The sequence below is a fragment of the Pleurodeles waltl genome, chromosome 5 (genome assembly GCF_031143425.1).
Source record: "Pleurodeles waltl isolate 20211129_DDA chromosome 5, aPleWal1.hap1.20221129, whole genome shotgun sequence".
In the NCBI taxonomy this organism is placed as follows: domain Eukaryota; kingdom Metazoa; phylum Chordata; class Amphibia; order Caudata; family Salamandridae; genus Pleurodeles; species Pleurodeles waltl.
In genome coordinates, this window is record NC_090444.1 from 1304353654 (window position 1) to 1304425742 (window position 72089).

Consider the following 72089-nt stretch of genomic DNA (forward strand, 5'->3'; position numbering starts at 1 on the left):
CTGGTGAAATTCAGACTCCACATCAACCTGTTGGAGTTCGAGTTCTTGGAACAGGTGATCCTCCCCTTAGAGTTCGAAGACCTCCTCCTTCACCTCTTTGTGTGGCTCTAGGTCCTAGGTTTGTTCACTCTGTGTTACTGGTTGGTACTTGAGTGGTAATCTGTACTTCTTCAGAGAGTTGCTGAACTCTCTAGAGTGTGGGCTTCCAGTTGTGCTTTGAGGGGCCCTCTTGATCTCAAGTGTCAGACTTTGAGATTGATGCCAGCTTTCTGCTCATCAAATCAGGGGTTCTTCGACTCGGTTTCCAAATATTCTTGTGGTGTTACCTTGTGTTTTGAGTGTCCATCACTTGGAGACTTCTTGGGTTTTAAACTGGCTGGATCTCAAATGTCTCTTCGGGTTCCTGCCCTTCTCCCTAGCACTCTTCCGTGCCTTCAACTGCTTTTTTTTTATTTTTTTAAACTCAAACCCAGTTCTCTTGTACACGCCACTTTTCGACGAGGCGCTCATGACGTAATATGCCCACCTCTGCCTTTCTTGCCCTCATCTTTCGCGAGCACTCAATGCACACTACACAATCCTCTGAGCTGTGGTTCTTCAGCAGGCAGACGTTGCACACCCAATGACTGACCTGTTGTGCATATTTATTATGGCCCTTCAGGCAAAATCTGAATGGGAAGTGCTACATACCCCTTTCTCATTCTCGGACAGACGTGGCCTCACTGAGAGTTGGGTTTCTCACCATTTTCTGTGTCTTTCTGCATCTTCTCCTTATCTAAAGATGTTAATTTGGCTTCCTGCTATTTCAACAGTATTGTCAGCTTCCTTCAGACCCAACCACTAGATGACAGAATAATGCACAGCACGTGAATTTAGTGGTTTCACTCTGCAAAACATCCCTTTTAGAGAAGAAAAAAAAAAACACCAGAAAGGATGTTTCCTACAGGAAATAGTCTCTGGTGACTGTGAGGAAAAAGAGGGTGAGATGCCTTCAACAGAAGGAGACCAGAAAAAACAATCTTCATAATACATTTTCTTATTGCAAGCATTAGTCATAAAAAGTAAAAAAGGGAAAAACGTGCCATAGTCTAAACATATTGGCCTTATGACTGATTGAAAAAATATTAATCATCACACGTCTACAACAGTACTTTATGAGTGCTTCCAAGCAGGCAGGTGTGCTCAAAATAGTAACAGAAAACCCTATGTACAGTCACATTCATCTGATTCAGCGCGCATTGGAGGTGTCTGGGTGGGGGAGGTGGTCTGTGAGTACCCCTAGGCCCGGGCGAGTTTTGTAGGCAAGGTCCCTTCGTAAGGCAGGCCATGGGGCACCCCACCAGTGTTAAGAGCCATCTACCCCTAGTCAGGCTCCTGTGACTTCCATGTGTGCAGCAATCGGGCATAGGCCTTGTACCCCATAGCCCTGTGATTAATTAGGGAACTGTAAGTGCATGGCGTAGTGCAGAGGGCTGCTGTGTCTGTAGCGTCCGCCAACGGTAGCGGTATTGCATGCACTGAACATGTCTTTCTACTTTCTTTTCCTCCCTTTTTGTGGTCTCCCTGTTCTTGTGTGCATTAGCATCCTCACGCGGAGGAGCAGTGCCACCGGAGCAGGAGGGAACTGCATCGCACATGGGCCTGCAGGGCGAGACTACGGACTCCGAATTCACCAGTGGGATGGAGGGCGAGCGGAGCTCCACGGTTGGGACAGGAGCTGAGACCAGCAACACCGACTCCTCCTCTGATGGTAGCTCCCTTGTGGTGGTGGGTCACTCTGTGCCCACCATATCTACAGGTACAGCCACCACCCCCCCTACCAGCACCGCCCTCCCAGCAGCCCCTAAACATGTGCCTAGTGGCCGCTCACCCAAGAGGGTGGGCATCTCCTTCACCCCAGGCACCTCAGCCCCTGCCCCAGTCAGCCCTGCTGCCCTCAGTGAGGAGGCCATTGACCTCCTCAGATCCCTCACTGTTGGGCAGTCTACCATTCTGAATGCCATCCAGGGTGTAGAGAGGCAGTTGCAACAGATGAATGCATACTTGGAGGGCATTCATTCTGGTCAGGCAGCCCAACCGCAAGCTTTTCAGACTCTGGCCTCAGCACTGATGGCAGCCATTGTCCCTGTGTCCAGCCTCCCCCCTCCAACTTCCTCCACCCAGACCCAATCCCCAGTACCTCAGCCTATCCCAAGCACACCATCAGACCAGCATGCACACACCTCAACACACAAGGGCAGCTCTGGCAAACATAAGCACCACACATCCCACAGCCACTCACACAAGCATCATACCCATGCACACATACCAACAGCCACTGCCTCCACTGTGTCCCCCTCCTCCTTGTCTCCCTCCTGCCTCCCTGTCACGTCTCCACTCACACCTGCATGCACATCTTCAGCCACTACGTCCATCACCAGCACGCCCATCACCTCACATCGCTCACATGCACTCACCACCCGCACTACCATTCACACATCCCCTATGTCCTCTACCAGTGTGTCGGTGAGCCCACCTCTCAAACTACACAAACGCAGTCACACAGCCACCCTACAGCCATCCACCTCACGACAGCCTCCAGCACATGCACCTTCACCCAAAGTCAGCAAACGAACACCTCCTACAATCAATACCTCTTCCTCCACTCCCAAACCCCCTCCATCTACCCGTCCCAGTGTGTCTAAAAAACGTTTCCTGTCAAACCTTGACCTCTTCCCATCACCTCCGCCACCCCTTCCATCCCATAGGGCCCGCCTTTCCAGGTCCCAACTCAGCACCTCAGCCACCACATCACCGGGAACAGTGGTGCCAGCAGTAACCGGCTTCTGCAGTGTGCCAAGCAGCAGGGTAGCCAGTGTGCCAAGGAGCCAAGCCAAGGACAGTTCCCCACCTCAAAAACATAAGAAGTTGGCCACAGCCCGGAGGGAGAAGGGCAAAACACCTGCCACCAAGGGCTCTCCCAGGACTACAGTTGGGAGTGGCAAGACAGCTGCGCCACCATCCGAGGTGGGGAAGGGGCAGAGAAAGAAAGGGAAGTCGCCGGCAACCTGCACAGCGAACAAGACCACCACCGGCACCGCCACATGCACCGCCGCCATGAGCACCGCTTCCCAGGACACCGCCACCACCAGCACCGCTGCCCAGGACACTGCTGCCACCAGCACCGCTGCCCAGGACACGGCCACCACCAGCACCTCTGCCCAGGACACCGCTGCCCAGGACACCGCTGCCAACAGCACGCTCACTGAGCCACTCACCAGCACCACTGGCCAATGAGCGCCGCAAGCACTGCCGCTACTGAGGCCACCGCAAGCACCGCCGCTACTGAGGCCACCGCAAGCACAGCCAGCGGCCATGCCACATCATGTGCCAGTGGCACCACCGCAGACATGGCTGCCATCCCCAGTGGTCAGTCATACAAATCTGGTGGTCAGTTCCAGGGGCCTGGACAGCTTCCATGTAGGCCCACCGTCAGTGGAGTGTCACATCCACTACCTCTGTCCTTGGCAGGATGAAGCACTCTGGGCACAAGCTCCCTCCACAACCAGTGGAGAAAGGCATCCACTACCTCTGTCCTTGGCAGGATGAAGCACTCTGGGCACAAAGCCCCCTCCAGAACCAGTGGAGAAAGGCATCCACTACCTCTGTCCTTGACAGGATGAAGCACTCTGGGCACAAAGCCCCCTCCAGAACCAGTGGAGTATCACATCCAGTAACTCTGTCCTTGGTAGGATGAAGCACTCTGGGCACAAAGCCCCCTCCAGAACCAGTGGAGAAAGGCATCCACTACCTCTGTCTTCGGCAGGATGAAGCACTCTGGACACAAAGCCCCCTCCAGAACCAGTGGAGTATCACATCCACTACCTCTGTCCTTGGCAGGATGAAACACTCTGGGCACAAAGCCCCCTCCAAAACCAGTGGAGTATCACATCCACTACCTCAGTCCTTGGCAGGATGAAGCACTCTGGGCACAAAGCCCCCTCCAGAACCAGTGGAGTTACACATCCATTACCTCAGTCCTTGGCAGGATGAAGCACTCTGGGCACAAAGCCCCCTCCAGAACCAGTGGAGAACTGGTATCTAATTGAGAGACTGTGGCTTTGCACTCCCTACCCAGGATAAAGCAGTGGACAAACCACATACTGGAGAGACTTGTGAGACTGTGGCTTTGCACTCCCCAGGATAAAGCAGTGGGCAACCCACCCACTGGAGAGACTTGTGAGACTGTGGCTTTGCACTCCCCAGGATAAAGCAGTGGGCAAACCACCCACTGGAGAGACTTGAGAGACGGTGGCTTTGCACTCCCCAGGATAAAGCAGTGGGCAAACCACCCACTGGAGGGACTTGTGAGACTGTGGCTTTGCACTCCCCAGGATAAAGCAGTGGGCAAACCACCCACTGGAGATACTTTTGAGACTGTGGCTTTGCACTCCCAAGGATACATCAATGGGCATGGTGCCCCCTCGTGGAGCTGGCGTCGTGCACTCATCCGGCTGAGGTGCCCCCTTCCCTTCCCCTTAAGGTGCCTGTTTTATTTCGATCTGATGCCCCTGCAGTGTTCTCTCCGTTTGGATTGGGTATCTTGTGTGGGCCTCGCCCATGCATTTTGGACCCAATGGTCCACAGACTATGTAGGTGCAGTACATGGACTTGAATTCTTGGTGTATATATTTGTTAATAGTGTATATATATTTTTGACTAATGGATTTTTACTCATTACAATCGTTCAACTCATTTCCTTTTGTCCTTGCGTTCTTCCGGGGCGGTTAGGGGGTGTAAATGTAATGTATCAACATGTATTTGTGTGTGTGTTGTAGTGGGTGGGGGTGGGGGTTTTGCGTGTTGCGTGTGTGTGTCACTCTCTTTTCCCTCCCCCCTCCCCTGTGTCGTAGGTGCAGTACTCATCGTGGTCGTTGCCGCCGGCGTTCGTGCTCCTGGTAGAGGAGCAGGAAGAGAATGGCAGGTAGAATTTGGAGTTCCGGCTCCATGGCGTCCTGGTTCCTTGTGGGGTGTGTAGAGGTGAGCGTTTTCCCTTTCAAGTCCTGTTTCCGCCATGTTTTTGTTTGTGGTGAATCCGCCCTGGAAAATGTGGTGGATTGGCCTCTCATGATACTGTGGGAGGTACATTGTCTTCCGCCTGTCTGTTGGTGGTGACCGCCGCGCTGTTTGTTTGAACTGCCATGGTGGTCGGAGTGTTGAAGTGGCTGTCTATGTTGGCGGTATCTGCCATGGTTGTGATTCCATTTTTTTTACCGCCGGCCTGTTTGCGGTTTTACCACCGCTTTAACACCGACCACCAGGGTTGTAATGAGGGCCTGTATGTATTAGATATTACTACTACCAAATTATAGTACTCAACATAGTGGTGGTAATGTAGCTTTTATTACTTATGTGGAAAACACAGTATGCATTTTTAAAACGAGCTTAGCTTTAGTTTGTTTTCTATTTTTAAGAGCAAACAAACATAACAACTAAAATTAGTTTCAGGGAGCTAAACAGGAAATAGCTTTCAATAGAATTCAGTGCTCTCTTGTAGTGGTTGAGTCGGTAGATTCAACTAATGGTAATAAAGCAACTAATTCCACAACCTGGCTCTTTCCACCTCCAGCTATTTCCCTTCCAAAATTAATGTTTGCGCAAAAATGATAAACAATACACCCTGTTGATGGCCTTCATTACAAGTCCTCCAGAGCAGCATCCCTGAGGATGCCACATTGGACCATTCTGATAAATCTTGTGTTCATGGGAGAAGGATTACAGACCCAATAACTGTGAACTTGGAACCAATTTATGTAGGCAGCATTAGCACCAGGCCTCGTCTGCCTGCTTACTACATCATAAAGAGAGCAGCAAGCACTCTGCAAAGCCAACATAAAGTTGCTCCTCTACCCCACCTGCCTCCAGCACCATGACTGAAAAAATAACCCCCCACATGTTCATCAAGTGCTGCAGGCTGGGCTGTATCATGATGGGCTTATTTGGTACATCACAGAGCTGGATGAGTGCCTGTTTTATGCACCGTCAGGGCTTAAAGTAAATTAATTTAACCCAATATGTCTCAGCCTAAGTACAGTTAGAGGCATATTTATCATAGTTTCATGCAGCACAACGCAGCGAACTACGTTGCTGCCCTGAGCTGTGTAAAAAGAAAAGGGCAGTAATATGCCATATTTAAAATCATATGGCACATTCCTGTCCTTGTGCTGGCTCCTTTTGTCTGCACTTTGGGACACTTTCCTGCACACAATCCTCAGAGCCATTTTCCTCTGTCTGTAGAATGCAGCACACATAGAAATATACATATTTCTGCTTGTTACACCTCCCCTGGGGAGGTACATGATTTTGACACATTCCCAAGCCTACCACTAATGGTAAATCTGGGAATGTGCCCAAATAAATGCCTGGGAACATCCCTGCTCCACCCATGTAACTCCTCCCTGGGGCAGAGTAACACAAGGCAGTGATTTGCGCTGCCTTGCGTTACTCTAGATTTATCATGCGATGCAAGGCCATGCAAGGTGGCCTTGAGTGGCTTGATCAATTTTATTTAGGTTTTGTGTTACCCTTGCATCCCCTTGTGTGGCTCAAGGGTGGCACAAAACCTTAATAAATCTGCCCCTCAGTCACAGATAGTACAGCTCAAAAAAAGTGAGCAAGGTTTTCTTCTTTCTTTTTCTAAGTCGTGCTGTCTGAAAATAAAGCACTAATCTAGATAAATGTAATTTAGGGGGCTGATTACAAGCATAAGTGCTATTTATCACACATGGTAAATAACCATACCACAGGTTATTTTACTTAACAGGTGAAAAAAAGCACCTGTTAGGAGTTTCTGGTGAATATCATGCATATTTTGTTTAGCACACCAAAATCCACATGGTATAGTAATGTTTTTAGGTTTTTCCCCTGTTAACTTTCAGAAGGTTTGGCTTGCTGAAATTTAATGAAAGTTGAGGTATCTAATGCATGAGATAATTATCAGATGTGTTAAAAAACACTCAACTCGTAATTCTGACTCAGGGATAAACAGACGTTTATGCAGGGGTCTTAAAAAATGACTGACGCATAATCAAGCCCTAAATGAATCACCATTATCACCAGTGTACACTAATTTACATGGTGCCTTGGTTTCTACTGTAACGTGGTAATCTGATTACCCTGCTCTGGACGCGCTTTAACTAGACACTTTTCTGAAAATAATTACATAACTATCTTACATTTCACTGCTTCAATACCATTTTGTGAAAACTCTATTTTCACTACAATTTTTCAGTGCAAATCAGAGACACATTCAAACAATCGCAATAAAACGTTGATGCTGTAAATTACAAGCTGGCTTTGCAGCAGTGCATTCTAAGCATTTTGAGTTATGTCTATAAAAATGACTGTCCTCAGTACATCTGGACTTCATTGTAACCGTGTGTGGTTTGTTGAAGCAGCTGATGTCCAGGTGTACTAAAGACACATTTTCTTCCCGGCAGCTTCGATATAGGCATAAAATACACATGGACAATAGATAACGCTGGGTTATGTGATATGAGAGAGAAATCTTATTGACACTTTTGGCAGAGATGACATGAAGGCCCGAATTTATACTTTTTGGTGCAAAACTGCGTTCCCGCAGTTTTGCACCAAAAGGTACAGCGCCAGCTTGCGCCATTCCTGAAAGCCAGCCAGACACCAAATTAATAATAGAATGGCGCACGCCGGCGCTCAGCTTGGGCTTGCGTCAACTAAAATGACCCAAGCCGGGTGGGGGTGGCGGTAGGGAAGGAGGAGGTTGTGCTTCCAAACATAATGCTAGCCTGGTGGAAGGCAAAAAAACGCCTCTAACCAGACTAGTGCCCTTTCCTGCCGCAAACCACCAAAAACATGAAGCCTGTCTTAGTAAGGACAGGAGCCATGACCACCACCCCAATGGCAGCATAGGGGACGAGTGTCCCCTGGGCCTGGCCATTTCGCCTGGTGCCTTGCAGGAGGCTCCAAGTTCGGACCCCGATGGCACTTAAAAAAAAAAACATACTTACCAAAACTTTCCCTACTTACCTGGGATGTGGTCCCCATCCTCCGGTGTCCCTCTGGTGGGTGTGGGGGTATACCCGGGGCTTTGGGAGGGCACCTGTGGACCCATTCTATGGTGTTTAATCGTGGAAATGGGCCCACAGGTCCAGTAATGCCTGGTCTGACCCAGGCATTAAATAATGGTGTGAAGCAAATTTAGCACCATTATTTAGCCCCTCCTCCCACCTGTGCATCATTTTAGCATGGGGGATAAATATGGGGCTACGGGGATAGCACCATTTTTTGGATGGGAACGCCTACCTTGCATCAATATTGACACAAGGTAGGTTCACTCATCCCAAAAATGTGTTAGACGAGTCTAACGTCAACATATAAATATGGAGTTAGGTTTGTGCTGAATTTGCGTTAAAAAAGACTCACATACAGCGCACAAGGAGTATAAATATGGGCCCAAATATGCTGTAAGTGATAATTATCTGACCTATGACCTGTCTCCAGTGAAGATGTTACTTATGCATGACTATACTGTTTGCTATTGCTACTTCCACTTAGAAAGTGGTTCTATAGATAAGTTAATGTGCTATCTCTGATTCATGATACATGTTTAACAGATAGATGGTATTTCTCGGAATAGAACATTTCTTTTCAACAATATTTTTGACTGTGTACCTAAACTGATAACAGCAACTTTACATACATATTCCTAGCAGGGCTACATTTCGCGCACTCTTTCCAGTTGAATTCATTCGTTTTTCTTTCGTGTATAGCAAATATTTGCTATAACTGGGCAAACAGACAGTAGCTGGGATGTCTTGCCTTGGTTTATAATGAGAATGTGCTGCCTGAACAGGTGAATGGACTTCGCTGACATCTGCTCTCTGACCTGGAGGTCAAGGGTTATATGAGCAGATTCAGAGATGCTTACAAATCACATCCTCTTGTGCTGCTGTTTTGTTGACTGGTTCTCCGTGGGGTCATGGCTATCTTCAGTGGGAACATGAAGGATAATGTGTGGTCTGTCTGTGCTGTGAAATGTTATCTTCAGATCAAATGCCTCTGGCAAACAGCAGCATAGGTTTGATTCAGTGGGCACATTTGAAAAAAAGCATGCCGTCAAGGACCGATAGTGACATGCTGTGTACTGATTGCCTTGTGAGTAGTTCAGCCTAGTATGAGACAGGACTATAAAAATGGGTGTTTTATAGTTTCAATGGTGTGTATGTATTTTGATTAACTAGGAAAAAAGCCAGTATGCTTTATTGAACTGTAGTCACAATATAAAAAAAACAGCTTTTAATTTAATCTAATATTTTGCTGATGGATTTTACATTTGTATGTACCATATCATGTCAATATTTCTATATAAATTGCCCACAAATTATAGCAGACAACAAATAAAATTATATGTATAAAATAATTTTGTATTTCATTAGTGAAAACAAAGTACTCTAGCTTGCCAGGTATGGTATGCAGTGCACAGATTAGCTTACCACGCATGCCATGTTTTGCTCATGGTAGAGAGGCTTTTTTTACATGCAATCGTCAAACTAGCGTACTGAGCAAGTTAGGACTCATGAGCAACGGTAAGTGTTGTGTGCTGCATCCCACAACAGGTGAATGTCAGAGTTCTTTCAGGTTTATGTTCTCTATACCACAACTCACCTAATATTTGCTGATCTCGTTTTTGCCGGCTATGCTTACTTTACCACTGCTTATCATTGCTAAAGTGCTTGTGCTCACACATTAAAATATGGTAACATTGTCTTATCACCAATTGGCATATTTAATTTACTTATACATCCCTAGTAAAATGGTACTACATGTACCCAGGGCCTGTAAATTAAATACTACAAAAGGGCCTGCGGCACTATTGAGCCATCCACCTAAGTAGCCTTTAAACGTGTCTCAGGCCTGCCTTTGCAGCATGTATGTGCTGTTTTTTTTTTTATTCAAAATATGGATGAAGCTGAGTTGATATCGTTTGTTTCACTGTTGAAGAATCTTTGCGAACATAAAAAAACTGCTAAAGAGAATTAATGATAATTTCGAGGATATATGTCTAACGAACAAACATGACTGGAAGAACCCTAATAGGTTTGAAGTAAAGTGTGCCTGGGTGCTGGCAAGGGGGGCTCCACTATCAGCATACCAGTTGACGGCTGTGCAATAGGTGCATTAGGAGACTTGGCAATCACCTAGGCAGTGCAAAAGGAACAAATGGATTAGTTATTTAATATAGGTTCATAGAAAATCAACAGAGTACTTGACTGGAACACTGAACGCATATTTTCCCCACAGTCTCTACTACCATCACGCACTCTCAAAGATGTCATTCGAAGATATTACTCAATTGACCACACACAAAGCTGAAACATTAGGCTTCACCTCAGAAGCAGCTGATGAGATCTATGAATTATTAGAGGATACCAAACAGTATAAGACCGAAATAGGCACCACAGTCAAATATTGAGGCAATTGGAATATCTGTGTCAAAAAGAGATCAATCAGAGATTGCATGCAACTACATTATTGTAATATCATAAAGCAAAAAGAATTCGACGAGGGTTACACATAGTCTTAAGACCAATGTTGTGCAAAAGGTTCATGGAGAAATCGTTTGCGATCTTGAATAAATGTTTACTGGATTTGATTTTAATAATCATTCAGATGCTTTCAATGGTTTGAAATCTGTTGAGGAAAAAATATACAACATCAAATCTGAATTAAACAAAATATTTTTTGTGGATGAATGGACAACTACATTAGAGGATGTCAACAAGAAACCTAAACGTTACGCAAAAGAAACACATGAAAGTAAATATAAAAAGTTCAAAAGGGATACCATACACTATAAACTTGTTGAAGCTCATACTGAGGTTTATTCTCAAAGTAGGATGCAAAAATAAAACCTCTATAGCATCCTCTGAGGAACTTTTGATCATTGAGTGAAACACTGCTACAGATCGTCCATTATTCCACAGTCAAACATTTTTAAAGGAAAATCCATCAGCAAGTGATGCTTCTTACAAACTTGCAAAACCGGCTTTTTAGCAATCAGTCCTGCAGCCAACAATCAACCCCCCAAAAAAAACTAAGGAAAAATATATCTTCTGCAAATCTAACTCCTTTTCAAAGGAAAGTATTGAACAAAGGAACCTTGTATATACCCACTTATCGGAGCAGTATCTCAAAAAGTGAGATATCTTTCTTCAAATTCATGAGAGCTATCTAGTTGAAATGTTTTTTCAGCACAATTGAACCACCTCAATAAATACGCAATCATTCTGAATACATGGAATTTATGTCCAAAAGTACACTTATGCCTCCAGTTTCTCAAAAAACTTTAGATTTTTTTGAGGGGTTGGTAAAAAAACTATTTGAACCTTTGGAATTCTGGGGCAAGTGCCACCATTAATTTATCTCACAATGAATGAAGCACCTTACCATTGTTTGCAAACAACCCTAAAATAACATTCCAATCCTCTGATAAAGGGGGACCGTTGGTATTGATGGACACTGAATATTACGAGGAAAACATGAATACGCATGTGAATGATGTTAACTCTTACATGTCATTGGATTCAGATCCCACAGAAAGGTTTCAATCAATTTTGAAGGAGATCTTTCTCAAGGCAGTGGAGATGGACTAGATCAGCGAACAAACAAAGGCGTATCTGTTCACTAAATATCCAAGGAGACCCAGATCATATATGCTCCTGAAAAATCACAAAGACCCCCCATGAGCCACGATTCAGACCAATAGTTTCAGCATGTGGATCCAAACATGAATCTTTAAGACGTTATTCAGATAACTATCTTCAACCATTTGTACAGAAATAGCAAACTTATTTTAAGACTACCAAAGCCTTCTTAAACATGATCATGTATTTATCAACACATAAAATTGCTGATTGGTGGCTTTGCGCCATTGATGTGAATGTCTTATATATGTCTATACCACACAATGAAGGGTTGGATGCAGTAGAGGGGGCTCTACTGCAACTGGATGAAGCCAAGGACAACACAATTATCCCATTGGAACATTTACATTTTGCTCTATACTATAGTTACTTTCAATGACAAAAACAAAGTTCTTGCAAAAAAATGGGACATCCATGGGATTTTCCGGGGCACAATCATATGCTAATATTTTCATGGCGAAAGTCGAAATGGATTGGGTACTAAAAGTTGTTTTTTTAATGTTTTATTGATTGCATTTTTCTTTAAGAGGGAGGGGCAGTCCTCTCCCACTAATGGAGAACATTCAAATTCTTAACACAAGAAGTGATCAAATCAGGTTCACCCATCAAACCCACAAACAAGGAATTTCATTCTTAGACATATCGGTAAAGATCACTCCCCCAGGAATTCACACTAAAGTATTCATCAAGCTCACCGATAGAAAGACGTCTGCATTATGAAGGTTTCCATTAATCAGCATTAAAAAAAATCCCCTACCATTTTCACAGTTTATCAGATTGAATAGAATCAACTCAGATCCTGAAGATTTATCCAGGTCATATAACAAGTTTAAAACTAGGTTTAAAACAGAGGTTATCCTGAATAGATTCTGGACCATTCCACATCTCATGTTGAGCAACTGCACAGAAATGATTTACTGAAAAAAACTCACAAACAAGTTCCCCAGAAGTTGGTATGAGTATACAAATATTCAACAAAGGCTCATCCCATCAATAAAATAATCAAAAAAAGATTGGAAATTCTCCTAAATGAATAGGATTTTCAAGGATTGCTTCCTTCTTAACCTTTGTTTGCTCACAGTCGATCGAGAAATATCAAAGAAATATTGGGCCTGATAATGACTTTGGCAGTCCCGTGACCACCATGTTAGAAGATCACGAACAGTCCGCCAGGACAGTGAGGCAGCACAGATGGATGGAGTCACAAGGAAGCATAAACAGGCCTGTGAGTGTTTCTACTGGACTCATTGCGAGGTTGCACACCGCCAATGTGACAGTGGCGGTCCAACCACCATGTACAAGCTGTCAGAAACAAACAGTATAAAGGGAGACACTCACCTACAGGCAGCTTTACGTGTCCGGGTCGGCCATGGAGCCATTCACAAACATCATGCCGCTGCTGCTGCTCGTCAACCAAAGTCACTCAGGGACAACATAAAGCTAGAAAAGGAATTGCAGGACAAAGGGGTGCCCAAAACAAAACAACTGTTGAATTTATTTACAGGAACAAGTATGATTGTCCAAATGTCATTGGTCAGTCCATGAATATTGCCAAAAATGGCACACTGTTTGTGCCCAAACTTGACTTCTGACTGCCATGTAACCTCCACAGGAAGGGGCATCAAAGGGGCGCGCAGGCCCCTCAGGGATTATCAAGGGGAAGGGGGCCAGATTTGGTAAGAGGGTTTTGGGTTGGGTGGGTTTCTTTTTGGGAGGGGTGGGCTTCTTCGGGGAAAAGAGGAATGGCGTCTTGCAGGGGGAGGGAGGTCTTGGAGGTTGAAGGGAAGTACTGGGATCTGGGTGGGGTCCTTCTGGGTTAGTTCTTTGGGGAGGGCAGGGTGAAGTCCAAGGTTACAGAGGAACCTGGTCAGTCAACAGAAGGGGGATGGGTTTTGGAGGTTGGGGGAGTGATTGTAGACTGTGTGGGTGTGGATGTCTTTGGTGCGTGATAATGGGATATATGCTTAGGTGTGGTGGGTGTCTGTTGGGTGGGTGAGTGTGGTCATTTATGTTTCTTGGGCTTGGGGGTGGAGGTGCTGGGGAGATGCTGTGGTGGGTGGGTGTCTGTTGGGTTGTTGACTGCAGGAACGGGGGATGTGGTGGTTATAGGTGTGTCAATAGTTGTGATGTCTTCAGGTATGTGCTTGTGATGGATGTCTGATGGTCTGCTGGGTGGTGTCTGTAGGTAGGATGGGTGTAGTGGTTGTGTCTGTTACTGTTGCAGTTGTGTCTGTAGGTATGCTTGATATTGTGTGTGATGCTAGGGGTGGTGGGGTGTCAGGGGCAGTTGTGAATGTTGCTGTGTCTGTGGGTGGATGTTGTTTTTGTGCATACCAGTGTGTCTTGTGGAGCTTGGGTTTGAGTGTGCTCCGTTTGCCTGTTGAGGGAGATTCATGAGGATCTGTTTGTGTGCTTTGGGTAGGAAGGGGAAGGGGGATTTTGATTGGGAAGAAGAAGGTGGAGGGGAGATGGAAGCTGAGGAGTGACTGGCTGCCATCAGTGTGGAGGCCAGAGCCTGAAAAGATCTCTGTAGGCCAGACATTGCACCATTAATGCCTTCCAGGAATGCATTAGTCTGCTGTATTTCACTTGTCAATCCCTGGATGGTATTTACAATGGTAGTCTGACCCACAGAGATCATTCTCAGGAGGTCAATAGCCTCCTCACTGAGAGCAGAAGGGGTAACAGGGGCTGGGGCAGAGTGCCTGTGGACAAAGGAGATGCCCATTCTCTTGGGTGAGTGGACATGGCCAACTCGGTTGGGCCCAAAAAGGAGGGTGGTGATAGAATGGGGGTGGCAGACAATGATGGTACTGGGGGGGTCCACAACAGGTCTGCCACCACTACGGAGTGGCCACTGGAGGAGGAATCCCATGATTAGGATGTAGAGCTCATCTCTCCCATGGCACTCCCCTCGCCCTTCAGGCCACTGGGTCCCTCTGTGTCAGTGGAATCTTGACCCGAGGCCTGTGGCCAGATGCTTCCCAGCTCTACTGTGCCCTGTCTCCTTTGCCTGCCTGTGCTGATGCTGCATAGAGAATGAGAAATAGGGTCCTAACATATACATGAGAACACTTCAACCACAACTCTGATTGACAAACAATGCCATCATGTCAAGTATGCTCCATCGAACTTTCCACCAAAGTGTCATATTCATGTGCCATACCATATGCATGCATGCCATCTAGACTTACAAAAGTTACCCACAGGCTAATCAGGATCCCAGACAACTACAATTGCATTGCTGAAGTCTTGCTATCATATTGACCATACAAAAACTAGGTGACCGCTCCTTCCTCACAGCTCTGCCACATGCAGCAGTCCTCAGTTTACTTGTAGCCAACAATACTATTGATTTGTAAAGTAACTTCTCATAATTCACACACAAGTTTAAGAATACCTCTATTTTGCACATACATGATGTACCAACAACTTGAGATGATGCCAATGAAAACTATCTATCTCAGATACAAAAGTAAAACATCCTGGAATAGTTGACATGGAAATACCCATGTCACAATGGACACATTTCAACAATGTACCGCTCAAAAAGTGACACCTGTCCCAATGGAGTCAAGGAGGTAGTATCGAGGTCACTCAAATAGGACTCACATGTGTCATTGAAAGGAACAACATTGACTTCAGGTCCAATATGTCAGGGAGAGATGTCTCCAGAATACACATCACAATGAATCTGTAATCCCCAGGAAAGTCACCACTAAATCTGATACCCATTAAAATGACATCATCTGAGTGTGTTTGTAGGGTATATCTGTACCTTGCATGCTGGAGAGACACAGAACTTTCAAGGACTAATAGAAGCAGCCCAACCTGTTGTCCAGTGAGGAGCAACATCACTATCCACATCATAGACATGCCAACCTTGGTATCTGTCTGTGGATGAATGCCTGAACCCAAACACATGTGATGTCAACATCAATGCAAGTCACTCCATGATGCATGACAATACTCAGGGAACAACCCTCAATCCTTCAACATGTGCAGTGCACTTTTCCACAAGATGCCATATCAAGGGCATATATGTACACAGAGTGGTTCCACAATCTGGGCCTAAATACCATGTCCCTCATTGCTACTGGAGTCCTACATCCCAAATGACCTACTATGACCCATGAAGGTATCTGTCAGACAATAAACAATGCTGACACACTCCTCTCTGTGGCACAACATAAAATCAACCAGCATTGTAAATGTACTATTCCACTAACAGTTTTACATGCACATATACGTGAGGGAATACAGACATCATGCCATTAACATGGATAGAACATGCAGGACATTGCATAAAAAGGATTTTTCTTAAAGAGAAAAGGACACATGCTGACATCTAGACACAAGGAATGTCGGCTACCGTCATGGGACATAATTCTACTCAATGAACATTCTCCACTTACCAAGGGAAAGTAGTTTGCTATATCTGCAAACCATTAACCAGGTACGCCATGTCACATCTATGCTGGGCACAAACACATCACAGACTGCAGTGAGGCACCAGCACACAGCATACACTGAAGATAACTTGCTTCTGGGTGGCAGATGTCTACATAGACATATGCTCTGACACATGGCAGAGGACAGTGACCCATAACCCACGTATCTTTTGTCTGTGACTTTCAGAGAAAGTGTTCTGTGGGTCAGAAAATATACCCACTACAACAAAAAAGTACATGAAAGATCACTGTACACAACCATTTGTGGTCCCGGCAGAGAAAATCGTTTAAGGATTCCTCGCAAAGTTGTACCAGATCCCAGGTTCAGAAGGCAGTGCACACCAGTTTGATACACATGATGTCAACACAATCTCCCATGTACTGTGTGACACATGGCTCTTAACTAATTGTGAGTGGGAGCAGTCAGTACCCCACTCAATCACCTGACAATGGGACAGGCAGGAAATTGATGTCTACTCACCCCCTTGTGGCTGCTGTGCTGCGCTCAAATGCCTATCCAGCTTCAGGCAGGCACTGCATAAATGCAGGCCATTTGGGGGGGTCATGGTACGATGGGCAACCAGCCCACATAGAGAGGACAGCCGCAGCTGGGCCTCTGCTATCTTCTGGACCCACTGTCTCAGGTCCTCCCACTTCTTTCTGCAGTTAGCGCTCCCCGGCTGTGGACCCCACAGGGTGTGCACCCTCTTGGCAATGGTTCTCCTAATCCCTTTCTTCTGATGGGTGTTGACGTGCATAGATGCAAAAGAAAAGACAAGAACTTATGTCCACAATTCCCATCCAAAATGGCTGTCACATACATTTCAGTACACAAAGCTATGAACATTCTTTTTTGTCCAAACTGCCCAAGTGTGCCACATACCAGACACTGAGTACAGGGACATGACCACAAGCACTCCCAATCTACAGACCATTCCACTAACCTACTCAGGCCCTCCACTGACTAAGTAGGCCCACTGACATTTTGTGGGACATGCTGTAGCAATCTGAGAGCTGGGGAACCATGGGACATCTCATACCTCTGTGGCTTCTGAATGGTAAACTCATTATGCATGAATGCATTGATACACTCACATTCTGTGAGAATGATTCCCTGCACACAGTTCCTACAGGCTAGTGCCACAGTACAAACTCAAAGAAAACACATGGGTAACATTGAAAGGAATGGCATGGTGGGACTAGAAGGTGTCTAACCTGTCCATGTGTGGACATGTGGACTGACAAATGCATACTCATACCACGTCGGAGGGTGGGGTCCTGCATCAAGTACATGTGCCACCGAACATGCTTCTGGACATATGTGTCAATCCTACAGAGATGGCATCCAACAAACAAATAAATGCAATGTCCATTGATTGCTAAGTGACCAAATAAACAAGTCACATATCATGGGTTCCCAGGATTCATCACACTGTCTGCGCTGTGGGACTATAATTTATGCAATAAGCCAACATATGGCATATATGACCTGTGTGATGCTGTCAACAGGGCTGAGGCAGTAAGGGACATATCAGGGGTCAGAGACGCACATTGACAGTGATGTCAAGTGTGCATTATACACTGATCATTGTCTCCCTACTAAAACCATTTACATACTCATCAAGGAAAGAACCTCAACCTCAATAAGCTGCATTTTCTCACAGAGCCTAGATTGGTCCACATAACAAGATATACTGGGATACAGAGAGTGGGCACAGTGTCACAATTGCATAGTCAAAAAGACTCAACATCAGCCTGGACGTGGACCCATAGTGGGAGATACATTTCACAGGCCCAGGTCTCTGCAGGCTGAGCAGACAGAACCTACATGGAGCTCCATTCCTATCACTTCCAAACATGACAGTACACCATGTAGCCAATAACAATTTGACATGTGGTGTGTATGTGTCGTAAGGCCAGATATGGTTTGAAATCTCACTGTAAATATACACATTGCTCTTTTCACACACACCTGTCACATACAACATGCATACATAGCTCATGCTGGCATGCATATACATGTAGTCTCACACTGACAACATCCATGTGTCAAGTGATGTATGAGGATGGCTGTGATGTCACCTCACCTAGTTTTGTGCATCCAAGATAAGGTATAACATGGTACACTCAAAACAGACACACACACCAAAGTCTAAGGAGCCAGCATCTGACACTGAACACCGTTACATGAACATTGACTCTCCCACTGATACCATACCGACTCCACCTCTATGGCCTTGACTTTACATTATGGCACAATTTAGCCTCTGAAGAAGGAAAATATGGTGAAGTACAGTGTAAAAACGTGAACATGAGGAACTGCTCCTCTGGTGCACCATAGAGCTGGCTATGCAGGGGTAGGACCTCCTCCACTAGCCTCTCCAGCTCCTCTGTAGAGAAGACAGGGGCCCTGTTACTTGTCGGATGTGGCATGATTGCTCCCAGAGGCAGTGCACAGCAGCTCAGGCCATGGAAGTCTTGAAGACAGCAGTGTCAGGAGTCAAGTCAGGGATTTTTCAGAACATGACAGTCACGTTCACCACGCATGCGGCAGTCACTGCTGGTGGACACAGCCATGGGCCTGTAACCGCCACTGGCAACAGCGTTAGCCTATGGCTGTGTCCACAGAGGTAGCAACAGCGTACCGCCATGACAGCTTCCACCAGTGATCATGGGTGGTTCATAATGTCGAAGTGGAGTATGTCAGGCACCCCCCATCTTTGAGACACGAAATGCAGTTTATGGCTAGGAAAAATGTGCCACAACTCCGAAAATGTAGTTAATACCAATGATAAGTGCTTTGTCTTGCCCTGTAATGTGGGTCCTTGAATTGGACACCATTTTTTGTACATTGCTTGAGACATGTAGCAACTTGCGTTGTGGCAGAGCCCCCCTCTCAGTCATTTAAGTCTTGCAACATCAAGTCACACTCCGAGTGGCAAGTATCATGCACAAATTCTTGCTGTCCAAATAGGTGATGTGTACACATTTATGGCAAACCAAGGGCGAAACATTTTGATTCTGTGTCATTGACAGTGGTGATGTGTGCTGTGTATCATGTCTTCAACGTATGACATGCCTGTCGCAGTTTGCCATTGACACGCCTAATGTATGTTGCAAGGGACAAATTGAGTGATGGCTAAACTCATTACTCATCCTATATAGGTACCCAGGGAGGGGAAGGATCAGACATCTTCCTGTCTACTGTCTACTGCCAGACCTTGAGGCCATGGAAGAAAAAAACATTATCCAGACCTACTGTATGAATCGGCAAACAATTGTGGATCTCTGGATAAGAGAGGTTTCAAATTTCCTTCCTGAGGGAATGCCCAGAAAAAATAACAAACTCAGGTAGGGGTATGGACCGGTAGTCCCCTAAAAAAACAGGAATCAAAAGTAACTACAGCTGAGTGCCCACATGGTAAGTATTAGAGAAAGATTTGCATATTGCAGGTAGCAAGCAGAAGATACTTCATCAAGTCCACATGTGATTCAAGTACATTTATTTCCCACATTGAAAGTGAAAAAAGCTCTTATCTGAGCGTAGATCACTTGCAATAGTTCATTTCCAACATAAGGGTGAATTTTAAAGTTGCAAAATAAGAGAATAGTCTATGATTCTTATGCAGTCATTGAAATTCAATGTTGAAGAAAATCGTGAGGTTACATGAAGTACAACAGCAGACACGTGTTTTGCCCCTTGTGGTGTGTTCACCTAGGGCTTTCTCAAGGCTGCAAGTAATAAAGAGTATGCAAGTCAAATATTAAAGGTAACCTACCCATTATTAAAGGTTAGTGTGATCATGTTGTGCTTAAGCCCTTCCGTGCTGGTGAACGATTAGTTGGGTCAAGGTGATAAGATAGTGAGCACAACAGAAAAGTATAAGACCCTAAGATGATCCCAGTGAATAAAAAGACCCATTATCCAATCAAGAAAGCCATTGAGAAGGGCAGCAGAGTATAATTTATTATAATCCTATCCTTATTAAACAACACTGAACAGGTGTCAGGAAACATATGCCTGAAAGTGAGGTTAGAGTACTATAGAACCAATAAAGAAACATGGGAGTGAGGGCGGTGCTGGCATGACGTCATAGAATATATAACATGTAGGTGAACGAACCAAGGTGTCCAAATGGTCACTGGGAAGGTGGACCACCCCGCAAACGTTCCCTGCAGTCCAGGCAGAAGCCAGAGACTACAGTATTGCCAAGACCCCGCCAGGAAATGAGGCTCTTCTGATTGTCACCCTTGTGTCCCACTCTGTCACCCTGTCCACCTTGAACTGCCATTGCTCCCCTTCCTATGTCCCCTTGAACAATGCACCTGTGCTACAAATAAACTAGAACAATACCCTGGACTTTCCTCCATCATCACCCCAACCCAATGCACTTGCCCCCCTTCTTCTTAACACTTCAATAAACACCCTTTAAATTAATACAAGTATGGGTATATTAAAATTTTAAAGTATGTATTCGTTTAACCAGGTTAAAAATTTAAATTCAACTGTACAGTAATTGTACACATAGGAAAGACCTGTAGTTTGCTGCAGTGATCACACCAGGAGTGATAGTGGGGCACCAACATCTGCAAAATGAATTGCCAAAGGGTACAGTAAGTGGGCATAGAAGTGGGAAATAAGAGCATGCCAGTGCCAAAGATATTCTAAATAATAACAATGAAATGTGAAGTTACACTGTCTTACGTGTGTGTCATTGGAAGTATTTTCGTATTCACTGCTGTTCTGTTGTCCTCATCCTCATTCTCTGCCTCCTCATCCTCACTGTCCATAGGGTCCACTGATGCCACACATGCCTTTCCAGCCTCCTCCTCCTGCAGAAAAGGCTCATGGCGTCTCAAGACAAGGTTGTGCAACATGCAGCATGCCACGATTATCTGGCAGACCTTCTTGGGTGAGTAACACAGGGATCCACCTGTTAGATGTAGGCACCTGAACCTGGCCTTCAGGAGGCCAAAGGTTCTTTTGATTATCCTTCTTGTTCACCCATGTGCCTCATTGTAACGTTCTTCTGCTCTTGTCCTGGCATTCCTCACAGGGGTCAGTAGCCATGATAGGTTGGGGTAACCTGAGTCACCTGCAGATATCGAGGGACAACATTTAGCCACACACTATCCCATATGGCTCACACCATACACCAACATATACTGGGTGGAAACCAGGGCTCACATATTAGCCACACCCGGTGCCTCTGTAGTTGGGCCATCAAATTTAGGATGCTGCTATTCCTCAGTATAAAGGCATCATGCACAGACCCAGGATACTTAGCATTGACGTGGGAGATGTACTGGTCCGCCAAGCACACCATCTGGACATTCATGGAGTGGAAACTCTTATGATTTTTGAACACCTGTTCATTCTGGAGGGGTCAACAAATGCAATATGAGTTCCATCAATCACACCAATTATGTTTGGGATATTTCCCATTGCAAAGAAGTGACCAAATCCTCAACCTGGGGGAAAACAATGTAGCTGCACATGTGTTTAATCGGGGAGGACAACACTCTGGTCAGCACTATTGAGAACATTGTCTGTGACATTCCTGCTGGCAAGCCCACTGTCACTTGGAAAGAACCTGTTGCCAGGAAATGGAGCACAGATTGGACTTGCACAAGAGGGGGGATCCCAGTGGGGTGACGGATAGCAGATATCAGGTTAGGCTCCAATTGGGCACACAGCTCTGTGATTGTGGCCCTGTCAAGTCTATAGGTGAGGATAATGTGCCTGTCCTCCATTGTTGCCAAGTCCACCCGGGGTCTTACAAGGGGGTATGTCTCCATCTCCTATTCATCCGCATCGGTAGCACTCTAAGGGACAAAAGAGTATGGAGCTGGTCACAAACAGAACATTGGAGCCACAACAGTACAATGCTTGATGTACATTTGTAATGGGTAAGTGGGATTTGTCCTGTATGTCCAAATTTTAATTGTGACGCAGTTATTATCCAGGGCCTGCCCCCGCCCTGAAATGGCGTCTGCATGTCATGTGTGGAGGGACAGGTGGAAGTGAGTTAATTCCTCTGACGTTGTGCGCCACTGCAGGAGGCGGTCGTGAACCGCCGTGCAACTCTTCATTAGTTAACATTGGGCCCTATGGGTTACAGTGGCCAATGGTATGCACCGCCGTGGACTTGACCGCCATTTTCTATCTGATCACTCACTTACAACCTGACCTTCAACAGGAGAGATCCTACACTGCATGTGCTGCTGTGACCTGTGTCTGGAACCTACCGTGGCCAGTGTGACTGGAGAAAGGGCCCCTGCCTTCACCTCAGTGGAGTTGGAGCGACTGGTGGATGTGGTCCTACCCCAGTACGGACTGTTGTATGGGCCTCCAGACCAACAGGTGAGTACACTGTGGTCACGAGGCATGTGGCATGACTGCATGGAGTCGGGTGTGTAAAGGCCTCATGTGGGGGGGATGGATGTCCCCTGGGAGGCGTTCGGGTTGTGTGCTGGGCCATGTGTGTGTAAATGGTGATGTGAAGGGGTGGGGTGGGCAATACGTGTAACAGGCTGGACTGTCTGCCTGATGCTATTTTCCTGTGTGTATTTCCTCTGCAGGTCAGTGCCCATCAAAAGAAGGGTATATGGAGTGCAATCGCCAAGGACGTGCGGACCGTGGAGGTCTATGGCAGGTGGAGCACCCAATGTCAGAAACGGTGGGCAGACCTGAGACACTGGGCACGGGAGACCACGGAGGCCCAGCTGGGGATGGCCTCCCAACAAGGAAGAGCTGTCTGTTGAACCCTGACACCCTTGATGGCCTGCATACTGGCGGTGGCCCATCCTGAGCTGGATGTGCGTTTGAGGGCATCACAGCAGCCATAAGGGGGTGAGTACAGTTCCCATCATTACAACTTACACATGGTAGGGTGGTATCCGGGTGGGGGATGTGTGTCAGTGGGTGCCCCTAGTCCAGGCCTGACATTGCAGAGTAGGTCCCATGGTGGCCAGGGTTCTGAAGTGCTAATCCTGCTACCTAGCTCATAGGCATCCACTACTGGTCAGGGCTGCGTGGGTCCCAGGTGTGCTGCATTTGGCGGTGTGTGCCCCTCCCCATGCCTTGGTGGCTAGCATTATAACTGGTAGTGCAATGCATAGTGCGTAGGGCTGTTCCCTGTGTGGGAGAGTGGTGGGCATGCCAACGGTGGTGTTGATGCAGCCATTGACCCAGTGTATCCTTTGTCTCCCCCCCCCTGTTTGTTATGTCACCCTGTCCTTATGTGCATTAGCATAATCTGGCAGAGGAGCAGAGGCACCGGCGACGGATGGAGCTGCATTCCAGGACCCAGGAGGAAGAGTTTACCGATGGTGAGGGCACCAGTGGGACGGAGGGTGAGGGGAGCACCACGGCGGAGACTGGAGGGGACAGATCAGACACAGATACCTCCTCCGATGGAAGCTCCCTGGTGGTGGCAGACCCCTCTGTGACCACCCCAGCTACAGGTACAGCTGCCACCCCTGTACCAGCATCGTCCTCCCAGCAGCCTTTCAGAAAGTTGCCCGTGCCTGCTCACCCAGGAGTGTGGGCATCTCCTTCACCCCATGCATCTCAGGCCCTGCCCCAGTGAGCCCTGCTGCCCTGAGTGAGGAGGCTATTGACCTCCTGAGATCCATCTCTGTAGAGCAGTCAACAATTGCGAATACCACCCAGAGGCTGGCAGCCCAGATGCAACAGACTAATGCATTCCTGGAGGGCATTCACACTGGTTTGGCGGCCCAACAGACATCAATCCAGGCTCTGGCCTCCTCTCTGATGGCAGCCAGTGTCTCTGTTTCAACCCTCCCCCCTCCAACTTCCTCTTCCCAATCCCATTCCCCTCCACCCCAACCTATCTCAAGCACACAGGCAGACGAGCATGCACACAAGACAACACACAAGAGTGGCACAGGCAAACACAAGCACCACACGTCATCCCACAGGCACTCACACAGACACCATCCAGATGTAGACATACCAACATCCACTATTTCCACTGTCTCCCCCTACTCCTTCTCCATCTCCCTCCCAGTTCCATCTACACTCACACCTGCATGCACTACATCCACATTCACTACCAGCATCACCACCACACCTAGCAGAACACACTCCTCACTAGCAGACACCTCTACAACAGCCATGAACATGTCCCCTGTGTCCTCTCCCACGGTGTCTGTCCCCCCTCCCAAAGTACACAAACGCAAGCACTCAGACACCCAACAGCCAACCTCCTCACAACAGCATCCAGCCTATGCACCTGCACCCAAACTCAGCAGACAGACACCTCCTACAACCACTCCCTCTTCCTCCACTCCCAAACCTTCTCGCTCTTCCCACCCCAATGTCCCTAAGAAGTTTTTCCTCTCCACCATTGACCTCTTCCCTTCCCCCTCCCCCCGTCCTTCACATCTGGCCAGGGTGGCAAAGCACTTCAGCCAACCTGTCCATGGGCACATTAGATTCCACACCCACCTGTGGTGGGAAAGGATCCAGGGCACATGTCCAGGTGGTGATGGAGCCTGCACCAGGCAGCCTCAAGGAAAGGGTGCCTGCCCCAGCTGCGGCCCGGAGGACCAAGGAGCCAGCCCCTGCTGCGGCCAGGAAGGGCAAGGAGCCAGCCCCAGCTGCTGCCAGGAAGGGCAAAAGGCCAGCCCCAGCTGCTGCCTGGAAGGGCAAAAGGCCAGCCCCAGCTGCTGCTGGGATGGGCAAGGAGCCAGTCCCAGCTGCTGCAAGGAAGGGCAAGGAGCCAGCCCCAGCAGGCAGGAAGGACAAGAGGCTTGGGGCAGGGACTATGACAGAGCCCCCACCACCAACCATGGTTATGCAGCCATTCGAGGCTGCTTGGGATGGGATGGAGCCTCCCCCCACCAGCATCAGCAGCACCGCCTCCACCAGTGGGCAGCCATCTGAGGCTGCAGGGGATGGGCTGGAGCCTCCTCCCACCAGCATCAGCAGCACCGCCACCTACAGTGGGCAGCCAACCAAGGCTGCAGGGGATAAGCAGGAGCCTCCCCCCGCCAGCATCCGTAGCACCGCCACCTCCAGTGGGCAGCCATCCGAGGCTGCAGGGGATGGGCAGGAGCCTCCCCACCAATTGCTTCAGCAGCACCACTACCACCAATGAGCAGCCGTCACCGCCGGCGGGCGGTATGTAGTCCTGCCTCCATGGGCTGCTGTGCGGCCTGCTCCCTAGAAATCCAGTGAATATGACACCCACCTGGGAGACTGACCTTGCACTCCCCAGGATCAAGAGCACAGGGCATGATGCCCCCTCCAGAACCATTGGGTAAGACACCCACCAACCCCAGCCTCCTCAGGATCAAGAGCACAGGACACAATGCCCCCTCCAGAACCAGTGAGTAAGACACCTCCCAACCCCAGCCTCCCATGATCAAGAGCACAGGGCACAATGCCCCCTCCAGAACCAGTGGATGAGATACCCACTTGAGAGACTGTGGCTCTGCACTCCCCAGGACCAAGCACAGGGCATGTTGCCCTCTCCAGAGCATATGGGCAAATCGCCCACTTGAGAGACTGTGGCCTTGCACTCCACAGGAACAAGCACAGGGCATGTTGCCCCCTCCAGAGCATGTGGGCAAATCACCTACTTGAGAGACTGTGGCCTTGCACTCCCCAGGACCAAGCACAGGGCATGTTGCCCCCTCCAGAACCAGTGGTCTTGTTCCATCTGCCGGCTGAGGTACCCCCCTTCCCCATCCCCCTGAGGTGCCTTCCTATTTTCCAACTGATGCCCCTGCAGTGTTCTCTCCATGTTGATGCAGGTGACAAGTGGGGCCTTGGACTTTGGCCTGTGGCCCTGTGGCCCACGCACACTGAGGACTGGGCAGTGTCCCTTGAACTGTACATTTGTAGATACCATTTATATTGCCTTTTTCTAATTTGAAAGATGTTGCTCACATTATATTCACCTTTGCTAAAACGTGTTGTCCTTGCATTATTCATCCGATGTACAGGGTAAATATGTTTTATTACTGCAGCTGATTGTGTGTATGGTGTTAGGGGCAGAGGTATGTGTGTTGCGTGTGTTTGTCACTCTCTTTTTCCTCTATCCCTCCCCTGTGTGCTAGGCGGCTGTACTCACGGTGGTCATCTTCGCCGGCGTTGGTGTTCATGGTGGAGCAGAACGTAAAAAATCATTGGGAAGACATGCAGCTCGGGCTCCATGGTGGCGTGGTTGTTCCCTGTGTCTCCAAAGGTGAGTCCTTTCCCTTCTGAGTTCTGTTTCCGCCAGCCTTTTGATGACATTGGTACCGGCCCTGAAAAGGTGGCAGATTCCTGTCTCATTACATGGTGGGAGGAACATTGGCTTCCGCCTGGCTGTAGGCGGCTGCCGCCGTGGTGGCTGTTGTTTCCGCCCTGGCGGTCGATGTGGTAAAGTGGCTGTCTAACTGAGTTCTCGCCGCCATGGTCATAAGTTGGCAGTATTTACCGCCAGCCTGTTGGTGGTATTACCGACACTTTATCACTGATCGCCAGGGTTGTAATGAGGGCCATAATTCCTTAGTTAAATTCTACAATTGTGCCAAGTTTGTTGTAAATCTGTCCAGCATTCTTTGCAGAAGAGGTGAGCAAAATGACCTATGGGAGGTAAAATGTTAATACAGATCCTTATTGACCCCCACCTCCCCTTAATGTTTTCCATTCAGAAAGAACTGCATGAAATTTGACATGCCAGACCTTAGCTACATATAGTGAATTTGGGGCTGTTCCCTAAATGTTAACCAAATCCAAATTTATAGGCTAATTAAAAATGGCTTTTCAGTAGAAAGTGTAACTGAATAGTATCTACACAGAGACAGCCTCCATTGTGTAACTGAGTAGCATATACATAAATATATATATATATAAATTCCTCTACTATTTTTCATTTTTTTCTTGAAAACTTCTTGTAGTATATCGTATTTGTTTAATTTTATTTTAATTATATTTTTAATCACCTTTTCGTAGGTGGCTTTTATATGAATATATTCAACAGGGAAGATCATTAATGTTCAACTTCATTGTCAACAAAAGCAAAGGAGCTATTATATCCTTTTTTATATATATCTATTTGCCTTTCCTTATATTTTTATATTTAACTTTGCAGTAATAGTGAATGTCTTCATTAGGGGAGTAAATATATTATAAACACTGGGTCTGTACATATTAATATTAAAAGAAATACATTGGAAATTAATTGAATATTTTGCATTTAAATATGTTACATCCTAATATTCTTATTATCCACTTACCTAAGTTTTAGCCATATATTTTGTAAATTTTTATACTAAATCCCCCTAAAATTAGTTTATGCGAAGTAATATGATATTTATTAGGAGAATGCAAATTAAATCATCCAATGGATGATTAGAAATTGTTGATTAATAGTTATGCCTTTTGTGTAGAAGTCGATTGATACATATTTATATAGTACTCGAGCCACTTTAAAATGGCCGACTTGTTTCAGGCTTAATCCAGGAGATTTTGCACTTTAGTCCCTTTTTGATTTTGTTTATGTATTGTATTGTGCACTTGATGTATTTAAATAGACTAGAGGAACAGGTCAGTTACCCGTGACCAAGGAAATTTTACTTTCCGAAACGTGTTGGGTACATCGCTTAATAAAAGTTTCATTTCATCTCTCTGGAGTGACGGAGACTCGTCTTTCTACGTTCGGGACGCAGATTATTTCAGTCCCCGAACGTTGCGGATATTTGTTTCTTGATTGATATGTATATATATATATATATATATATATAAATATATATATATATTATTTTCTTTTTTTTAATGCAGCTTAGACAACCTATTATTGACTCTGTAGTTACTTCTGAGGAAAACATTTAAACCTTTATTTGACCCATAACTTTGACGCAGTTTTATGAATCTACATTAAATATCCCAAAAACTTAGGGGCATATTTACAAGCCCCTAGCGCCACCTTGCTTTGCCCTAGAGTTTTTTTTTTATGCTAAGGAGGTCTTTCTCTCTTGCTATATTTACAAAGAGGCACAATGCTTGCATTGCTCCACTTTGCAAACCCTTGTGCCAGATTATGCCTGCGCCAGGCATAAAGTATGCAAGGGGGGGCATTCCAATGTGGGGAGGCCCTTAAATATGGTGCAGTAAAATTTGCAACATTTTACTGCGTCATTGTTTTCAGTCATTTTTAACGCCTGTTCAGAGCAGGAGTTAAAATGACGCTCTAATTTTAATCAATGGGTCTGCCTGTGCTTTGCTTCACTAGCGTCAACATTTTTGTTGCTGGTGAAGCAAAGCACCACAATTGAGGCAAAAAGTTTGACACTGTAGTCCTAACGTCTGACATAGTGTGCCACATTGTAAATATGGTGCAACCATGGTGTTGTTAGATGGGGCAGCTGCGACGCAAGAAAAGTGGTGCATCAGGACTGATGCACAACTTTCTTCTAAATTTGCCCCTAAGGGGCTTATTTACAAGTCACTTGCACCACCAGTGCATCACTTTTTATATGGGAAAAATTGATGCACCGGTGGTGCAAGGGGCTGGTAAATTTGCCCCTAAATCTGGATTCGTTTCGGCATGTCAATCTTGAACCATATCTGTCTGGTGGGACTAAAGGATGGAAGAGTAAAAAAACAGCATTTTCCATTTTAACTAGCATAGTTAACTTAGCTCTTCAATAGAGAAAAATACTGAATGGCATTCCACCAAATTTGCCAGCAAACTAGGGGCCAGATTTACAAGAAACTGGTGCAGCGCGGTGCTGGGCTAATATTAGCAGCTCCATGCTGCTCCAGTAAATGCAGGGATGTGCTCTATTAACAAGAATACGGCGCGCCCCTGCATTTCCCCCGGTGCTACATTAAACAGCCTGCACCAACGCAGGCATCCTTACTCCATAGTGCAAGGATGTCTGCATTGAGGAGCTGATTGTTTATGTGCACAAAGGTGTCCCTTCCTGCACTTAAAAAATCATCCATGGCATTTTGCTTAATCTATGTGTGCTGCAGAAGGCAGCACTCATAGACAAAAGTTAATAACGAGGAGGAATAAAAGTATTCCTCCTCGTTGTGACATGCTGACACCACACCTGGTGTGGGGTTAGATTTTGGCGCTGTCTCAGATTTATGAATTCTTGTAAATCTGGGGCAGCATCAAAAGCAATGGTTGATGCAGTGGAATGCCCAGTGCAACACCCATTGCACTCCCCTCTGATGCAGAAAAGTGCATCGGAGGGGACCATATTTACAAAGAGGAATTTCGTGAACTCTAAAACACATATGCATATTATGGAACTCTACACTACATTTTGTGTCCCTTATCATAGTTCATGGTCTCTGAAAGAAATTCTCAAACTTTAAAACTTGTGGACTCATGCTGAGTCCGCTGGTATAGTTTGGGGAATCTGTACAAAGTTTGAGGATTAATCTTGCCATTAAGTGTGTCTTGAGTCTGCAAGCTCAATATAAAAACCCAGAACTCTAGACATATTTGAACATCATTTAAAGTAGAAAAATACATTATTTTCTTGTTCATTTTTTCTTTGCTTAGGAGATGCCTGTGGTCAGATTATATCTCGGATTATATTTTAAAGGACTTGTTCTTCGTGAATTGAAACGTTTTATAAACATGCTCAGTCTGAGGTTTCAACTTGGGGTCTGTGGACATGGTACACCTAGGGCAGGACTTCCTCCAAAACTGTGGACTTGTAGCTGAGGCCCTGGACTTCCTGACAAATATAAAAGTATTCGGATGTTTTTTGTTTAAACATTGCTGTGCACAACAAAGGACATAGTGCAAAGGGGTCAGGGCCCCAGGGGGGAAGGACACAGGGCCTAGACAAGGCCAAATCCTGTGACTAATGTCTGTTGTGCATAGCAAGATGCCGTGCACAGTGAGGATTGGCCACCTAAAGGGTTACAACAAAGTGATAGAGGGAATGTTTGAATTACTCTCAGTCACTGGCAATTGTTCTTGGCCACATTCCAGTGTACTGTTTTAACCCACTATGCCACTCTAGACAGACCAGCCATTTGCAAATTAGTCTTGCTTGTGCTCGAATAGGGTCTGTCCAACCCAAACTGCAAGGACAGGTCCATCCAGATGGTGAAAAGAGTATCCCCGGAATAGTTTCAGCCTTTTTAGGCCTCTTCGGTGGTTTATAGATTGAGTCCAGTAGCATAGTAAGCAAGGAACCCTGATGCCTGACAATACCAGTAAACTTAGGGCATTAACTCAACAGAAAAGAACAAGGTGATGGATGAAATACTTCACTAATCCAATCCACTATGTATGAAATGACCATCTGTTGCTTGATGCACATCCTGACCCCAAGCTTTTTGCCCTATCTGCTTTGCTGACTTACACATCCATGTACTTTGCTCCTGCTAACCAACAGTAAAGTGCCTGTGGTTCCCCTGTAAACATGCTTAAATTGGATTATTCCTGATTGGCACCTTTAACCTGCCTCTTAGCTTTTAGTATATGGTTTATAAAATGCAGCCTAGGCCTGGAAGTTAAATGCCACTTGTGGACTTCAAAACCTATTGTGTCATCCACTACACTGATGATGCAAACATGGTTATAGACCTACCCTATGGAACCTGCCTTCTACAGTATAAAACCTGCAGTGCAACCTGTCAATAATATTCCTTTTTGACAGGTAAAGATCTTCCTTTTAAATATTTGTAAGTCATTCTTCTGCAGGCTGTCTAGCCCACATGGCAAGGTGCTTCTTGTTTAAAAATCAGACAGGTAGAAAATTAATATTACCACATTCCTACAGTGACAAGGCATAAAAATATATTTTCGTTGTGGCAGGGCTAATTGTTCTATGTAGAAAACCAGACTGTGGATACAAATATTAATACTGCTGTTGTAATCTCCAAGAATTTGCCACACAAGGTAGGAACAAGTTACATATTTATTTCTCATAGATTACGGAGCCACCTCCATTGCGTGCTGCCAATACATCTCCAACCGCCGTACTCCCAGCCACATCCCACATTCCACCATCCTGCATTCTACCCACGAGGCCCGCATTCCATGTTCCAATCCCCATTACACCCACGAGGCCCGCATTCCATGTTCCGTACACAACATACCAGCAACAGAGTGAATCAATTGATGAGTTTGTCAGTGCTCTCCGTAAATTGTGTGCTCAATGTCAATTTGGTGCATTTTGTGATCAGCTGGTCAGGGACCAGCTCATAGGGAATTGTTTTGACAAACACATCCAACAAAGACTACTTACCATGGGGGATCCGTCACTTGATGATGTGATTAAGCAGATGAAGAGCTTTAAACTGGCTCAAGCTTCTCTTAAGGAACTTTCGTCTCAACGCAAGGAAGAAGAGAAAGCCAGTGTTAACGTTGTCTCTTCTTGCAAAGAACTCAAGACCAGCAGTAATCAATTTTTCAAACGTAGCAATATTTCTTTCAGATGTGGGAATTTTCCACATGCAAAAGACTCTAAAGGTTGTCCTGTTAGGAATGTGGCGTGTCACAAATGCGGCCGGACAGGCCACTTTGCCAGGGTGTGTCAGAATCCTAGAAACAAGAATGCTAAAATCAGCAGTGTGTGTGACGACAGTGAAGTGTCTATTCAATGTTTGGAGAATGAATTCGGTGACATGATTGTGGTGGTCACAGATGAACAAGTTCTTTCGGAGATCCGGAGGAATGTGTGGACCCGTATGTGGATATTAGTGTGGGGGGAAAACGCTCCATCTTCTTGTGGATTCTGGTGCACGCATTACAATGATAACATTAGACCTGTTTAAGAAAACGTGGGGTGCTAGGAAATTGCTTGCACCTGACAGATCTCCAGTTTCCTATAAGGGAAGGAGGATAGAGTTGGAGGGTTTCATCGAAGATGTGTTGGAATTCAAGGGGCGCAAAATCCGTGGAAAGGTGTATGTGGCTGTCAAGGGTCTCAATATTTTGGGTTGGTTCCATCAAGGCCTCTTTGGTATGGTACTGAGACCAGGTACCTCTGAGCAAGTTATGGTAGTTGAAGACCATAGTGGTATCGACTTGTCGACTCTCCATTTGATGTTCCCTAGTGTATTTGAGAAAAAGTTAGGATGTATCAAAGGTTTTAAACATAGTATCAAAATTAAAAATAATGCCATACCCATTAAGCACAAATTAAGAGCAATCCCATTCAGATTGAGGGAGGACCTTAAGTCAGAATTGGAGAAACTACAATTGTCAGGGGTAATTGAGCCGGTTGAGTCTAGTTTATGGTTGTCTCCAATTGTCGTCGCTCGCAAACGCAGTAGCGAGATGCGTTTGTGTGTTGACTTGAGGAGTCTCAACAAAGAGATTTGGGTCCACTCCTTTCCGCTACCTAGGATCAATGATTTGCTTGAGAAATTGAATGGTGCAGTATAGTTTTCAAAAATTGACTTAGCATCGGCATATCACCAGGTTGTCCTTGAAGAAGACTCTAGACATTTTACGGCTTTCAACACACCTTTTGGTACTTTTCAATTTCGTAGGATGCCTTTTGGTCTTGCTTCGGCTGCTTCAGTTTTCCAACGTATCATGTCACAACAACTGCTAATTAGGAAAAGGGACAGCTACAAAAATAATTAAAACACTATTTTTAATATATGTTAAAAATCCAATTCAATTGCAAAGTCAGTTTTTTGATAAATATAAAAGGTAAAATAACTTTTAGAAAGTTACCTTTTATGTGCCTGAGCTTTCAGAAGGCTAATTAGCATTACCCTGTGACAACTCCCAGCTTGTGAACAGCTTTGAGTGAGGTAAGAACAGGCTGTGAAATGTCTCCAAGGAGATATGTCATAGCTTGATTTGAATAGGTAGGTTCATCTCCTTTGACCTCTGCAGTATATTCAAGGTGCTGGTTGTGGCAACAACAGTGTCAAATCCTTCTTGACAGGTCTATCTGCAGCACATGTAGAAGTTTTGCACTTTGAAAGGGATAAAATAGGGCAAAAGAACAATTATTGTGTATCTACTTTCTAGACACTAAGAGACCCTGCTTTATTTCACTAGACTTTTGTCTTCTCGTTTGCTGTGGCTACGTGGCCTGCTTCACACTGGATTTTTTAATGAAACTTTTTTATTAGGTTTTTCTGATACACAGACAGTAAATATATAAGGTTGAATCATATAGTCCTTCTTTGATTTCATCAACATCAATACGCTGTTTGAAAACATGTCAGCCATATTGTAACATTATTGTCATCAGTACCAAATGCTAAATAACATCCATGTAACCAAGTCAGGATCATATTTTAGTGATCATATATATCTACCATAGTACAGTATATCCCCCTACTATAGAGATCATTGATTTCAACATAAATGCTTCTCATAAATAGGAAAAATATATTCTCAAATAAATACAAAATATTTTCAACACATTCATATGGAATATTTATATATAAATTAATTAATATCAGTATCCTCATATATAATGAATATTTCCCAATCATCAGAAATTCATCTCCACAATAATCTCCAATTCATATATAAATATATAATCATTGAGAGTCAGTTATTTCCAAATAAAACTGTATCCATACTAAATGATCATCTTATAACAATAAAGAACATCATATTCTGATATTAATCATGTTGATCCATCAAGAGGTTCCTGTATATGGAATAAAAACTAATTTTAGGAAAATATGTAAGCAAAACCCAAACCGACCGCCAATCGCCATAAAGTGCTGATTAAGGTACGATGCTAATGATGTACAAAGTGCTAGTATAAATGTGCAAAGAAGCTCTTAAAAAACAATTAAAAAACAAACTATGTTAAAAAATCAGGTAATAATACTCCGGTCTATAGCTAGAATTTCATGTGCAGTGTCTATGCCAAACAATCTCTAACGAGAATCCATTACACATATATCCAAGACAAATTTAATTGAAAATCTCACAAATGAACATAAAGTTCAGCATCTAAATTGTGTCCCCACGGACTTTCAGAACCCAATAATAAAATCATCTTAGATTCCATTTGTCTTAGCTCTGCTGTTCTATTCCCACCTCTGGGATTGACAGCAATAGTTTTTATCCCATAAAAAATCAGAGAGCTACAGTCTCCATCATGGACTTCCCATATATATATTACATTGTAGAGATAAACAACCCATTCCCCACAGTTTCAGTACTGAAGTGTATGAGTTTAGACCAATTGGAGGACAATCACTCCTGGTATCTATCAAAGTGTGAGTTCCCTGACTAGTTCCACATCCACCTATTGGAAATTACCCCCCCCCCAAAGTTGTGTATTACATCCTTCAAGAAATGGAGGGAGTCTACTTAATGGGCTGGAGAATACCTATAAATTGGGACCAGTCTGCTTACATCTTGTAGTGCTTTTAGGGCAGCCCATTGTCTCGTAGATAGGGCATTCCAAACTCAAGCAACAGTATAAACCTTGCTTCCAGTGCTTAAGGGGCAGTGGGTTAGTGGCTTTCCATGCCATGGCTATATTTGTTTTGGCCACAATGAGGACCAGCCATAACAGGGCTATTTGATATCTATTTCCTTCTAAGTCTATGGATATATGTACTAGTGTAACTTTTGGGTTCCTAGGGATCGTCCAGCTCAGAAACTCTCCCAGGTGATCTAGCATTCCATTCCATTGAGGGCCAGTCTCCCACAGGACCAGATGGTATGAAGGAAGTCTGCAGATGGCTGTGACACTGCAGTCAATCTGCCACTGCTGTCTCTTCTATCTTCCAAAGCCCTTGTGTGGTAAGCCAGGTGTAGGTCCTAAACTGCAAGACTGTCACGGCTTCCCTAGGGGAGACACGTGCTTCATGCCATCCCTCCTCCATCATGCCCAGGTCCCTCTCCCATACTTCTCCAACCAGATAAAGGTGTTTGGGAGAATTAACCACTAGAGACATATGCTTTGGATACGAACAATCTGCCAGATCTGTTGACAGAATCTTCCAGTAGTCTGTACTCTGGAAGCCCCTCTAGTCATGGTATGTAAGGGTAGAGTGCATTATAAAGCTGAAATAGCGATAACATTTTAGATCTCTAAAGATCATATTCACTTTGTAGTTCAATTTGGTGTCTGGCATGACTTCACCGAGCTTCGAAATTCCAATCACATTCCATCCTCTGTAGCCCTGTAGCACATATACTTGTCCCAATCTGCTCCCACACCACAGAAGGGTGTCTCCCTTTAGATGACATGCCCAGACCAATGTCCTGGTCTTGACTCTCCAGGTAGTTAATACCATCATCATGGCCAGAGGGTGTGAGAAAGGGTCGCACTTCCATACCGGAGGTGAAGGAGTGATGTCTCCTACATTGCCAATTTTTCTGCTGTGCTAGCCAGCTTGCCTCAGTTGTCAAACCACCATTCCTTGATAATAACTAGATGGGAGCCCTTGTAGTAGGAGGTGATGTCAGGAGTGGCTATACCACCATTGCACATGGATTTATAACATTCATTCAGGGCAATCCTTGGAGGATGCCTGCCCCATACGAAGGCTCCATATGAAACCGTAAGCCACATAAGGAAGTATGGGGAAACGGGGAATGCATAGTTTTGGAGCTGCTCTAACAGACGTGACAGGGACACCCACCTTGCAAATGAACAAGGAAGGACAGTGGAAGCGTTGCCAAAGGGCTCAAATCACTCTGTAGTTTATCTAGTTGAGGTCAGCAATTCCTGTCCAAGGCTGCCTAGATATCTGGCATAATATTAACCTCAAGGTATTGGGAGCCTTCCAGCCAACTTTGAACATCAGCGACCCACAGGAGTGCCGAAGCAGGACATCTAATGAGGTAGAGGGAGCATTTAGCCTTGTTGATACTAAGTCCTAAATATTTCCCAAAAATGAAAAGTATTGAAGGACCCAGGGATGTAATCTTGGGGCTCAGCAACATCTTCCGAATATAGGACCACCCGTTCTACAGACTGCACTGTCCACTCAAAGTCGTTCAACAAGAAATCTATTCTGAGCCTTCCATCCAGGGGATCTATTACAACTGCAAAGAGGAGCAAGGACAGCGGGTAAATCTGATGTGTGCCCCTCTGCACAGGGATGTGCCAGATATTGAGTTTCCTATTCTTAATCATGCTACCAGGTCTGTATACATCAGTTCATCTTGGCCAGTAAGGCGAATAGATAGTCGCATCTCACTGAGTCAAAGGCCTGGTGGAAATCTGCTAGAAGGGTTGCATGGGCTCCAGGCAGCCTGTTGGAAAGAGTAATGGCATGGTGTACCCTTCTGATATTGTGTTGGGTGTCACGGTGGGGCATAAACCTCAGTTGGTGTGGACAGACCAAGATCTGAATCACCCCTGCCCAGGGGGTTGGCCCAATTTTCTTTTCAACATTAAGAAGAGAGATAGCTTGGTAAGGAACACAATGGTTCAGGCTGAGCCATGGTTTGGGGATGACCGCTGCATTGCAAAGGTCCAATGGAAGAGCCCCTCCCTGAGGAGTTGCAGTGAACACCACCTTCAACGGCTCAGTAGCTGTGGCCAGAACACCTTAAAAAGCTCTGCATGAAACCCATCGTGCCCCTGCATTTTACCTTACTGATTGTCCAAGAGCCTATCCTAGTTCTTATATGGTAACCTCATTTTCAGGCTCCCTGTCTGTCAGGGTCAAGGAACAGGTTGGGAGGTCCCTAATGCAGCCCTCCATACCGGAAGCGTCCTGCATGGATGATCCGGAGTATAGAGACACATATCTTGAATCAAAGCAACCTGTTCTGTGTTCTCCTCACCTTGGACCTGAGAGTGATCTTCAGCGGCTATAAAGGCAATGAATTCTTGCTCAAACTGCAGCCAAACACAACCAGTGAAAAGTTTTACTGGAGTTGTCTCTCCACTGGTAGATTCGGCTTGAGTCCACCCCATGCCCCCTGGTTTCCTCTATTTCAGCCTGTCTCAGGATCTCTTGATTGTGTAGTGTAGAGTGTCTCGAAGGACAGTAGAGAAGAACGATTGGACAAACTGTCTTTCCAGGTTCAAGGCTTGAGCCTTAAGAGATACCACCTACTGCTACTTTTCTCTGGACCTGCCCACTTGAAAGCTAATTATGCCCCATTGTAGGATTGCCTCGAATGCATCCCAGATGATGTGTGGGAAATCTACCTATTTAAGTTTGCGGTTAAGTACTGGGTAATAACCTACTTTAAGTGTCATCAGATGGCGGGGTAAGTCAGCACCCACGCACTGAGCCTCCAACTCTTCAAAGTGGATTTTAGTGCTAGATTAGGGAGGACACAGATGAGTTCCAAATGACATTCCCACACACACGTCCTACCCTTTTTCCAATTTTAGTGGGGTTGAAGATTTCATCATCTTGAAATTTTGCTGGCACATTGCATTTTGGGCCTGTTTGAAGCAGTAAGGCAAACATGAACTGCTGAAAATGTGAGTAGGGTTGCCCCAGAGAACTTTTAACCTCATTGATTAGGCAGTGCCTGGTGCTAGGCAAAAATGAGACACCCTATGGTACCATCCTCATAGCACTTTCTGGACCTGCAGAAGAACAGAAGAAGACTGGACTTGCTGTCTTGTTGTGATCTGAGAGGAGCCCTACATGACTGGACTAGCTTCCTCTTGTACCCAGGATAATGAAGTGGACATTAAGAGTCAGCTGGCAGACCTTAAAGGTGATTGTATGGATACAGAAAGTGTCAAGAGGCATTTTTCCTTACATGCCCAGCTGACACGTAGCAATTGGACTTGAACTAAACTTTGCTCTTGGCCTCTGCCTGATACCCTAAGAGCTTCCAAGCTTAGTTTTACACTACAAGTTCTTTACAGCCCATGGCACATGTAATACGGCACACAGGATATCGGCCACATTTGTGTTGGAGTATCCCAACTATCAAACTCTAAATAAGGCCCCATGTTTCCAAACTCTTAGACCAATGGATGACTGCAGCACCAACCCTGCTCTATAGATGCATTTTGAGATCCAAAACATGAAGCACAAGAACGTGAAAAGGCATCAGAGTGAACAGGAACATAGTGACTTTGGTGTCTACAATTATCAAGTTCCTCCCATTCACAGCCTTTTGTACTAACATCAGTGCTTAATTTGAGCAGGTGGTTTCAAGTGCTTGACACTGGCTCTTATAACAGCCTGCCACATAGTGGTGCTGTTTGTCTATTTAAGAGGGAAGCACAACAACAATTATATACTAATTCAATGTAAAATAAAAATGACTAATACCCACCCCACAGGCCATTCTTGTAGGTTTGGAGGCCAGGAAAATTCTGAATTTGCACACTTGTAGGAGTGTGATAGCCAATAGTTGTGTTGGTGCTGTCATTGGCAGTGTAGGCAGAGGCAATGGGTGATGTAAGCTGCAGTGGCATTCAGAGCAAGGGCCCCAGCAGCTATGTGTTTTTTTTTTACAAATTAAGCACTGGCTAACCTTCAAGGCTTCAGTTGGACTGCAAATGTCCAAACTAATGAGAACCATCGCAGCCACAGCACCCTAACTTTCCATGGTGAAGAGCAATGACCTGTGAAAAATAAAACTATTGAGGGGAAACATTAATAAATCCTTCAAATTGAAACTGATCTTTGCTGTTTTGATGTCGTTTTATTAAACTTTCCATCTTTTCTCTAAATTAGATAGAACCTTTTTGATATATTTCTTGACTTCAGCATTGTTTTTGTGCTGATAAAATACTTTAAATGAAGCTTTTTCCTTGTGTTAAAGCTACCTACAATAAGCCTAGGATTTCTCACAGAAACTTGCTTTTATTTTCTAGGCTTTTACTGCCTGATTTATACTTTTTTTGCGCCGCTTTGCGTTATTTTGTGATGCAAAAGTGGCGTAAACTTACAAAATTCAATTATATTTTGTAAGTTTGTGCCGCTTTTGCGTACAACAAATTACCCAAATGTGGTGCTAAAAAAGTATAAATCAGGCCCTTAATTTTAGGGTCGAGTGCACAAGCACTCTGTCCCTGTTGTAATCTCTCTGTGGGCTTTTAACCACACCCATGTCACGCCCATCACTTTCGTTGGACTTGTGGGCTTCTCTTTTAAAATTCGCTTGATTTCATTAGTGAAAGGCATGCATACGTCATGCCTTTTCCGATGTTTAGCCCTCCTCGAGAGCACCGGCCAACTACTGAAAACATACGAGGCTCCATGTTTTCTCTATGGTTTCTGGACTACTTTTTCTCTTTATTTTGTAGGCAGCGCAATCTCACTGTGCACTAATGAAGTGCTTTTCATGACTATCAGTTTAATTCTATTGTTTATCCTAGCGCTCCTTTGAACTTTCAAGTTTTACCCAGCGCGATCGTGCTCTTTTTTTATTATTATGCAAAGGCAAAACCGGACCGGTCTTTTTGTTCTGATTAGTCACCTTCATGCTCATGACCTGGCGCTTTAAATTGGCTCCCTTACCTGAAATTGTATTACTTTTCATTTTCAGTTTATGTTGCAAGAAAAGTCTGGTTAGGAGTTTACAACGCAAATAGCTCTAACTTGAGGAAATGCGAGACCTATTGCATTGCAAACGCTTGTTAATTTTGTGGCAGCTCAGGCCCATCTCATACCAAGTCTCAGGTCACTTTCCTCAGTTATAAATCAAGTTACTGCAGTGACCTAAGCCTGACAATTTATGCGTACAATTCATAAGTCTGTTAATATTTCAAAATCATGCTTCTTTTATTGTAAAGACAATTTATTACAAGGCAACCCAACAATGTGTAAATACAAGATCCTCATACAAACAAGAACAAGAACACAAATCAACATTTAAAACATAGATTTTTTTAAATCAATAATTCTCACATTTCAATTTTACACATTAGATAACACTACATACGTATGTCTTATAACTTACAATCATTTAGTCACATTCATAGATAAAGCATATATTCAACTGAAAGGTAAGCTATTCTCAGGTGCTGCTGAACTTCAATAAAATGCATACTTTTCCATCTTTTGGGGCATTGTTTAGTACAAGTACTTCAAAATTCACTATAGAGTAGCAAGTTCTGATCTCTGTGTTGATGCCACTCGGTCTTTTCCTTACTGCCTGTCACTTGACGTCCAGTCTAAGTACCAAGAAATGTACACCACTACTGGAGGACATTGCATGTCTTGTACTTCTTTTCAATCTTTATTTCTTTAAGAGCAATTATAAAAAGTTCTAAAGTGATTTTAAAGAATCTGGGTATTTTTAGTTTCTACATCTAGGAATATGTTTTGTAATTTAAAGAATCCAATATTTTATGGAAGCACAGTGGCTATCTTGAGGCTTTACGCATGAATTGTGCGTGGCGCTAAAAGTAGGGATGTTAAGGGTGCTGTAGAACCTTCTGATATCATGGAAGATTGTCAACTCGAAAAAGAAACCTAACTCTGCTTTTAAAATATTTGTTTCTCAACACGTTCAAAAACCTAACAAGCGAAGCCAATTGGCAGCCGCAAACAAACCATGAGCACATTTTCCAATCAGAGACTCTGTCTTTTTAGGTCAGGCTTGACAGCACCGCTGTCACCGGACCTTAAGTGAGCAACAGAAAAAAAAAGGGCTTTTAGAAGTAGTTTTGGGAGGGATTGTGGCTCCACACATATATTGGTTGCCCTTATTTTGATTGGACAGCAGCTGTGTGCTTCAGATGAAAAGAAGAACTTGTATTGCAGTTTTGCTTTCTGGGAAAGTCTATGCTCAACACAGCAGGGCTGAATTGGTTAGAGTGACAAACCATATAACCATATATTGAAGCTATATGCATGATCTCTTTATCATAAAAGGTTATGAGAAAGGTGACAAAGGACATAGGCCTTACATATGTATTGAAAAAAGCATATGTAAGTGCCAAAAGACCTTTAAGGATGGACTTGTCTTTACACTGTGTTACAGAATGTTGATAGATATTTAGTAGGCAAGAATATTGTTATTAGTTCCTCCTCACCCACTGCAACCTATGGCATTCTCTAGGAGTAGAAGATCTGCACTTTAAGAATCCTTGTTATGTTATTTTAGGAAGGGTTGTATATTTCTTTACCAGCTGTAATTTAATTTTTCCACATATTTTTACTTTTAGAACTACTGAAAGAGGGGCTTTCGCTCTACCCAAATGTTGAATCCCCTGAGTATATATTTTGATTGGGAAGAAGTTATCTTCTTGTATTGTACTTTTTGCTTATTGGAAAGCTTATGCTCAACAGAGGAAGACTGAATTGGTTATGGCGACAAGCCATTAATCAAGACTACAGGCATTAGCTCTATATTGTAAAAATGTATTTGAACGCAGTAGCTCAGACCTATATATTGTGAGAATAATATGTTACAGCCAAAAGGCATTTAAGTAGGGATTGTTAATAACCTGTATTATAGCCTACAGACAGCTATTGCAATACATGGATTCTCACAAATCTGTGTAGTAGGCAAGGATTCTGATGTATGTTTCTCGTTCTGAGTTCTCTCTCTGAAAACACTGCAGGAAGAAGATCTGCACTTTGCTGATTTTTTTCAGAGATAGTTAACTGACTATACTCCTGAGGGTTGCCTTGTGGGAATGGGTATTCAGAATTCAATGGTCTTGAGTTGGCTATGATGCCAAGCCAATGATATAGACTATTAGCATAATCGGATCTTTATGAAGATGTATGTGAGAAGCATTATGTTCAATATGTTTATTATGAAAAGTTATGTCAAAGTCAGGAAGCCTGGCCAATTTACTATAAAAAGAACTTGTTAAAGACCTCATAGAGTAGATTGTCATTACACTGTGTTAAAGGTTGTGGGCAGCTACTTTGTTAGGTGGAACCTCACAGTTTATTGTACTAAGCAAAGGTTTTGGTGTTGGTTACCACCTACCAGAAACACTTGGGGCCATATTTATACTTTTTGACGCAAAACTGCGCTAACGCAGTTTTGCGTCAAAACAATTAGCGCCGGCTAACGCCATTCTGAAGTGCCATGCGGGCGCCGTATTTATTCAATGACGTTAGCCGGCGTTAGCCGCCGGCGCTGCCTGGTGTGCGTGAAAAAAAACAACGTACACCAGGCAGCGCCGGCGTAGGGGGATATGGAGCTTGGGCGCCAAAAAATGGGGCAAGTCAGGCTGAGGCAAATTTTTCGCCTCAACCCGATTTGCGCCATTTTTTTCGACTCCCAACCCCCATAGAAATGACTCCTGTCTTAGCAAAGACAGGAGTCATGCCCCCTTGCCCAATGGCCATGCCCAGGGGACTTCTGTCCCCTGGGCATGGTCATTGGGCATAGTGGCATGTAGGGGGGCACAAATCAGGCCCCCCTATGCCACAAAAAAAAAAAAAAAAAACACTTACCTGAACTTACCTTAATGTCCCTGGGATGGGTCCCTCCATCCTTAGGCGTCCTCCTGGGGTGGGCAAGGGTGACAGGGGGGGTCCCTGGGGGCATGGGAGGGCACCTCTGGGCTCCTTCCGAGCCCACATGTCCCTTAACGCCTGCCCTGACCAGGCGCTAAAAAACGGCGCAAAAGCGGGCGTACGTCATTTTTTTTGACCCGCCCACTCCCGGGCGTGAATTTTGCCCGGGAGTGTAAATACGGCGCACATGCCTCAGAGTCAATTTTTTAGACGGGAACGCCTACCTTGCATATCATTAACGCAAAGTAGGTGTCCACGCTAAAAAATGACGCAAACTCCATGGACTTTGGCGCTAGACTCGTCTAATGCCAAAGTATAAATATGGAGTTAGTTTTGCATCGGAATTGCGTCCAAAAAAAACGACGCAATTCCGCCCCTTGGAGTCAAAGATCTGCAAAGTGATAACCCTTGTTATGCCCTTTTCAAAGGGGTTTACTATTTTTTCTTCCTACTGTACTTTTATTATATAAATATAGATATATATGTATAAATACATATATATATATATATATATATATATATATATATATATATATATATATATATATATATATATATATAATAATAATGAAGGTTGGCAGGTTATGTGTAGTACAGGAGGCTTCAGGTCATTATGACAACACAGTAATTATTAGGGCAATAGGCTTGATTAGTTCATTGGGAAAGGTTGTGCCAAACTCTGTCATAAGTTTGATCTGTTTCTTATAAAAAGTTACCACAAAGATAGTAGGCCTGGCTTACTTATTGTGAAATGAATTTAGAAAAAAGCAAAAAATCGTTTAAGGATGAATTTTTAGTCATGTTCATTCATGTTGAAGGCTCTTCACTCTAACGCTACATACATACATAAACATAAATAGAAGGTCTTTGGGTGTGCCATTATTTATCTGTTTAAGTGTCATTCTCATTCTGCCTGTCCCCATGACAGCATACTGCATGGGGCAGTCATGTACCCATTTCTGCCATTGGCTCTATTGCTCTGTGGTTAACGACGTCTGGCCTGATTGCTTTTGCACATCCACATGTAAATGAGGATGCTTCATTGTCTGGGTTGGTGACCAATATTTTAGTTTTCCATTTTTTCTTCTTATGAGTTCCCTTTCATTTCTTTAATTCTCCTTTGTTTTTTGGGCTTACTGCAGCTCTCCAAACAGTCCTACCATGCTGCTCGCTTACCCCTCATTTCATCTGCAATGTGCTCCACACCGGGAAGCCACTATTTCTACATTGGACAACTACCTAGTAATGATATTGTCTACAGTGTATCATTGTTTCATTGTTCCCAGGTGGGCATCATGTTTAGAAACAATGGGCCTGATTCTGACCCCGGCGGTTCCTTACCGCCGGGGCCAGGGTCGGCGGGAGCACCGCCAACAGGCTGGCGGTGCCCTCGCAGGGCATTCTGACCGCGGCAGAACCGCCGGTTTTCCGCTGCCCATCAGAATCCTCCATGGCGGCGCAGCTTGCTGCGCCGCCATGGGGATTCTGATAACCCATGCCGCCATCCTGTTCCTGGCGGTTCTCCCGCCAGGAACAGGATGGCAGTATGGGTTGTCGTTGGGCCCCTGGGGGCCCCTGCAGTGCCCATGCCAATGGCAATGGGCACTGCAGGGGCCCCCGTAAGAGGGCCCCACAAAGAATTTCACTGTCTGCATTGCAGACAGTGAAATTCGCAACAGGTGCAACTGCACCCGTCGCACCTTCCCACTCCGCCGGCCCAATTCTGAGCCTGCGTCCTCGTGGGAAGGGATTTTTACACTGGGCTGGCGGGCGGCCTTTTGGCGGTCGCCCGCCCGCCCAGTGTAAAACTAAGAATAGCCGCAGCGGTCTTCCGACCGCGGTGCGGTATTCTGGAGGGAGGAAGTCTGGCGGGCGGCCTCCGCCGCCCGCCAGACTTAGAATGAGGCCCAATATGTTGCCCCCCCTTAGTTTAGTCCAAGACTGATGCACGATATACTTTAGCATTAGAAGATGGTTTCCTAGTGTGATGTTTACTGAGCTGCCACCTTGGAATGGCATTGTGCATAGTTATCATTGTTTTTACTGTTCCAAGCTGGCCAACACATTACTTCTGAAAATGACAGCTACGCTGGAAACTTAAAACAATAAAACCCTGTGTTCAATATCATTACAAGATGGTCACCAACCACTATGTTTAATTGTATTTTTGTATTGTGAGCGTATGACCTCCTGTTTGGATGTGTTTTATTTTATCTACTTTATTCAATTACTGTATCATCCATGTGCTTGTGGGAGTAGATTTGTTTGTTTTATTGTAGAGGGATAAGTGGGTAAATGCAAGAATGATTCAGTGAGTCAAGAGATTGGGGGAATGAGTGCAAAATGAGTGACAGGGCATTAACGATGAATTATTCAGTGCCTAAACTCACCAGTGACTGAAATCAACTATAAGCCAGGCCTATTGGCACTGCCAATGATTTTTTATGAGTCTGACAGTAAAATGTGAGCTTGTTGTTTTCATGAAACTAATAGCACTCTAGCTGCTGCACAAGAAAAGATTAAAGAAGAAAGTTGTGTTGGTGGTTACTTAAAACAAAACCATGTAATAACAAAAGCTTCTTCAATAATAATGTCGGGGAATAATTGTAAAAGTAGCACTTAAACAAATGCACACCAATTTCAAAACCAATCTGATTATGTATTGTATTGCTCTCTTCTTGACATTGTCTACTTCAATTAAAAATGCCAAAATTATAAAGCAACAAAATAAAATATCCTATTTTGTGCATCACGGGTTCAATGGATTAACAAAACACATTAAGGGGTCATTACGACCTTGGCGGGCGGCATCAGCCGCCAACCAAGATCTGACCACCGTGCGGCCGCCAATGCGGCCGCACCCCGTCACGGCCATTTGGAGATCCCCGCTGGGCCGGCGGGCGGAAACCTGGTTTCCACCCGCCGGCCCACTGGGGATCACGGCCGCAACATAGGAGCCGGCTCCAAATGGAGCCGGCGGTGTTGCGGCCGTGCGACGGGTGCAGTTGCACCCGTCGCGCTTTTCACTGTCTGCATAGCAGACAGTGAAAAGCTGCATGGGGCCCTGTCAGGGGCCCCACGACTCCCTGTTCCGCCAGCCTTTTCCTGGCGGTGCAAACCGCCAGAAAAAGGCTGGCGGTCGGGGACTCGTAATCCCCTGGGCAGCACTGCAAGCAGCGCTGCCCTGGCGGATTATCACCGCCGGGGCAAAAGTGGCGGCCCCGGCGGTGCAGTCGTAATCCGCCTGGAAGCACCGCCAGCCTGTTGGCGGTGCTTCCGTCATTTTAGCCCTGGCGGTCTCGTACCGCCAGGGTCAATATGACCCCCTAAATGATTTGTGTTGTAGATAGTGCTATTTTATTTATGTAAACATTGTTAAAGTGCTAGTTTTGGAGAGAGGGTACCCCGTAACTTCTGCATTTATGATATTAAACTTTCAACTGTGTATTAGCTATTTTCCCAATGACAGTGTGGGGTCTGTGCAGCATGCACAAGACACGCTCAATTAACTTACCATTTAAAATAGTAATTGTCGTGCACCTGCTAATTAAAAGAAGGCTCCCTGTCCTTCACTTTGCAACCTTAGGACTCTGATAGGCTTACGGTGCCTGGAACAATGCGTCTATGTAAATCAATGTACTTTTAGGCATACTACAAACAGTGAATTAAATGATTGTATCCAAGTTGAGTTCTCGAAAATACAGGAATCTCTTTTTAAAATCATCCGATTGGATAATGCAAATGTTATGCAACAACATGTTCCCAGTTGTATTAAACGAGCAATTGAGAGCTCAAGGCAAAAAGCATACGTTTACCACATTTTCATCTACATGGTAATGGCTTGGCAAGTTAAGTTGATCTTGTTGAGATTTTGTGTGATCTGAAGTTTAAAAAAAGGCATGTCAGATCAGCCTTTCCTCTATTTGAGGTTAGTAAATTCAGTACCAATACATTTGTTAAAATTTGCATATGTTATTTACTGTGTTTAGATTCTGGACACTTCATTATTGAAAACTACATAAAACATATTTTTTTATAAATTGCTCAATTTTGTATTTGTAGTATAACTGGAGGAAATAGGAGGTTTTCCTCGGTTAGTAAGGAGCATGCCTTGGTAAGTCCTTCTCAGAGGAAAGAATGGGTCACTGGCCAAAAGAATCACCCTGGTGTCGTCAAGTACCAACTCTTGCTATTGTGCAATGGTTCAAGCTTGGTAATGTCCCTGATAAGTGAAGGGAGTGTGGAAAAGTCATCAGTAGCAACAGCCTCAACAGTGTATGAGGCAGAGGATGACTGCAATGCAGAAGGCCAAATAATAGTTACCTTGGGAGTTCAAACATTTAGAACTCTCTTGTCTTCAGCCTCACAATTTATAAAGCATTCCTCGCTAGAGCTTTTCATACCCAGACTCCACTGCTGTGTAATTCCATTCTTACAATTATGAGAGTTAAAGGTGACTCCTCAGGTTTTCAAAGGACTCAAGACTTAAATTTTTCAAGTACAATATGAGTCAATGACTGCACACTGAGAAGGTCTGTCACATTGTTTTTTATTCCCCAAGCAAAAGGTGACATCTTCCAGCAGCCGCAGGTCAAATGTAATTAGTTGTACACAAGAAAGGTGTTAAATGCCTCCTTAAGAGTGTCACTAATAGGAGGGGAAAACCACTACTGGCACAAAACTTCAGTGGCTGTTTTGTAAGGCACCAAAAACGCCACTGACAAGAGGTAGGCAAGAATAACCCAGAATTAATCCAGCAGATGCAAGGATTGTAGAGGATCAATAATCAGGAGCAAAAACAGTAGAAAATGGGTGAGGAACATAATGTGATAAAGGAACACGTGTGTTGTGATGCATCCATCACTTGTAGATAACTCCTCATATATGATCTTTACAGAAACTGACCTCACAAGAGGAAAACCTTCTTCCATGTTGGATTCAGAATCTTGCATCAGTTTCCCTAGGTGCACCACCATCTTGGATAGGGTTTTTATAAGCCTAGTCCTCATCTCATTCTAGAACCGCATGGCATTGGTTAGGCAAATGAAGAAGAAGCCAAAGTGTTACATCCTTCAATCCAGAGTACTCCACTGCTCAATTGCTGCACTTTCCTCTCTTAGCATTCTCTGTACAGGTGAAACACTATGACAAGTGTGATTCCCACACCTTAGGTCTTTGTTACTCAAGCTCACAGTTGTCTGCAGTGGATCATGTCATCTTTCAAATCTTTCCAGTTTAGCAACGTATACCAGCCAACCAACCACTGCCTTTTGTTGGAGGACACTCATAATATATCAAGCTTACACTGCCAATCCTTCCAGCAATCCCCAAGTTGCAAGATAACCAACTCTGACCGTACTGGATCTCAGCCATGCAACTTTGTTATTTGCTTATAAATTTAATCCACATTACCTAAACTGTTGTCATTCGTATTTAGAGCTTTCATAACCGCCACACAAAAAACAACATGATAAGAAGTTATCGGACAAATGAATCCAGCCAGTCTCTCAGTGAACCAAATCAGGGGCTGAAAAGGACTATAGTAAACAGCACGAAAGAGAAAAAATATTTATACTGTACAATTGTGCTCACCAAATCAAACTTTGAGAAGGTTTAGATATTGTAAAAATAAAACATATGACTCTGGGAGATCTAGAGTAAGTCTGTGCGTTGTCAGGAGTAAGCCCCTGATCTGTTTTGAGTATTATCAAAAACAGTGATCTGAGTGAATGCATAAGAGTGTTATCATGATCAAAGCAGAGATCTGTCTTTATTTTTGGCGATCAAGTACTCGGAGTGAGTGTCCAAGTTATCAAGAATATAGCTCGGAACAAAGATTGTAACAGAAATGGCATATTTAGAGCCTCATCTCTCAGTGACTCCGTGTTTTTGGCCAGAACTGCAAGCAAAATGGTATTATCAGAAGAAGAGCTCCGAGTACCCCTGGTTCTTACTGATAGCAGATGACTGGGTTATTTCTGATATCATCTAAGAGCCAAGCTCTGAGTGACTCCAGAATAACAAGAGCAAAACTCTGTGTGAATCTCGACACTATTAAGAGCATGTTTGTGAGTTTATCTGGGTATTAAACGAACAGAGGTTTGGGAGAGACTGCTCTATGAACATCATGGCTTTAAGAAATTGTTGTCATTTTAGTCGTTTTAAAGCCGAAAACCATTGTTTGAATGAAAGAGGGACACGACATTTTACATTCATGGAATAGAACCTGATAGCCTGTTTATTGTCAAAAAACAGAGAAGAAGTGTTTCAAAATAGCTGTGTTGAATACCTATAACTGCTCACTGGCAAAACGGATGACTTGCTGATAATCTGCTGTATTTTATGATGCAAGTGCACAAACGAGCCCGCTTTAATTTAGCAGACAACTACAATGAACAAACCCCACTCTATATTTTGATGATATATTTTATAGTACAATATTTTTCTGGCATAGTGTGCCTCTCATATTCTGATGGTCATAGCTGCATGGCACAGTATTTTGAAAGGCATTATACCACTGTGTAGCTCAACAACAGCCAATGTTTTTTCTAGCATACACAGTATTTCTATTTTTTTTTATTTGCACGGTTATGTATGATGGCTGTTGCCCAATGATTTTTCTCTCCTGATGCAAAGCCTTCTCAATTTTATAGTTCAAGGTCCCAACTGGTTGCATAATGTTTCGGATGGACATATTTCACTTTTTGATGTTGCATCTTCTGTCCTGTCTGGAGTTGGGAAGTGTTCAATCAGTTTGTCCAAAGAAGAGCTCTGAATGAGCCTATGTACTATCCAGAACACAAGCACAGTGGAATGAAGGTGGGTGGTACCATTAGCAGATTTCTCTGTGTGTTTCGGATATTATCATGAGAGGTTTTTATGTGCATGTGTCTTATCGAGATCTTAGAATAGAAAGTTTCTGGGTATGTCGGGTTTGGCGTTCTTAATTAAGCAAGACTACAAGGACACAGCTCTAAATGATTCTGGGATTTTAGCACAAGGATCTGAAAATAGACTGGGTATGGGGGCAGAGTTCCTCGTGAATCAGGACCTGGCATTCAGAGTTCCAAGTAGATTCACACAGTTTTAATTAATCACATCAAGGTTGATATTTAAAAGAGACCTTTGTGTTGTAAACCGTAATAAGTAACTTACAATTGGTTTGTTATTTTCTGGCTTTGGAAGACCACTTATTTAAACAACCTTTACTCCATCGATGGACATATCATGGTACTTTGTATTCCTGTCTTGGGGAAAATATGCTAAAGGGTCAGCTGCACCCATTTTGTAAGCCAGAGGGCAGATGACAAGGGTCCCAACACTCTCACATCAGTGATTCTTGCCGGCTAACACTTAATTTACTTTACTGAGGTAGAAGCACTGTCCAACACCCGCACTCTGGAAATGGTTCCAGCACGTCTGCCTGGGGGTAGGCATAAGAGTGCTGAGACGAACGAGCCATTTGGCTTAAAGATCTAGTGAGTTACCACAAAGCAAGAGGATCATAAAAGGGGGTTTTAAGGTTCTGTGCACACATTCTCATTACAATGTGCTAATGCTACGCCACTCCTTAGCTTGACTCTCTTTTCATATGAACAAATACTATTTTGATGTTTTATTCAACATCCATAAACTGTATCCTTTACAGTAAGCATCTCCCTGAACCAACATACCCTTGTTAGCAATTACGTTTAATTGTATATGGTATACATTCGTGATGCTGCAATTTTTCTGGTTTTCTTTTCCTACGATTTCTAAACATCTGATAGAATCTGTACTACAAAACGGGAAATAAATATTTATGAATTCACCAATAAAATTGAAAACTTCATCGTTTAAATCTGCGGTATCCCCGAAGAGGTGTATCAACAAAGGAGCATTTCTGAGGTTCACAAAGTGCCCCATGATTAAAAAAAAGATAATTCTCGAGAGCTCGTGTAATTGAAGTGATTGTTACAAGAACGACTGATTGACTGCCAGTTACATTTCTCTCAGTTTTCTTCTTTTCCATGCGAGTGCCCTAGTGCTAAATGCCTTTTGTGAAGGTGTGCGATAAAGACTTCAAATACAGGCATCATAGCTAATCTGAAAAGCAGGTGCTTTGCTGCTGCTATGATAGCCCCCTTACATCTCTCCTGCTAAGAGACTCTCTAGGCCTGACACCACATATCTCTAAATGCAGATTACCAGTTAGCATTAATTGAAGTGGGTTGTTCGATCAAAGTCTCCTATTTCTAGTCTGTGTTTGCTTTCAATAGATTAATGAAGAAACCCAGTTACAGGAGTGTATTTGCAGTGTATGGGGAATTTTATTCTTTCAGGCTCTTAAGTAGTATATTGCTTACCTGTATTACTGTCATACACAAACAATGAATAAAACTGTCCTGTTTTGCATTCTCAGTTCATACCAAGACGTAAAAGACCGTGTAACGCTGAGTTAAAAAGTAAAGGCCCTACTCACAAAGTAATTCAGTCAACAGAAGATTACAACCAAATGTATGATTTTTTTTAAACTCCTGTCAGGATCTCCCGAATGGATTCCTGGCAGGCCAACCCCGTTTACATGTACGTAGCTCTCCACCACATGTGCGTAGTTCTTCACACCTGCACATTCAGCTAAGGAGTGGGAAAGTGGTTGCTGGAAGGCATAGTTTCCCTTTAAAAATGTGAATGCGACAACCCTGCTATTTGTTGGCATTCCCAAATTCCTCTTATTTCCCCTTTCACCCTGGAAATTGTCAAGATTGTTTACTGTATGCAAGGGTGGGCATGGACGCCTTTCCAGGGTGGGAAGGGGACTGGATCTCCCCTGTATTTTTTGGAGAATAGGGGATGTCGTTTCTACAAAGGGAAAATTATTTCCATGTGGAAAAAAAGAAAAAAGAAAACAACAGTATTTGCAATGTGGATCCTATTGCCCCTGTGTGAGCTTCTCCACTATGAAGAACTCTGCACAGGGGGGATAGGAGAATTTGTAAAGGTCATTTGACCTTCCTCCAGTGTCTACAAACGTCAAAAGAACTGCTTGCTGATCTGTAAAGCGTGGCACAGGTGTGGGAGGTTCGCCAAATGGAGGAACGGCAGCTGAAGACAGCAGTAGTTGCAGCGGCTTAAGCCTTGCTCAGAGGCCAGAACCTGGGGTCTGAGCTCGGATAAAAAAAAAATACTGCGGGGACCTCGGAGTAGGCATCTGGTGCATGTGACGAGCTGCCTGCCTCTTGGCATGCTGCCATTTTATTTGGCAACCCCGGTGTCCGAGCCTCAATGCCCCAGCCCCTCAGATAACGGGGGACGGCATAGTGGAGTCTTCCCCTGCATCCACAGATCCCAACATCCCTTCAGCTAAGACAAGACCAAACCTGGGGGGCGCGGGTCACCGTAATATCCAATTTGCACCAGTTGTGCGTCGGACACAGGCTAGACTGCAGCTCAGCAGGATAGCCCAGCCCTGCTGTGCATCATGACCAGGGATCTCATAATGCTCCCAAGTCCTAAAGGCACATTCCAGGGTGGAGGCTGAAGCAAGCCAAAGGTCAACGGGCCCAGCAGCATAAACTGTGTGCCCAGTGGGACCAGAGGAGCTGTGGGAAGCATTGCGGCAGCCGCTGCTGAGTGCTCCCAGTGCACGGAGGCAGATGGTGCTAGGTCGGTGTGGCTTCTGGATTAAGAGTTTAGATTAAATGTTTGACCCTACTCCCCTTCCCTGGCCCCTTATTAACTCCCTGGAATTTAGCAGAGGAGATTGGTGGTTGCTAAGAATTCACCAAACTATGAACTAGGATTACCATACCCCACTTGCGACACCACAGGAAGTCGAGTTTAGCAGCAAGACACACCTAAAATCACCACAGTAATGCTGCAACAGTGCATATAAACACAAGGCAGTGCTGCGGCAGTGCATGTAAACACAACACTACAAAAACTGTGAGTTAAAGCTCCAAAACAAGGGGAAAGGAAGCACAATGCCTCTCATCCCAGCACGGTTCACCCCATTGCATCCTAGCAAATGCAGTAGGCTTACTTCAAAGATGCTGTAGTTTTTCACCAAAGCTGGTGCAGGTAGTGCTGTTATCTCTAGACACATGTTTCTGGGTTTAGCTCTTCATCAGTAGAGAGCAGAATTAGCAGAGAACAGAGAAAAGTCATCCAGGATTGCTGGTATGCTGCCCAAGTCTCACAGGTCACAGTAGCTTTCCACAGGCACAAAGGTGCATTTCAGGTGACCTCTTCAGCTCATTGGTTCAAGAAAGCCTTTACAACACAAGGGGGGGAGGGAGCACACTGCCTCACATCCCAGCACAGTTCACCCCATTGCATCCAGGTGAATGCAGTGGGCTTGCTCAAAGTTGCTGTAGTTTTTCACCAAAGTTGGTGCAAGTAGTGCTCTTACCTCTAGACACATTCCTGGGTTTAGCCATTCATCAGTAGATAGCAGAAGTAGCAGAGAACAGAGAAAAGTAATCTGGGGTTGCTGGTATGCTGCCCAGGTCTTCACAGGTCACAGTATCACTCCACAGGCACATAGGTGCATCGCAGGTGGGCTTGTCAGCTCATTGGCTCAAGCGAGCCTTTTCAACACAAGGGGGGAGGAAGCATACTGCCTCTCATCCCAGCACAGTTCACCTCTGTCACAGGGTCACAGTTGCGAGCCCTGAACTGCTGAGTACCCAGCACCCGGCAACAATACTGCCTCACTATCCCCAGTAGGACTGCTGATAGCATGTCACCCAAAAGTCCTCCAAGCTTTCGGGTTAAAGAAGAAGCCGAGAGGAGAGATGAGGACGGCAAGGAGGGAGGCGAGAACGAAGATGCAGGATCTGAGTCAAAAAAACCCTGAGGAGAGAACGAAGATGAGGGTCCCGAGTCGAGAGAGCCCAGAGGAGAGGATGAAGACCCAGGACCCGAGGCAGGAGAGCCCTGCGAACAGGGCAGGAGGACAGGAGGAAGATGCAGGTCCCAAGAAGAAGGAAAACAGAAGAAGAGGCTGGCCGAAGCACACACCCCAAGGAGACCTGAGGAGTTCAGGGGAGGCGGAGAACAAGGGAGAGCTCCTGAGCCCCATCACGTCCTAGGATGGATGGGGCAATACAAAGTAAGGTCCTTGTTCATGAAAGGCAGGTTGTACTTTAAGTGATAGAATGCTGTGAAGGGGGGTGAGACGGTATAGGTTTGGCACACTGGTGTTTAAACAATTGATGGAACAAACAGGGGAGCACAAACTTGCACAATAAATAACCCCTTTTCCTCCCCCTGGCCCTCATGAGCACTATAAACCACCCCCCCTGTTCCTATAGAGATAAACAAACACTTACCCGACCTGTTCCTTAGTTGTTGGTCAGAGGTCCAAAGAAGCAGCTGACTCGTCACCGGACACACCTAAGGGACAGAAGAAGGAACTGTGATAGTGTACGGAAGGGGAGAAGGCCAACATAAAATAAAGACGTTATGTAAATAGTACAGAATAAAGATATCTGAGAACCCTTAGAACCGCCTTATTACTAGTCCCCCAAAAGATATAAACATTTACAGCTACAACCTACGACTAAGAATACACATGGCTGGTTGGCTGGAAGCCCCTTTTCATGATGAAATGATAATGGGAAGTAAGACAAAAAGAAAACTGAGTAGCAGAGAAAAAAGGATGAATAAAAAGCAAACCCAGTCTATGAGTCAAGCTAACGTGTTTTTTCTCTCTCCCACAGTATCACCTGGTGAGGAAAACCCAGGTAGGTTTCGAGTGTGTCAGAGGGAAGACCCCACCCTAAAGCATGCATGGGCTCAGGTTGCTCTTGAGACCCCAGAAAAGGTTGGAGTGTTCTTTTCAGTAAAACAGGGTATATTGTAAAGAAACACCAAGACACAGGACATGATATACACTCAACTAGTGGTCTTAGGACTCTATCGAATACAGGTACTCCATGTGGCGCACCGCCAGAAGGGGGGCACACTATGGTAGAGAGAAGACCGAAAAATATCTCCTCCAATGTTTTGACTGGCCAGGAGGGTATTCGGACATACAAAAGTATTGTACCCCCTGTACAGGCTGCCAGGTGGTCAGTCCCCATCATCTACAGAAAGCACCCCTACAGCCCCTTCCTATTATCGAGGTACCCTTTTGGAGGTAAGGCATGGACTTAGTGAGGCCCCTGTGCACTCTTCGAAAGGGTACCAATACATTCTAGTACTTGTTGACTATGCAACCTGGTATCCTGAAGCAATCCCTCTCAAAAGCATGACCAATAGAGCTGTGGCTCACGCCATGATTGACTTCTTCTCAAGAGTAGGCTTCCCTAAGGACCTTCTTACTGATCAAGGTACTACCTTCATGTACAGGCTCATGGCGCAGATATGCCACCTTCTAAGTATTGCACATCTGCAGACCTCTGTATACCACCCCCCAACAGTTGGACTCGTAGAAAGATATAACAGCAGCATCAAAACCCTAGTTAAAAAAATCCGTGTCAGGTGCAGGGCTTGACTGGGATAGGAAACTACCTCTAGTCCAATATGCCTAACCTACTCATGTACAGTCTTCTACTCGCCATAGCCATTTCGAATTACTGTTTGGAAGGCAACCCAGAACACTATTGTACATGGCCACTGAACACTTGATGAGGAAGACAATGAAAGGAAAGAGATCCTGGAGTATACCCGTGCACTAAAGGAAAATATACAGTCTGTGGACCGACGCCCGTGAACAAATGGAGAAGAGTCAGGACAACCAAAAACGTTGTCATGACCAAAATACTAAACTAAGAACCTTGCCTCTGGGTTGTAAAGTGCTAATCCTCCTTCCCTCATCAGACAACAAACTATTAGTGAAGTGGCAAGGACCCTTTTCCATTATAGAACAACTTAATCCTCTCACCTCCAGAATATCTATCCCACGGGACGGGCAAATATTCCACATCACTCTATTGAAAGAGTGGAAAGAGTTAGATGATAATACCACTGAAACAAAACCTGTCTCTCTGGTTACAAATACACAACCCTTGGGTATTCAGCTACCCCCTCAGATTGGTACAGGCATAGAAAAGACACTCTTTATATGCAGTAATTTAACATAAAGTCAAAAGAGACAAATCCTGGAATTCGTGAGGCAGAACCAAGATGCTTTTTCCCCTAGGCCCGGACTGACTACTCAAATACAACACAACATTCAGGCTGAACCAGGCATGTTTATCAGGCTATGCCCCTATTGGATCCCAGAGGCCATCGTAAAGCAGTAGAGGAGGAAGTCAGAAAAATGCTGGATGACAATATAATTTAGCCATCCAAAAGCCTGTGGTGTTCTCCTACCGTATTAGTCCCTAAACCCAACAGCGCTGTTAGATTTTGTACAGGCTTCCACCAGCTAAATTCCATCTCAAAATTTGACTCAGATCCTATGCCACAATTCGATGAGCTCATAGAACAACTTGATGCTGCACAATACCTCACTACGTTGGATCTCACGAATGTATATTGGCAAACACCCCTATCAAAGAGAGATAGGAAAAAAACACCTTTGCTAGACGATCTGGTCTATACCAATTCAAGGTAATGCCCTTCGGGTTACACGGTGCACAAGCCATGTTTCAAATACTAATGGATATACTTTTACAAACACACCGAACCCACGCAGCAGATTATTTGGACGATATTCTTGTTTTCAGTCCTTCTTGGGAGTCCCACTTAAAACATCTGAAGGAGGTTTTGGCCACACTCTGAGAAGCTGGGTTAACCGTCAATCCCAAAAAGTGTCACTTGGCAAGGGACTCCATCCACTATGTGGGATATCACATTGCTCAAGGGACCATAAGACCCTAGGTAGAGAAGGTAAGAACCATACAAGATCTTCCTATCCCACCACAAAACAAAACATGAAGTCCGATCCTTCCTGGGTTGATTGGGTACTACCACCGGTTTATCCCACAATTTGCAGATGAAGCCACCCCTCTCACTGACCTCTTGAAAAATAACTGCCCCAGTGGAATTTCAGATTTAACGCCCCAAGAACGAGAGAGCTTTGACTATCTTAAAACAATCGCATGTACTGATCCTGTCCTTCGATGTCCAGACTTCTCCAAACCTTTTGTTTTATCGACTGATGCTTCTAACCAGGGTTTGGGGCCGTCCTTTTCCAATCCGATGCCGACCAAAAACTTTACCCTGTGTTCTATATTAGCCGTAAATTACTGCCCCGGGAAGTGCGTTACCCGACTACTGAAAAGGAATGTTTGTGTATTATGCGGGCGATCTAGACCATTCAATACTATTTACTGGGTCAACCCTTTACTCTGCTTACCGACCACTCCCCTTTAACATGGCTCTTCTGTAATAAGGATACCAATCCCAGAAACTTACGGTGGTGTTTAGCTCTTTAACCCTTCTCTTTTCAGACTCTTCATCTCCCTGGCTGTCGTCAGAACACCGCCAACTATCTCTCACATATGCCGGTGTGGTCATTGTCCGATTGGCTATGCCAGGAGGGGGAATTCTGTCACAGGGTCAATGTCGCGAGCTCTCTACTGCTGAGATTCCAGCACCCAGCAACAACACTGCCTCAGTCCTCCAGGGGGAAGGCCGAGAGCACGTCACCCGGAAGTTCTCCAAGCTTCTGGGTTAAAGAAGAAGCCAAGAAATGAAGATGGCACAGAAGGAGTTGAGAATGAAGACGCAGGACCAGAGTCAAGAGAGTCCCGAGGAGAGGACAAAGACGCGGGACCCGAGTCCAGAGAGCCCCCAGGAGAGGATGAAGATGCGGGCCCAAGGAAGAAGAGCCCGAGGAGTGGAGGAAGACACAGGACCTGAGAAGAAGGTAAACGGAAGAAGAGGAGGGACCGGAGCCAAAGCGCACACCCCAGTGAGACCCAAGGAGTCCAGGGGAGGCGAAGAACAATGGAGCTCTCTTCAACCTTGCCACGTCCCAGGAGGGACATCACGATACAAGGTACAGTCCTTGTTCATGAAAGGCTGGTTGTACTTTAAGTGATAGAATGCTGTGAAGAGCGGAGGTATAGGTGGGGTACACTGGTGTTTACACAATCAACGGGACATACAAGGGAGCATGAACTTGCACAATAAATAACCCATTGTCTTCCCCCTCCCCCTCACAAGCACTATAAACCACCCTCCCCCTGTTTCTACACAGACAAATAAACACTTACCTGACCTGTTCCTTTGTTGTTGGTCTGAGTTCCAAAGAAGCAGCTGACTCGTCACCGGATATACATAAGGGACAGAAGAAGGAACCATGATTGTGTACGGAAGGGGACAAGACATACATAAAAGAAAGATGGTATGTAAATAGTACATAATAAAGATATCTGAGAACCCTTAAAACTGTCTTATTACTAGTCCCTCATAGGATAAAAACATTTACAGCTACACCCACACCTCTAAAACCCCATTGCATCCTGGTAAATGCAGTAGGCTTACTTCAAATTTGCTGTGTTTTTTTCACCAAAGTTGGTGCAGGTAGTGCTGTTACCTCTAGACACATGTTTCTGGGTTTAGCCCTTCATCAGTAGAGAGCAGAAGTAGCATAGAACAGTGAAAAGTCATCTGGGGTTTCTAGTATGCTGCACAAGTCTTCACAGGTCACATAACCACTCCATAGGCACATAGGTGCATCACAGGTGAGCTTGTGAACTCATTGGATCAAGGGAGTCTTTTCTACAGAATAGGGGAGGGAGCACACTGCCTCTCATCCCAGCACAGTTCACCCCATTGCAGCCTGGTAAATCCAGTAGGCTTACTTCAAAGTTGCCATAGTTTTTTAACCAAAATTGGTGTAGGTAATGCTGTTATCTCTAGACACATGTTTCTGGGTTTAGTCCTTCATCAGTAGAGAGCAGAAGTAGCAGAGAACAGAGAACCGTCATCTGGGGTTGCTGATATGCTGCCCAAGACTTCACAGATCACAGTACCATTCCACAGGCACACAGGTGCATCTTTTAAATTCCACTCTAATCTGCATCGCGATCACAACATAGATTGAGGCAAGCGTAATTCCAACATCCAACCCACATCAACGCAACACCTCCCTAATTCAATCCACAAAACCTCAATGCAACTTCGAACGAGGCTAGCAATTCGTGGTAAATTATTTGACTGCTCGCTGCACAGAAATTTCTGCCAATTTGCAATTCCTCTTCTTTACGGCCTACCAGTGATATACCGTAGAGCCAGAGCCACCTGGCCGGGGGCCTCACCTGAAAGACTATTAAGAATCACATAAGAATTAACACGAGAGCATTCAGCTCGCTCTTACTTTATGCTCAGGCTCAAAACCATCCTAATGAAACAATAAACAGACAAAAACGTAACAAGACCTTTGAAGAGCAATCAAGGAGGAACACTTTCACTGGACACTGTTACGAATGAAAAAACAAATATAGCCAAATGTAGATACGCTGGAATAAACCAAACTGGCAAAACAGAGGAAACCCATCTGTTAATGTACAACATTCAACTCTATCATCACCCATTTATTCAAAGAGGGGCCGTAGAGGATACTTCACGAGGCAATCCAAGTCATTCAATGAAAATAAGATCAAAAACGATCAAGATTTGATAAGTACATGTTGAAATATCACTTTAGGAAATGATAAAAAGAGTCTTAAGTTCCTAAAAGCAATAAGGCCCATATTTATACTTTTTTAGCGCCACATTTGCGCCGCTTTTTGATGCAAAAACGGGGCAAACTTACAAAATACAATTGTATTTTGCAAGTTTGCACCGTTTTTGCATAAAAAAATGTCGCAAATGCGGCGCTAAAAAAGTATAAATACGGGCCTAAGTGTCTCTTGCAAGCACAAAGTACCTGGTTTGTGTCTAAATTATCTGCAGGGGACTGCAGAGGAGGAGAAGCGTAGAAAACGGGGAAGTGTGCGTCGCTTTCTCCGGGTGCACACAGACGATGCATTGATAATTTTCACGCAGCCAGGGCCTTGCATCGATTTCCGGCAAGCGGGCTTTGATCCTCTTTGGGTTGCGGGATATTTGGACACCCCGGCGACAATGCGGAGAAATCCTGGGCGCGCAGGACGAGGTAACTGGAGCTGCATTCATCCGGTGGGCGATGCAGAGAAATTTCTGTCGCACGCCAGGAGCTGCATCAATTCTTCTAGCAGGAAGTTGAGCAGCGTCATTCCGGCTCGGCTATACGTCGATCCAGTGGGCTGTGCATCAAAGTTCTGGCCGCAACGCTGGCGCTGCCTCAATCTCCACTCGGGGAGCTGGGCTGCATCATTCCGGTTCAGCGTCCGGTGATCCAAATTTTGCAGCACAAGGAGTTCTTTACAAAGATTAAGGCCCTCATTACAACATTGGCGGTAAAAGCCGCTTACCGCCGTGCAGAAGACCGCCGCGGCCACAGAAATCCGCCACAGCTATTATGACCCACAGCACGGAATCCGCCCAAATTCAGACACCCACACAAGTCCGCCACACCAAAGGTCAGTGATAAACTGGCGAAAACAAATCCTCCACTGTCACGCCAACAGAAATACGCCCACACTATCACGACACACGAATCCACGCGGCGGTCTTTCAACCGTGGTATTCCATTGGCGGTACACACCGGCGTGCTCAAAATACACACACATATACAAAACACAGCCACATTGGACAATTCCATATACGCACACATGATACACAGACACAGACCACTCCCATACACCCAATACAATATAAAACACACACCCACATCACCCACAAACCCCTACGACCACAATTACCGAGAGAAGGCCAGAGAGAGACACTACAAACTACTACCAAGCATCCACAGGCACACCAGACCATCACCCACATAACTTCCACACACCTCACACAACACACCATTACATATCAGCACACTTATCACCACACACACCACCCCACACATCACCCACACCACCCCATGGCACGGCAAAGACACCCCACGTTATCGGAGGAGGAGCTCAGGGTCATGGTGGAGGAAATCGTCCGGGTAGAGCCACAGCTATTCGGAGCACAGGTGCAGCACACCTAGATAGCTAGGAAGATGGAGCTACGGCGAAGAATAGTGGACAGGGTGAACGCAGTGGGATAGCACCCAAGAAATCGGGATGACATCAGGAAGAGGTGGAACGACCTACGGGGGAAGGTGCATTCTGTGGTTTCAAGACACCACCTTGTGGTTCAGCGGACTGGCGGCGGACCCCCACCTCCTCCCCCACAACTAACAACATGGGAGGAGCAGGTCTTGGCGATTCTGCATCCTGAGGGCCTCGCAGGAGTAGATGGAGGAATGGACTCTGGTAAGTCAAATCTGAACTATTACATCCCCCACCCTACCTGCATGCCATCACATACCCCCACCCTCACCCTCACCCCCATGACTCCAACTCCTCACAAATGTCCCAATTTCACAAACCACCCATCCCAACACCAAGCCCTGCATGCAACAACAAAGCATGGACACCCATCACCAAAGCATGCCCACTGCACATACCCATACACCCCCCTAAACCATCATCACACAAGGTCCCACACAAGAATGCAAGCACTGGGGTACACGGTCACCCAACCATTGCACACCATGGCACACACAGATATAATAAACATCCTTTTATACCCCTGCAGGACCCCTACCCAACGTCACCGGACAGGAGGGTCCACACATGTCCACACCACCAACAGAAGAGGCCCACAGTGATGACAGCAGCTCTGTCCAACTGGATCTAGATGACCAGCCTGGCCCATCGGGGACCTCAGGACAGTTGGTTCCCAACACACAGTCACAGGCCACTACAGAGCTTCCACCCTCTGGAAACACAGCACCCACCCAGCGGGCCCATACCTCTGTCCCCAGGACACGTCAAGCAGCAGTGTGTCCACCACTACAGGGAACCCAGGCTAACCCAGCACCACAACAACAACAGGGACCTGGGGGCAGTGGTAGTGGGCACACGGTCCAGGGGACGGAGGCCCAGGAACACAGGGGAACTGGGAGGGCTGCTGTGGGACAGGGGGAGGACAGGCCAAGGGAACCCACTCTCCACGAGGCCCTCTCCTCCGTCATGGGAGCCTACCACCACTCCCAGGAGACGACGGCAATGGTACTTGCCAAGTTTCAGGAGACCCAGCACCTGGAGGAGGAACAGTATTTGGGCTTCAGGGAAGAACTCAGAACCATCAATTCCACCCTGGGCTCCATCGTAGGGGTGCTGAAGGAAGTACTTAACACCAGGAGGGACACTGTGGCACAACAAGGGGCCCCTGACACTAGCATGGACGAAGAACTGCCCACCACCTCTGCCGGCGCTAGTGGACAGGATGCTCTGCCACAGGACCAGCACCCCACCCCCTGCAGAGGGAGAACCACCCCGCAAACGGTTCCTGAGATCCAGGACAAAGACAGAGAACGATGCCAAGACCCCCGCCAAGAAATGAGACCACCCTGAATGTCATCTTTGTGTCCCACTTTGTCACCTTGTCCATCCTCAAACTGCCCCAGCTCCACTTCCTATGCCCATTTGGGCAATGCATCGGTGGGACTAATAGACTGGACTCTGCCATGGACATTCCTCCACCATCACCCCTGACCATTGTACAACCCCCTCCAATATTTAGCAGTTAAATAAACACCCTTGAAGCACAAAACAATCTTGAGTCAGTCTGTTATTTCGAAATAGTGTATTAGCAATTACAGTGACAAAATGCTCTTACAATTGTAATGTCAACATACCTATGTCACACAGCTCTAGTCCATGAGGAAACAAAGCAGATGTCACACTGTGGGACCCACATCTGTGAAATCGTAAGGGACTGTGACAACTCAGTGACCATACACTGGGTGAAAACGACAGACAGTAGAGAGATAGTAGTGTTAAAGTGCATGTAGTAGGCAGGTCTGTACCCTTACCTGTGTCTCACTGGAAATATTGCAGGATCACCGAGTTCCTGTTGTCCATGTCCTGTTCTTCTGCTTCCTTGTCTTCACTGTCCACAGGCTCCACAGCTGCAACAACACTGCCATCTGGACCATCCTCCTGCAGAAAAGGCACCTGTTGTCGGAAAGCTAAGTTGTGAAGCATACAGCAGGCCACGATGATCTGGCACACCTTCTTTGGTGAGTAGGATAGGGATCCACCTGTCATACGGAGGCACCTGAACCTGGCCTTCAGAAGGCTGAAGGTCCGTTTGATGATACGCCGAGTTCGCCCATGGGCCTCATTGTAGCGTTCCTCTGCCCTTGTCCTGGGATTCCTCACTGGGGTCAGTAGCCATGACAGGTTGGGGTAGCCAGAGTCACCCGCAAATGGCGAGGGACAACTGTTAGACACACACTAACCTGTAGGGATATCCCCAGACAACAATTCCCACTGTCTTGCTTCCAGGTGCTCATCTAATAGCCACACACGGTGCCTCTGGAGTTGCCCCATCACATAAGGGATGCTGCTATTCCGCAGGATGTAGGCGTTATGCACTGAGCCAGGAAACTTGGCATTCACATGGGAGATGTACTGGTCTGCCAAACACACCATCTGCACATTCATGGAATGATAACTCTTCCGGTTTCTGTACACCTGTTCACTCCTGCGGGGGGACCAAAGCCACATGTGTCCCATCAATGGCACCTATGATGTTGGGGATGTGTCCCAGGGCATAGAAATCACCTTTCACTGTAGGCAAATCCTCCACCTGAGGGAAAACGATGTAGGTCCGCATGTGTTTCAGCAGGGCAGACAACACTCTGGACAACACGTTGGAAAACATAGGCTGAGACATCCCTGATGCTATGGCCACTGTTGTTTGAAATGACCCACTTGCAAAGAAATGGAGCACTGACAGCACCTTCACTTGAGGGGGGATTCCTGTGGGATGGCGGATAGCTGACATCAGGTCTGGCTCCAGCTGGGTACACAGTTCATGGATTGTGGCACGGTCAAGCCTGTAGGTGATGATTACATGTCTTTCCTCCATTGTCGACCAGCAGTCTGTACACCTGAGGTTGCCGCCATCTCCTCACATGTCCCAGCGGACGGTGCCTATGAAGGACAAAAGCTAGCACAGAGTCAACCAACTCAGAGGTACGTACCCACAGCTTACACAGAACACGGATCCTAATCCGAAAAGTGGCCTGTATGTGTGTTGAGTCTAGGCCTAGGTATGTGTGACGCAGTTAAAAATTAAGCCATGTGGGCCCCTGAAATGGCGGCTGCCTGACCTCTAAAGTGGGACAATGGGATGTGAGGTAACTGCGCTGGCATTGTACACCGTCGCGGTACGCGGTCGAAGACTGCGGCGCAATGCTGCATTGGTTAACATTGGACCCTATGGGTCCCAGGAGCCAATGACGATGTACGCCGGTGGTGACGGTACGCACCGCTGCGGACGTGACCGCCATTTTCTATCTGTTCAATCACTCGATACCTGATCTTCGACAAGAGAGGACCTACACTGCAAAGTGCTGCTGTGACCTCGGTCTGGAAGAGACAATGGCTCGAGTGTCTGGGGAAAGGGCCCCTGCCTTCACATTGGAGGAGTTGGAGAAACTCGTGGATGGGGTCCTTCCCCAGTACACGCTACTCTACGGTCCTCCAGACAAACAGGTAAGTACACTGGTAGCATGCTGTATGGGCTATGCATGAGTGGAGCGGGGTGGATGAAAGATGGGGGGGAGATTGAGGCGTGCATGAAACGACGATGAATGCGTGTGCCACATGGCAAGGGTAGGGATGGGAGCCAATGATTGTGATGGTGCAGTTGGTAATAAAGTTTCTCTTCCCCCTGTACAAATCATGTAGGTCAGCGCCCACCAGAAATAAGATATTTGGTGTGCCATCGCCAAGGACGTCCGGACCCTGGGGGTCTACCACAGACGGAGCACCCACTGCCGGAAAAGATGAGAGGACATTCGCCGCTGGAGCAAGAAGACGACGGAGGCTCAGCTGGGGATGGCCTCCCAACGTGGGAGGGGTGCCCGTCGCACCATGACCCCCCTGATGTTCAGGATCCTGGCGGTGGCGTACCCGGAGTTGGATGGGCGCTTGAGGGCATCACAGCAGCCACAAGGGGGTGAGTACACTCTCATCCTGCTGATTTTGTGCGCAGTGGAGGTGTCTGGGTGGGGGAGGTGGGCTGTGGGTTTCCCTAGGCCAGGGCGAGTTTAGTAGGCAAGGTCCCTCCGTAAGGCAGGCCATGTGGCACCCCACCTCACCTCTGTAGAGTGCCAAGTACACCTAGTCATGCCCCTGTGTCATCCATGTGTGCAGATGTCGTCCATAGCCTTGTAGGCCATTTCCCAGTGATTGAACAGTGGAGCCCAAGAGCGCGGCATAGTGCAGGGGGCTTCTGTGTCTGTCGTGTCCGCCAACGGTAGCCGTAATGCATGCACTCAACATGTCTTTCTTCTGTCGTTCCCCCCCTTTTTGTGGTCTCCCTGTTCTTGTGTGCATTAGCATCATCAGGTGGAGGAGCAGTGGCACCGGAGCACGAGGGAGCTGCATCCCACATGGCCCTGGAGGGCGACACAATGGACTCGGAGTTCACCAGTGGGACGGAGGGCGAGGGGAGCTCCACGGCGGGGACACCAGCGACAAGGACTAGTCCTCTGATTGGAGCTCCCTTGTGGTGGGGCAACATCTGTGCCCCCCGCATCTACAGGTACAGCCGCCACCCCCCCACCAGCACCGCCCTCCCAGCAGCCCCTCAGCCTTTGCCCCGTGCCCGCTCACCCTGGAGGGTGGGCATCACCTTCGCCCCAAGCACCTCAGGCCCTGCCCCTGTCACCCCGGCTGCCCTCAGTGAGGAGGCCATTGACCTCCTCAGGTCACTCACTGTTGGGCAGTCTACCATTTTGAATGCCATCCAGGGTGTAGAAAGGCAGTTGCAACAAACAAATGCATTCCTGGAGGGCATTCATTCTGGTCAGGCGGCCCTTCAGCGAGCTTTTCAGACTCTGGCCTCAGCACTGATGGCAGCCATTGTCCCCGTTTCTAGCCTCCCCCCTCCAACTTCCTCCACTCAGACCCAATCCCCTGTACCCCAGCCTATCCCAAGCACACCTTCAGACCAGCATGCACACACGTCAACACACAAGGGAAGCTCAGGCAAACATAAACACCACACATCCCACAGGCACTCACGCAAACATCACACACATGCAGATACACCAACATCCACTGCCTCCACTGTGTCCCCCTCCTCCTCGTCTCCCTCCTCCCTCCCAGTCTCGTCTCCACTTACACCTGTATGCACTACATCTACAGCCACTACTGCCATCACCAGCACACACACCACCACACCCCGCTCACGTGCAGTCACCACCCCCACTAAAATTCACACGTCCCCTGTGTCCTCTCCCAGTGTTTCTGTGACACCACCTCCCAAGATACACAAATGCAGGCACACACCCACCCAACAGCCATCCACCTCACGACAGCCTCCAGCGCATGCACCTTCACCCAATGTCACCAAACGAACACCTCCTACAACCACAACCTCTTCCTCCACTCCCAAACCCCCTCCAGCTACCCGTCCCAGTTTTTCAAAAAAAAATTCCTGTCCAACCTTGACCTCTTTCCCACACCTCCCCCACCCCGTCCATCTCCTAGGGCCCGACTCTCCAGGTCCCAACCTATCACCTCAGCCACAACATCTCCGGGACCAGTGGTGCCTGTAGTCACCGGAATCTGGAGTGCACCGGCCACCAGGGCAGCCAGTGTGGCACGGAGCCACAGCACGGACAGTCCCCCACCTGTCAAGCATCAAAGGTTGGCCAGTATCCGGTGGGAGAGGGGGAAGACTCCAGCCACCAAAACCGCTCCCAGGGGTCCCGGTGGGAGTGTGGAGTCAGCTGCGATACCTTCCAAGGTGGGGAAGGTCCACAAGGAACCCGGCAAGTCTGGGAAGAGCAGCACGGCTGAGAAGACCGCCATCATCCCCACTGCCCAGGAGGCCACCGCCAGGACCTGCCCTGCTGCCCAAGAGGCCATCGCCAGCACCTGCCCTGCTGCCCAAGAGGCCACCGCTAGCACCTGCCCTGCTGCCCAAGAGGCCACCGCCATCATCCCCGCTGCCCAGGAGGCCACCGCCATCATCCCCGCTGCCAGGAGGCCACCGCCATCATCCCCGCTGCCCAGGAGGCCACCGCCAGCACAAGCCCCGCTGGGCTAGAGAGGACCGCCAGCACAAGCCCCGCTGGGCTAGAGAGGACCGTCAGCACAAGCCGCGCTGGATAGAGAGGACTGCCAGCACAAGCCCCGATGGGCTAGAGAGGACCGCCAGCACAAGCCCCGCTGGGCTAGTGAGGACCGTCAGAACAAGCCCCGCTGGGCTAGAGAGGACTCCCAGCACAAGCCCCGCTGGGCTAGAGAGGACTGCCAGCACAAGCCCCGCTCGGCTAGAGAGGACTGCCAGCACAAGCCCCGCTCGGCTAGAGAGGACCGCCAGCAGCTGAGTCACTGCAAAGGAGCCCGCCGCCTCAAACACCGCTGAACAGAGCACCGCCGCTACAAGCACCGCTGAACAGGGCACCGCCGCTACAAGCACCGCTGAACAGGGCACCGCCGCTACAAGCACCGCTGAACAGGGCACCACCGCCTCAAGCACCACTGAACCGGGCACCGCCACCACAAGCACCGCTGAACAGGGCACTGCCGCCTCAAGCACCGCTGAACAAGGCACTGCCGCCTTAAGCACCACTGAACAGGGCAACGCCGCTACAAGCACCACTGAACAGGGCACCGCCGCCACAAGCAGCGCTGAACAGGGCACCGCCGCCTCAAGCACCGCTGAACAGGGCACTGCCACCTCAAGCACCGCTGAACAGGGCACTGCCGCTACAAGCACCGCTGAACAGGGCACCGCCGCCTCAAGCACCGTTGAACAGGGCACCGCCGCTACAAGCACCGCTGAACAGGGCACCGCCGCCTCAAGCACCGCTGAACAGGGCACCGCCGCCACAATCACCGCTGAACAGGGCACTGCCGCCTCAAGCACCCCTGAACAAGGCACCGCCGCCTCAAGCACCGCTGAACAGGGCAGCGCCGCTACAAGCACCGCTGAACAGGGCACCGCCGCCACAAGCAGCACCGAACAGGGCACCGCCGCCTCAAGCACCGCTGAACAGGGCACTGCCACTTCAAGCACCGCTGAACAGGGCACCGCCGCTACAAGCACCGCTGAACAGGGCACCGCCGACTCAAGCACCGCTGAACAGGGCACCGCCGCTACAAGCACCGCTGAACAGGGCACCGCCGCCTCAAGCACCGCTGGCCCATGAGGGGCAAGGGCACTGACGCTACTGAGTCCGTCACATGCTGGATGAAGCACTCTGGGCACCATGCCCCCTCCAGAACCAGTGGAGACTGTCATCCACTACCTCTGTCCTTAGCAGGATGAAGCACTCTGGGCACCATGCCCCCTCCAGAACCAGTGGAGACTGTCATCCACTACCTCTGTCCTTAGCAGGATGAAAAACTCTAGGCACCATGCCCCCTCCAGAACCAGTGGAGACTGTTATCCACTTGAGAGACTGTGGCTTTGCACTCCCCAGGATTGAACAGTGGGCAACCCACCCACTGTATAGACTTGAGAGACTGTGGCTGTGCACTCCTAAGGATGGAACAGTGGGCAACCCACCCACTGTATAGACTTGAGAGACTGTGGCTTTGCATTCCCCAGGATAGAACAGTGGGCAACCCACCCACTGTATAGACTTGAGAGACTGTGGCTTTGCACTCCCCAGGATGGAACAGTGGGCAACCCACCCACTGTATAGACGTGAGAGACTGTGGCTTTGCACTCCCCAGGATGGAACAGTGGGCAACCCACCCACTGTATAGACTTGAGAGACTGTGGCTTTGCACTCCCCAGGATTGAACAGTGGGCATGTGGCCCTCTCGTGGATTTGGCGTTGTGCACTCAACCGGCTGAGGTGCCCCCGCTTTCCCTCCCCCTGAGGTGCCTGTTTTCATGCTCTCTGATGCCCCTGCAGTGTTCTCTCCGTCATGGTCGGGGATCTTGTGTGGGCCTCGCCCATAACGTGTGGGCCCAGTGTTCCACGGACTTCATTGGAGCACTACCTGGACTACTAAGCTTGGTGTATATTTTGTTTATGGTGTATATATATATATTTTTGCATACTTGATTTTAATATGTTACAATGGTTACACTCATTTCCTTTTGTCTTTGCATTCTTCCGGGGGGGTTGGAGGTGTAACTGTAATGTATCATGCTGTATTGGTGTGTGTGTTGTCGTGGGTGAGGGTGGGGGTGTTGCATGTGTGTGTCCCTGTTTTTTCCCTCCCCCTCCCCTGTGTCGTAGGTGCAGTACTCACTGTTGTCTTCGCCGCCGGCGTTCGTGCTCCTGATAGAGGAGCAAGAAGATAAGGGCTGGCAGGATGTGCAGCTCTGGTTCCATGGCGTCCGGATTCCTCTTGGGGTGTGTAGAGGTAAGCGTTTTCCCTTCGAGATCCTGTTTCCGCAGTGTTTTTGTCCACGGTGAAGCCACCCCGGAAAAGGTGGCGGATTGGTAGGCTGTGATACTGTGGGCGGTACTTTGTCTTCCGCCTGTCTGTTGGCGGTGACCGCCAAGCTGTTTGTCTGTACCGCCGTGGCGGTCGGAGTGTTAAAGTGGCTGTCTTTGTTGGCAGTTTCCACCACGGTCGTAATTCCAATTTTTTTACCGCCAGCCTGTTGGCGGTCTTACCGCCGCTTTAACACCGTCCGCCAGGGTTGTAATGACCACCTAAGTCTTTTTAGCCCTGAGAATTCAGAAAACAGGAGGCAAGCTCAATCCAAGTCCTTAGAGAGCACTTCAAAGCAGAGCCAGAGGGCAGCAGGGCAACAGCAGGGCAGCAGTCCTTTGCAGAAAAGCAGTCAGGTGAGTCCTTTGGGCAGCCAGGCAGTTCCTCTTGACAGGTTGCAGGTTCAGGTCCAGAAGTGTCTGATTTGGTATGGTCAGAGGCCATGTTTAAATACCTAAATGTGCCTTTGAAGTGGGGGAGACTTTAAAGAGTGGCTTAGAAGTGTGCAAGGTCCCCTTTCAGGTCCATCCTATCTCCCAGGGTCCCAGTAGGGGTTTTGGCAGTCCATTGTGTGAGGGCAGGCCACTGTCCTTTGACATGTAAATGTCAGGCCCTCCACCCTCCCATTCCAGGAAGACCCATTCAGTATGCAGATGTGTGCGGGTGTGACTGAGCATCCTGTATTTGGGATTGTCTGAGTGAAATTCACAAGGGAGCTGTCAACTAACCCAGGCAGACGTAGAATGTAAGGCACAGAAGGATTTAAGTGCAGAGAAATGCTCACTTTCTAAAAGTGGATTTCTAAAATAGTAATATTAAATCCAACTTCACCAGTCAGCAGGAGTTTCTATCACCATTCTGGCCATTCTTAATATGACCTTGTTACTCCTTTCAGATCACAATCTACAATTCAAACAGTATATGAGGGTAGCCCTAATGTTAGCCTATGAATGGAGCAGGCCTCACAGCAGTGTAAAATGAATTTGGGAGTTTTACACCACCAGGACATGTAAACTACACAGGTACAGGTTCTGCCTTTTCCCTACATAGCACCCTGCCCTATGGGTAGCCTGCCTTAGGGGTGACTTATATTTAGAAAAAGGGAAGTTGAAGGCTTGGCAAGTACTTTTAAATGCCAAGTCGAGTTGGCAGTGAAACTGCCCACACAGGCCTTGCAATGGCAGGCCTGAGACATGGTTAAGGGGCTACTTATGTGGGTGGCACGACCAGTGTTGCAGGCCTACTAGTAGCATTTAATCTACAGGCCCTAGTGCACTGTACTAGGGACTTATAAGTAAATTAAATAAGCCAATTGGGTATGAGCCAATGTCACCATGTTTTAAGGGAGAGAGAATATATGCACTATAGCACTGGTTAGTAGTGGTAAAGTGTGCAGAGTCCTAAAACCAGCAAAAACAGTGTCCAAAAATTGGAGGGAGGCAGGCAAAAAGTTAGGTGTGACCACTCTAAGGCTGTCAGGTCTAACATGTGTCCCCCCCAGCTGAAAGTGGGGAGAGCTACCTAACCTCCTGGGAGCTCTCATCGCTAAGGCGGAAGTATCTGGAGAGACCATCAGTGTTGGCGTGATCAATCCCCAGGCGATGCTCCACCGTAAAGTCCATCCCTGTAGGGAAATGGACCACCTCAAGAGTTTAGGATTTTTGCCCCTCATCTGCATGAGCCATCTGAGGGGGCTGTGGTCTGTCTGAACCTGGAAGTGAGTCCCAAACAGGTATGGTCTCAGCTTCTTCAGTGCCCAGACCACAGCAAATGCTTCTCTCTCAATAGCACTCCACCTCTGTTCCTCTGGTAATAGTCTTCTGCTAATAAAGACTACTGGTTGGTCTAGGCCTTCCTAATTCAGCTGTGCTAGGACCGCCCCAATGCCATTATCTGAAGTGTCTGTCTGCACGATCAATTCTCTGGAGTAGTCAGGTGCCTTGAGCATGGGGGCCGTGCACATGGCTTCCTCTAGGGAGTCAAAGGCTTTGTTTCTTGGATGTCAGTTCTGTTAAGGGGGCTACTATGGTGCCATATCCCTTAAAGGATCTGCGGTAATATCCAGTGAGGCCTAAAAAAGGCCCTCACCTCAGTTTGAGTTCTAGGTGGTTGCCAGGCCTTGATGGTTTCAATCTTGGCCTGGAGGGGCTGCACCTTGCCACCACCTACTAGGTGTCCCAAGTACACCACGGAAACCTGCCCAATCTGGCGCTTACTGGCCTTGATGGTCAGACCTGCCTGTTGCAGGGCCTGAAGCACTTCCTTGAGGTGGAGCAGGTGTTCCTCCCAGCTGGAACTATAGACGGCAATGTTGTCTAGGTAGGCTGTGCAGAAGGCATCCTTGCCAGCTAGGAGCCCGTTAACCAACAGTTGGAAGGTAGCGGTGCATTTTTCAATCCAAAGAGCAATACTCTGAACTGGTAATGGCCATCAGGAGTAGAAAAAGCAGATCTCTCTTGAGCCCCTTTAGTCAAGGCGATCTGCCAGTACCCTGACGTGAGGTCAAAGGTACTAAGGAACTTGGCAGCACCTAGCATGTCTACGAGCTCATCAGCTCGGGGAAAGGGGGTGAGCATCTGTCTTTGTGACAGAGTTAAGACACCGGTAGTCCATGCAGAACATACGTTCTGGCTTGGCACCAGGAGCAGCAGCCTGGGAAACCAACACCACTGGGCTGGACCAGGGACTGCTGGACTTCTCTATCACCCCAAGAGCTAACATCTTGGCAACTTCATCCTTGATGCTGGCCCTCACTTCTTCTGACACCCTGTAAATTTTATTCTTTACAGGTGGACTGTCTCCTGTGTCAATGTCGTGGACACACAAATCTGTGAGCCCAGGTGTGAGGGAGAACAGGGAAGAGAAGCGCTTCAACAACTCGTAGCAGTCTCTCCTCTGATCTAGAGTCAGGGAGTCAAAGAGATTAACACCCTCCAAAATTGATTCAAATCCAGCATGACAACTCACAGCAATGGTGGACACTTTGTGCAAGTCAACATGTGTGCCTGATTACAAAAATGCACAATCCACTATGACCAGCGTGACCCAGAAGCAGCCATGCTCTGAGGCCAACAATCTGTCTCAAAATCCAGCAAGC